General features: G+C 39.1%; 1 protein-coding gene across 1 annotated transcript; it reads left to right on the plus strand.

Moving 5' to 3' along the window:
* Window positions 1-16,663: 16,663 nt before the first annotated feature.
* LOC119657982 (protein big brother) lies at window positions 16,664-42,617 on the plus strand. The gene is made up of 3 exons (XM_038065195.1): window positions 16,664-17,187; window positions 27,834-28,022; window positions 41,557-42,617. The coding sequence occupies exons 1-3, from the start codon at window positions 17,023-17,025 to the stop codon at window positions 41,848-41,850; spliced, it is 648 nt and encodes a 215-aa protein (XP_037921123.1). The 5' UTR covers window positions 16,664-17,022; the 3' UTR covers window positions 41,851-42,617.
* Window positions 42,618-54,588: the final 11,971 nt, after the last annotated feature.

The following is a 54,588-nucleotide window of genomic DNA, read 5'->3' on the forward strand; positions in this document are numbered from 1 at the left end:
CGCATTCTTGACAACCGTATTCGCAAAATCATTCCAATAATCGTGAATCAAGCCGAGTTTGTCAAGAACTGCGGAACTACGGTTACTCATGGAGAAAAATTGTGAGAAGCATCACCCTCTTTACATTGCGTTTCTGAATCTAGAGAAGTCGTTTGACCACCACCTACCATGCCATACGAACTCATCTGGCATGCTCTGCAGCAACACCTAGTACCAGAAGAACTCATGTGCTGGGTTTAATTGAGTTTGAAGTGTGGCGAGTGTATCGAAACCGCTTTGTGTCTCTGACGGTGTTCATCAAGGAAGCCATCTCACCTCTTTGTTCTTGTTATGGACACCGTCACACGAGACATTTAACGTCCAGCGTCCTATACACTACTTAATGCAGATGGTATTTTCCTAACGTTTCATAGCAAATATGATCTCGAGCAACTTGTTCAAAAATGGAGTGAGCAACTCATGCGGTACGGTCTCAGATTGAATCTGAATTAGACAGAATGTTTAACAGCCGATCCAAATGAAACTGGCACTATCACTGTGAGTGCAGTGACCTGCCCAGAGCTGAGCGATTTAAATATTTCGGATCTATGCTATCAACCAATGGAATACTGTGTTATTAAAGTGCTTCACGTATTAACGCAACCTAGACGGAGTGGCGTTCCACAACTGATGTTCTTTGTGATCGACGTATCAACGAACGTCTCAAATCGAAAATCTACCCCAGTGTCGTCCACCCTGTCACTCTCTATAGTTCTAAGTGTCGGCCGACTATAAAAGACAATGAACGGCGACTGGTGGTAATGGAGACGAAGATTTTACGTTGGACTAGTGTCGTAACACGTCATGATCACGTCTGAAATGATATTCGCGATCGATATGAGGTTTCTCCAATCATGGAAAAATTGAGCGAAAGGTGTCTTAGATGGTATGGTCCTGTAATTTTCACTAACGAGTATTTACTTGTCAATATTGGTCTAAACATCGAAGTCGATGGGAAAAGACCAAGAGGCCGGTCGAAGTAACGGTGACTTAATGATGATCTGAAAGCCTCGTGACTGCATGCAGATCAGGCCTTTGACAAAACAAAATAGGGCGATTGATGAAGACAAGCCGACCCTCGTCGACAAGTCCTTCGAATACCCAATATGTACATCAGAAAAGTGAAGGTAAAATTTTCCTTGGACACAAATTTATCCACCAGATTCATGTACCATATTTATATCACTTCGCCACACTATCTTACAGTTGAGTACGAGCTAAAATTTTTCGTTAATTTCCTTCAATAGTGCCTTAGGCGATATGGGGAAGGTCTATACTCCACGAACAATTGAACAAAAGACATACAAAGCAGAAAGTGAAATCATCTTTCTTATACCTCCATACGCCTCCTCCATACGTACACGAATGTATCTTCAATCATAATTAACTGTATAATCACACGTTAAATATAAATATATCATCTAGATTATAATCATTATAAAGTCAATCCCTCTTCCATCCGTGCTACTGTTGATGTCTGACAACTTCACACCTGGTTTCATGCCCTCATTGTTGCTCACGAACACAAACTGAACGAGTGTATGCCATAAGGTGTCCAATTGCAAAAATAAGGCTTCATATTTTTTACTGCTACCTCCATTCCTGGTCTCCTGTTTCCTTTCTACTGTAATAATAAAATTTTAGTTTAATTTGACACCGTTGAATTTCGTGTATGTCATAACAGAAATTGACATGGGATCTAGACAGGCTGCTCGAGTCTATCATTACATAATCATTGTGGTGAAAATAAAACCTCCTTAAGCACGATGTCACCAAGGCTCTTTCTCCATGCTCCTTCGATGGAGTCCTGGCCATTCATTTTCCGCCAGGCGACCTGCATACATAAAATCGAGGAAATTGCTTCTATTCGCACTGAGAGTAATAATTTCTTACACTTTCGCCTTTGTACTGATTGTAATGTAGTTATTTAGTGTGAGGTTTTAAAGTGGAGCAAGAAGAGTAGACGACCAGAGTCCGCAGTGTTATCTTCGATAACCACAAAATTATGATTGTGTTGAAAATTATAGACATCGCTCATTCTTGGTACAATGGGTTGGAGGGTCATAATGATGGGGGCTTGGTTTCAAGAAAGTTACTTCAGGAGCTGCTTGTCTGATTTTAATAATAAAATTGCAGACTTCAAGCACACGTGACGATAGTGGAGACTATATACATACTACTAACCTTTTCTGCATGTAATGTCTTGGATATTAAAAATTTATTAAAACTGTGCGAAGTTTCAAGGGAAACAGAAACCAGTTAAACAAGAAGTAATACATAAATAAAATCCGTACTCAACCTATGGAAACAATGCGAGCGATAGAGCCTTCAGAATTCGGTAGACTACAAGGCAACAGTAAATCTCTTTCCACCATGCTTCATTAGCTTCCCCGTAAAAATACTCGAAAAGGTCCTGACGTTATGAGTTTTATCTGTTTACCTTAGAACTGACAAAAAACTAGCAAAGTATCATGTCGAATGGCGCTTTGTTACCTTTTGATGGCATTAAGATAAGTCCTTTATTTTCTTCTTTTGAATGTTTTATTTCAAGGCAGGTATTGTATTGGACGCTTTGTCGTTATCTCTAGGAGAGGATGGTAATATGAGTAGCTCACCTACTTTCAGTGTGAAGTTAAACTATTATGAGTTAGTTAATCCTTTTGCTATTCACGCAAGGATACATATTTTTTTGAACGTTTCTTTCGCAAACATTAGCCGAACTTGAAAGAAACTTAGCCTTCAGTTATTTATTGTTCAAGAAAGATTTTGCTCGTCATTGTTAATGGTTCCTTTAATTGAAACAATCCATTGAAACTATATTAATAAGTTGTTGGGGCAGCGTCCTCGTTAAGACGTTATGGTGGGAAAGTAACATTCCTTTATATTTTATAGTATCATCTGGAATGAGATTTCCACTCCTGTTATCGCAATTTCAAGGTGTCTCTGGATGTTTACATTTTTCACATAACAAGGTGCACCATAGTATCCTCAATTAAGTTCTCTGTAGCCTCTCGATCCACATCCAATATGTGCATGCTGAGGTGCTCAAAATGCTCCGGTAGACGGGAATTGAGTTCAAGTTCCTCTCTGTGTCGCGTTTTGGTACGTGCAGGTAAGCCCGGACAGCCAGGGAAGCGATCTGGTCGGCATCAGGTCGCTTAATTACCAGGCAATTCGTTTGAGCGCCTGCTCAGTGGGGATATAGCGTTGTGCGGAAGATTCCAGCGCTATATTGCCCGGCAATGAACTGCCAAATGACCTTATGTGTAAAGTGCGAGAAAGGCCATCCCGCCATTCGTTAGCTGAAGCACAGGGCAAAGAAAAATTCTGTGTTGGACGACACCGTCCCTTCGGCAATAATTGGCCTGGGGATCCCATTTGCAGAAGTAGTCCGACAGTCCGACAAAGGGGATTTAAGAAGCCCCAACAAGATGCAAGTGGCAGGATTTTCGAGAAAATACTAACCATGCGCGAAAACATGCAGCATACGCTACACGTACACAACAAAAAATAAACAGTTTAACCGAATATTTACATAAACAGCATGCCCGCCGCCAGATCTGCATTCACAGGGATATCGCTGGATGGTCTCCAGATCATCGCAGTAATGTGAATTCCATCGTGGGAATCCACCGAAGAGTGGAGCTTCCTGATTTCACTGCCAGGCGACAGCCTGACATTGTCTTGATTTCAGAAACCCACCTCAGTCCGAGGCATTCGATAACATTCAAGGACTTTGAATTCGGGTGGAACGATAGACGAAACTGTGATAGGGAAGGTGGTACCGGAATACTTGTGGATCACCATTATCGTTTCAGGCATGTTAACGGCCTGAATTTGAAGCCTGTGAATGTATGGAAGTCTCTTATATTCTGTTTCACTGCCTAGAGGAAGGAATTTGTACATTCTGTCAGTCTATGCAGCGGAAAACAATCAAGCTAAGTTCAAGGAGGAATTCCATTCTCTATTTAAGATACTCGAACTGAATAGGCTGCATAATTTTTATAAACGTTACAAATAATCCCAAAAAGGTAGCACTCAAATCTTAGATAGAGCAATACCAAATAAAGTATAAATGCGAATTATACGGATCAAATAGTCCAACTTGGCCTAAGGAAAGTTCCTATCTGGATTTGTATTATACATTGCGCCTGAACTTCAATTTAAGGAATCCTCAAGCGACTCTTCCTTACTATTGCGCGCATAACGCGTATTAAGATTCTGTTTGATTGACGAAAAGCTCGCCTTCTGCCAATTGGCAGCGGCGTCCACAGGCTAATCTTTAAACAAAGAGGGTAGAAGAAATTCCAAGAGAGGTTTATTCGGAGATGGTGAGAGGAATGCCCACCTTTAGATAGGGAAAATGATAATACAATAATAGTTCAGTATCTTCTCAAGCTGGAGAACTTGACACTGGATACAATTGAACAAGTCGTCCCTAAGATTAAACCTCGGAATAATATGGAAGGATATGAAACTGCAGCCATAAAACAGCTCAAAGAAGTGAAAAGCCTCCTGCTCACTTCAACAAAATCTATCGGGTATATGGGGATCCCATATTGGTTGAGTTCAAATTACTCCTTCAGATTGCGTTGAATCTTATCCGCCATGAAGTGAATTCGCAATGGCGGAATAACTTAAAAGCTATTTCACCAAGCGATCCAGATGCCATGTTTACAAAGATAAATATGTTATTCCGGAAGAAGTCACGAGTAACTGTGCCGAGAATCAAAGTCGGTAGTAGCGGAATACAATACCTTATTGATTTAGGTATAGACACTAATAGTGTAACTGCTGATACGCAAGGCAATTTTATTGTGAGCTTATAGGAGAACACTTTGGGTCGCTGCATTGGCCAAGAACAGTTCTTCAGTTCAGCCCTGCGAGAGCAAGCTGATCTCATACCGAGTGTTATCTGCTTGATTACTTTGTCTCATGTAGGGAATTAACGTCCATATTTAGACGGGTAAACGATAAGATATCATCCGATATAGATGGCATTCCCAACGCAGTTCTCAGGCATTTACCGGAGATTGCTATTCGAGATTATCGCATCCTGTTCAATAATTTATTGAACAATTGCTCCTTTCCAGGACAATGGAAGAAAGCCCCGGTGTTTCCGATCTTAAAGAGAGGAAAGGACTCATGCAGTTCTAAAAGCTACCGCCCAATCACTTTGCTGCCTAGCATCAGCAAGGTATTTGAAGTTTTGATTTTGAAAGCTTTGAACGCGCATATCAAGCGGAAGGAGTTATTGTCGAATGTGCAATTCGGATTTCGATTTGGACATTCAACAATATATGCAATAACGAAGGTAACGTCTGATATTTGCTGGCTTATTAACAATGGTGAGTGCGTAGGTGCTTGCCTTATAGACATGGAGAAGCCCTTTGATACCGTCTGGCTGGATGCAACAGATGCTTTGTAATCTTTCCTCCAATGGAGAGTATCTGGGTGTAATCCTAGATCCAAACCTAAATTGGAGATTGAACATAGAACTGAGGGTTAATAAGGCCTATATAGCCTTCTATGTCTGCAAAGAAATGAGGTGTCTGGTGGAGGATGATTCTCTGAATGCACACCGCTGCGGTGTGTCCAATCCTAACGTAGGACTCTATTGTATGGTGGCAGGCGTGTGCAGGTGTTACTGGAGCTCTGCAATTCTGCCCGGCAAATGCTCTCAATGTACTGCTGCATGTCCTCCCCCTATACCTCCACATTAAATACGTTTTAGCGTGCAATGCCGTCAGACTCCGTGAGTCGGGATTCTGGGTAGCGAAGTCCTAAGGCCACAGTAACATCCTAGACGAAGTACCTCGGGGAACTGGGCATTCCCCCGGGCAACTTTGCTGTGGACTTTCCAACCAGGGCAAAGTGGAAGACCGGCGGCACGTTGCAAGGTTATAACACAGTATTCTTCACTGATGGATCATGGATGGGTCTGTTGAGTCGGTGCGTGGGTTTTCTGGAATAAACACAGTGTATCCGAGTCATATAGTCTCCCAGGCTTCACCAGTGTATTCCAAGTGGAAGTACTGGCGATACTGGAAGTCTGTCGATGACTGGAGCATGATCTGACCCTAAGCATAACATAGCTATTCTGACAGACAGCCAAGTGGCCATCAAGGCCTTGTACTCAGCGACGACATCTGCCTTGCTGGTGGGGCAGTGCAGAAATGCGTTGACTAGTCTGGGCGGCACGGCCAAGATCACCCTCCTCTGAATTCCCGGTCATAGGAACATAGAGGGGAATGAGCGGGCTGGCGGATTGGCCAGGAGCGGGGCTGCTCTCGGTTGCCTTTCGGCGGGTACAGTCTGTGTCTCGCTGGTGACTGCCAAGGGAGGAGTCTACTCGCACTACTTAGCGGCCGCGGGTTTTAGATGGCGAAGCCTTACTAGCTAACTTGACTTGGTCAATTAGGATATGGCCCGCCGGGTGTAAATATTACGGCGGTCTGCACGGGGCACTGGCCCATAGGGAACCATACCGCAAGGCTCGGCATACCTCACAATTCACATTGCCGAGACAGATTTCTAGCTGCAGGGTAGGAGAGCTGCTTTCCTTCGTGAATGCTACGGGCTGGTTCTGAAGGTGCGAGCGGTTAGACTCTGCTCCCTGCTTTCATAACAGCAGTCACGGTCTTAGGAGTTTATGGCTTCAAAACAGCACATAACAATTGGGCTCCTCGAAGCGGCCACTGATACCTACCTACCTACCAAGTAATTAGTTGCTAGTTTAAACCCCGTTGTCATATTTCGTGGTATCAATAATTCAAGATACCACCTAGAAAGAATATCAATCTTCCTTCGATTTAGGCAGCTCCCCGCCTCACTGATATTCCCGGCCATCCTGAATTTTGCCCTCCTTGCCTGCATCTATATGTGCAGATGGAAAGGGGTTAATCTCAGAAGGACCTCCAGGGATGCCGTTAGGCATAAACTTATTGCCCCACTGATATGCACGCAAGCCAGTCTTTGTAGTTTGTGTAACTCCCTGGATTGTGTGCTGAGTTCAGTACTTTCTGCCCAGATTACCGCCCCATAGGTAATCATTGGCCTTACTATTGCAGTATATATCCAAAGTAGTATCTTCGGGGTGTCACCCCATTTTTCCCTGCTTTGACCAGCAGAGCCCTCGTAACTTTCCGGCAAGTGTTTCCGACATGTGTTTTTCGGAATAATTTTTAGTCTAGCGTAATTACCACATATTCAACCTCTGTTGGTCGTTTCACCTCTCAGGTGATCAAGCTTACGTTTCCTAGTGACTGGTACTGTGGTAGTTTTGGCTGGATTGATACGTAGTCCCACCTTCCTGCATTAGCCAGTAGTAACCGTTAGTCTAGTTTGGATTCTATCGCATAGGGTATCCTCATATTTACCCTTACAGATTAAAACAATGTCATCCGCCTAATCCTGGACCTGTATTTCAATATTTGTTAGCACGTCCAAAAGTTCATCCACTACAATACTCCACATAAGCGGCGATAGTACACTGCCCTGCAGGCAATTGCAAACCTTGGAATTGCGTTGAATATGTGGGCCACGTGAATGATTGCGAACTTCAGGAATTCCTTCGATATTTTTGCTGTGATGAGCTGATACCCTGGGTTTTCCCAAGTTCACTTGGGCTTTAATAACTTGAATTACATGTTCGCCTAGAAATGAGAAGGAGGATTTTGAAAATGCCGCATAGCTTCTTACCTATTTGCCGCCTGCTGAATTTGCGATTCGCATTGTACAGGTATTTTTATGCTTTTCTTTGTGGGTACATAGCCACCTTTTTACTTGGTGTAGATAACAATCCACTATTGTTAGAGTTACGTGCTTGGCTGGGTAATAACACAAAAATTAGAGGTCATTTGTATATTTCAAAATGCACATATTTCCCTCGCTGATTATATGAAGAAGTCATCTACTCTTCTTCAATAGCATTAAGGAGCGACTCCTGCTTAACCAAGTATTTTCCTTTGTCTAATCATTCTATATCTGACGCATGAGTAATCGTGGTAGTAGAAAAAAAAATGCCGCGATGTATTATGAAACAGAAGGAGCTTTTGGATCTAAAACTAACAAAATCTGATTCGTGACTTCCATAGTTTCCATAGTTTTTAAAGTTTTGTTGAAAACATTGACATTGGTTGCAAACGGTCAGAAAGAAGTCAATTACTTCTCAGGAACTACCCAACCAAAAAGCAGCATTTTGGAAAGCATGGTGAAAATCCTACCATTATTAGTAAAGTATGGTAGGTCAAGATTACCGCTTTCGCGTCAAATCTTAGTACCAGCCAGTACCACATCGAATTGAATATCGTGTATATTCAAAGTATATACACTACGAGGTTCATATGAATGGAACCATCAAGTACCCAAATATACTTACACAAAAAATCAACAAAACCTTTTATACTTGAAGCGCCAAGATTCCGGTTTCCAACTAGTTAGAAAAGGAAAAGGAAAACAACTTTGACCGATGCCTTGTTGAACTTCAGATTCTTGTGAAATTTTAGTGCACTATAGTACACAATCTCCATAAAACACTCCTTCTGTATAAAACTTTGGTGCTTTCTCGAAATCTACCAAAATAAAAACAAAAACCATATAAAAAAGTATATTGTCTCAGCTAACAGACATAAGCTAAGACATAATAACTTTCTAGTAACAATTCAATTTCAAGCTTTACCTATATATTTTAATTTCTTTTGTGACCGATATACAAGAAGTACTGAGATTGAATCCTAAATTCCCAACTCATCAAGAAGTCATTATCCTATAAATTATTTGATGGATTGATGTTAACTGCATCTATCTTATTTTGCATTCCCTACACGTACCTACTCTTTAGATGTCGAGCTATTTCTTACGCCTTTTCCTTTCATATCTCTTTCTCCTATTTCAATCGGATTGAGGAGTTAAAATACCACCTCTGAGAATGATGGATACTAAATGAAGTGTTTTTCCAAAAATAAATACTAGCGCATCAAATAAAACGAAATATGGCTGTACTTCTATTTTTAATATAATGTTCTTACTAGAAATCCAATCAATGTATACATAGATTATGCATTCCTTTTAGCCCACGACCGATTGAAAGGACATTCTGTAACTTCCGTTTTCAACAAATACTCACAAGATCCATCTAGGATATTAAAGAGGCTACGTCCTTACATACTTCCTACTTTTTTTCATCATAATATTGAAATCGATATATCAATACAGTTCAAATACAATATTGATTTCAAAGGGCAATGCGTCACTTATCCTCATTTAATCCCGGGGCTCTTAACAAGATTATTGAAATTGTTTTGTGACTCCACTTGAAGAGGGTTACCTTTTATACTCCTTTCTACCAAATATGAACATCTGCCGTGGCACTTAGATTCACGGCATTCACGGATACGTACGTAGGTGCCTAAAATATCTCATCTATATCAAGATTAAGAAAGAAGGACAAATACGAAAGAAACGGAAGAACTTCTGAAAAAATGGTACTTCGCTTCCATTGGGCCAAACAGCAGCCTATTTATAAGTTTTCATTCATATCACTGCGTGAAACGGGGACGAACATGATTAATCATCCTTCGAGGCAGTAGTTACAAATATACATCTTAAGTATGTCAAAATATATCTCCGGGATTACAGGAGGAACGTGCCCTTTTCACCGTTTTTGCAGACCGGCTTGCACCTCTTGGCTGTTAATTCGGTTCCAAGTAAGTACTTCCAGCCATTTGATGTAAAACGTTGAGTGAATATAATTCTGGCCTTCGGGTAGGATTGAAAGTGGAATTTAGACTGAATTTATTTGTTATTTCTGTAAACAAGGAGGGCGCATGTCTAACACATTTCGAAATTTTGTAAACATATCATTTTTATATGTTCGGCGCTCCTCCGTCTTCAATGAACATGAACGACATAAGAATTAGCTAGGACACATGTTGGATCAATATAATCTCTTTGTGCAAGTTTATAGATCATTCGATGTATCTGATGATGATCTAGCCAAGGAAACGCTTACTGATTGTTAAACATTTTTAATTGTTTTATAGACATGCGGATGCATTTTCATGCCTCAATGTAATAAAATTTTGTATGTTTGTGATAAGGCGCCTTAATTAAAATTAAATTTCTAGCGGATGTATACTGAATCATACATACTTCTTTGTACATATTCACATGCATTCTTCTGTGTAAAGATACTTCAGTAAGTGGTAGCTTTGAATGAGAATCGAAAATGAAACGGATAGATTATAGATGATCCGGATTCTGTTTCTTAAATCAATCTACTCTAAAAATATGATTTCAAAATTCCTAATATTGAACTATTAGTAGTATACTTCCGCCACAAATTTAAGTTGCTTACTTAATTTTACGATTGATCATTTCATAAGGACCAGACTTTAATCTTCTGATATAAGTCGTTGCTGTATTTTATTTATTTATTGGATAAGAGCAATAATTAGAATAAAATTCCAACTATGTATTTAGCATAATAATAATAATCGTCGGCGCAACAATTTATATTGGACCAGGGCCTTGAAGTGTTTTAGAGGACTTCATTCAAGACCGTAATGGTACGCTACAGTGCTCTTTAGGAGACAATATGGTCAGTATTGCGCTCGTCCAAGATTATTACTCTGATTTGATTCAGGTACTAATTCGCAACTCAGTCGACTGATATCCGACATTCAGGTACGATAACAAATTCCCCTTCCACCAGTGTGATTTGAATCACGACCTTCCGCTGCGACAGTCCAATGCTCTAACCACTTGAGCCACCCGAACACTACTGGAATAATTTGGCCTGCATTGAAAAATGAACGTTTAATACAAGAGGTGAATATAAGATAGGAGATAATATAATGTTTTCATATGCAAAGCACAGAGAATTATCATTTTTGTGAACGAGCATTACTTCACTTAGATGTAATCACACACAAAATCGAAATCACTTTTTCACATCAAAGTCAGTCAACAGATTCGCAACCGATAGTCGGTATCAGCACTCGATAGTCGCCTCGGCCCCTTATACGAGGAAACATTAACTAGACCGATGCCATACACACATCAACCAACATCAATTACTTAAAGTCAGGAATGTGCATCCCCAAATTTACATGCACCTGAAATCACTTTCTAGCCTAAAGTCAGCCCAACATCAGACCAAAAACCAGCCCGAAGTGAGCCCAAACCCAGCCCGAAGCCAACGTAAAGCAAAGCTAAAGCCAGCCCGATACTTAGCGACGGCATCGACAATTGTCGCCGCGACTTGATATTATATCATAAAATCACTTTTCTAATGCGTTAATGTGGTAATGCAGTAATATTTGGCGATGCGATAATATTAGGTTATGTGATAATGTAACTAGTGCGGTACTGTTAACTGATGCCGTGATCTTTGGTTCGCACTCGATGATAGTAATGTGATATCACACTCCAAGGCGATATCACTTTTGTAATATAACATACATCACCTACCGCTCTCAAATGCAAACCCACTTGCCAAGATTGGTCGGGGCATCCAAGTTGAGTCCAAAAGGCTAGCCGAAACACCATATGTAAAATGTGGTCCTGACATGGGGCAAAATCACTTTTCCATTGTTTGCATTTTAAATTATCATTTTTAAGTGAATTTGCTCCATATCAGGACCACCAATTGGAAAGGTAACATAATGAGGGGACTTTTGTTAACTTTGCAGGTTTGAAAGCTTAAAGTACCGTTACAATAATGAATCTTGAAATGTAGATAAAAAATCAATTTTGATATATCTTTAAAATTTAAACAGTTATATTGTACAATATCTTCCAAGTGATGATGACCTTTGCAATTGAAAATATCTATTTATAAGCAATTTTATGTAATTTCCGAAAATGGTATCAAATTCGAGATTAAATGATTAAGGGAGTGTGAAATTGTAATTTTTTGCGAAGGTCAAGCTTTCTCACACTATTCAGGAAAAACGCTATAACTCTACAACGGTAAAAGATAGATTGCTCCTTCCGTTGACCAATTTTCGTTAATAAGGAACTCCAGCCCCGGTTTTACACCGAAGTCCACCAATTCGATATCGCTAAAAGCTGTCTGGCGTCCTGACGCAATCGTCCATTCGCATGTAGGGGGCCAAAAATTCTTCGGAGGATTCTTCTCTCGAACGCGGCCAAGATTTCGCAATTCTTGTTGCTAAGAATCCAAGTCTCCGAGGAATACATGAGGACTGGCAAGATCATAATCTTGTACAGTAAGAGCTTTGACCCAGTCGTGAGACGCTTCGAGCGGAACAGTTTTTGTAAGCTGAAATAGGCTCTGTTCGTTCTTTCGGTTTTGCTTTTGGCGCTGACATTGCCACCATGTACATCACGTGCACATGTCATCAATGTGCAGCCCAAGATCTCGCACAGCCTGCTTGATCTGGATGAAGGTAGACTGTACATCTCGGGTCGTTCTTCCCATGATGTCAATTTCGTCAGCGTAGACCAGCAGTTTTACCCTGGCTATGCTGTCATAGGCGGCTTTAAAGTCGATGAAAAGATGGTGCAACTGATATTCATATTCCAACAGTTTTCCATCGCTTGCCGTACAGACAAATTCTGATCTGTTGCTGATTTATTTGGAATGAAGCCTCTTTGGTATGGGCCAATGATATTCTGGGCGTATGGGGCTATCCGACTTAGCAAGATAGCGGAAAATATCTTATAGATGGTACTCAGCAACGTGATACCTCTATAACTGGTGCACTGTGTGATATCTCCCTTCTTATGTATGAAACAGATAATGCCTCTTTGCCAGTCGTCCGACATTGATTCGCTGTCCCACACCTTGAGCACAAGTTGATGAACCCCTTGGTGTAATTGGTCGCCTCCATATTTAACCAATTGGGCTGTATTTCCATCGGTGCCTGGCGACTTATGATTTTTAAGCCGATGAATTTGTCTGTCGTCTTCAGTTGGCGGGACCTCCAACTCGGCGATGTTCTGGTTGTTCAGTTGTTCATCAAAGTACTCAATCCATCGCTCCAATATGCCCATTATGTCAGAAATCAGATTTCCCTCCTTGTCTTGGCAGGATGAACATCGAGGTATGTAAGCCTTCATCCTGCTGACTTTTTCGTAAAACTTTCGGGCCTGGTGTGGTTGCTCCCTGTACTTTTCGAGTTCACAGACCTGTGGGTTCTCCCAGCCTTCCTTTTTCCGTCTGTGAAGTCGCTTCTCCGCTCGCCGGAATTCGTGATAAGTCTCTGCGCGTGCCCGCGTTCTTTGAGAGTACAACATTATTCAGTATGCAGCGTTCCTTCGTTCCGTTGCTAGCTTACATTCATCGTCAAACCAGCCGTTTCGACTTTTGTTGTGGCTGGGGCCAAGCATGTTTGTGGCCGTATTTATGATAACATTCTTCAGGTGATTGTGAAGATCATTTGTTGATGCTTCATCTCCAAGACATTTGTTAGCTGCGGTTATTGCGGCATCCATTTCCCTGTTATAGGTGTTGCTGAGGGCTTAACTCTCACCTGATTGTCAGAGGGGATTCTGGGTGATGTTATTATTTGAGCTCGGAGCACCATGCCAACGAGATAGTGATCCGAATCTATATTGGTTCCCCTATATGGTCTGACATTCATCAGGGCTGAGAGGCGGCGGCGTTCGATCAACACGTGGTCAATTTGTTTGAAAGTGGTCCCGTCTAGAGAGGCGCACGTGTGTTTGTGGACCGCTTTCCACGCAAACCAGGTACTTCCAACAACCATTTCCCGTGACACTGGTAATTGAATAATCCGAAGGCCGTTATCATTTGTATTTTGATGTAAGCTATGGAAGCCAACGTATCGCCTGGATACGGGCTCCGTCCCTGCTTGGCTGTTAAAATTTCCAAGTATGATTTTTATATCATATCTGGGAAAGGCTTCGAGGGTTCGTTCTACTTCCTCGTAGAAGGTATCCTTCTTCGACTCTGCAGTCACCTCTGTAGGGGGGTGAACGTTAATGAGACTTATATTTCTAAATTTGCCTCGCAAGCGCAGAGTGCATAGCCGTTCGCGTATTTTTCAAAGGCGATAACAGCAAGTTTCATTTTTGGTTGACTAAGAAACCTACTCCAAGCAGATGGTTTACTGGATGGCGGCTATAATATATGGTGTAGCGACTCTTCTCCAGGAAACCGGTCATCTCCTATAACGCTGTTGCATCAGCTTTATATTGGGACAGGGTATCGGCTAGCTGCTTGGCGGCTCCATCGTTGGTAGCAATCCACGTTGCACCCTTGGACCTATACTACCCATGGACCACCCAGATAAATTTTAGGGATATCGAATTGGTGGACCTCGGCGCGAAATCGGATTGTCTGGAGTTCCTTACTGGGACAGGCCTAGACAGGATACCAGTTGATGTGCCGTTGATGATGATGATAAATATATGTATCTTTATATAATCTCAAAGAACAAAGTTCGACGACAAAGTGCCGACTCAAACAAAGCTGTCAAGCATGGAATGATAAGGTCCGTGCGTTATGTCATTATACAACACAGTTTAGATTCAAGAGATCTAGAACCGAAGGTTAACTTTTCTTCAAGGAGAACCGTTGGAACCTGAGCCTCATATCAATATATGTATCTCGATAATCCCCACGAATCCCGAAAAGGGTGACGTTCAAATGAAACTTGCTTAGCATCCAAGAAAAAGGATTTTGGAAAAGTCAAATATTCATTTAGTCTAACTATCCCTAAAGATCGAAAAGTAGGTATGGCTGCACAAAATATCCACGTTAGAGAACTCCTCCAAGGATTCGGAATGACCGAATGCAACCTTATTTCACCCCCTTTTCACCGAAGCAAGAGACTAAATAAATGAGATGGAGCCTAAGATAATCGCGAAAATTCCAGAAACCAACTGAATATATTATCGAGGGTGGTTGAATACACACTATGGGAACAAGGCAGGAGCATGAATTATTTTCTCTGAAATTTCAGGAAGGATCATTGGATGACAGTGAAACGAATACTAAAATGTTTCAAGAGAATTCAGAAATCGCAACCAAAATTCATCCGTGAATTCCAAGTTGAATTTTCAGGGATCTGGAATACTGCTACCTCAGCTGTGTTGATTATTAGAATTCACGAGCAGTTCTTCAAAGGAAGCGCGAAAACTCAACTGAACTGACCACAGGCTGACATCTGAATTTCTCTGCGATATTACAATACAAATACACTCGTGACTCGGGGCTATCTCTAGTTATACTACCAATCTCAATAATAATTATCTATTACAGGGGGGGAGGAGGGAAGGAGATTTACTAAGAATAGTAGCTTCAGCCCCCAAAGTAAACACATTGGGGTTCGGTACCACTTCATCGGAGTAAATGTGGAAACTGACGATGTCAAGATTCCAACTTGCTTCAGCTGGGTCTTCTCACAAAAAGGACTTCCAGTTACAAAATTTAAAGGTGGTATAGAGAAGAATGATCTGAAATACATATTTGCGAGACGGGATTAAAAAATTCCCGTAAATTCAAACTTGGAAGGATTATCATTTTAAAATGCCACGGGCTTACTACACTATATCCTTGCGTGATCCATCTATATTCAAATAGTTAGTCGATACTTGCTCAAAACAAATAAGAAAAAAACTATTAAACAACTCGTTTTTGCTATCCAACCGCCCCAATCTTAACACTAAAGACGCCTCAAGATGGATATCGGAATGGAGAAAAAGTTATAAATATAGTTCCACCAGCAAGTGTACTCATATGTTTCTATGATACTTATAGTAAGAAGCATTACATATTATATGCTAAGCTTTTGTTAGCTAAATTGAAAATGATAATATACTCATTCCGTGACTAGGTTGTGATTCATATAGAAGAGAACAGTTAAAATTGCAAATATACATTGTTTTTATCACCACTGTAGAATCTCGTTTTGATATGTTTATACATATAAATGTTTATCACAGTTTGAATAAAGCTTTACTATTAATAAAAATGTTGACTCAATAAGTTAAAATTTATGTCTCATTTCAGAATAGATAATCAAAATTCATTTTTGAAACCATTGCATCTTAAAAGGTAATTCATATAATAGCTCATATACAAACATATTTCTATAATAATAAAAGATCTTAATTGAAAAATAAGGTGGTACTAGCCATGTGGAGCTTTTTATGACTTAAGATTTACCTAGATAGGACAAATGTGACGTTATTTTTATATACATCTTGCATGGGCAAAGCTTATCGATACCATATATACATATATATGTACTTCGTTTTTTATCTTTTCTAAACCAACAGTTTTGATTTTTTAGTCAAGTTTATTCTGTGAAATCATAAATATAACAAAATCGCTATATTTAATCGTATATATAACATATAGTGAGGGAAAGTTACCTTTGGAGAAGGAATACATTTTTGGTGGAAAAATCTTACTAATATTACGAAAACATATAACGTATAACAATATTGAAAATAATTTTCTCCACAAATATGTATATTAAGTCACCCTTGCAGATAAATGTATATATTTTCCACGAACCGGTTCATACACCATGTACATAAGAAAAGGCGTATCCTCTTATACCATGGGTCCCCTCTCATTATTCATTTCCACACGTACATAGGGGAAAATCATTATGGGAGGAGTATGTGAACCTGAAATGCATGGGCTTGTACCCAATCCCGCCCGGTAATGCGTTCGCAACTCCCTAGACCGGATTCGAGTCAGAGTGAGTCAAATCGACCGTGTACAGATCGAAACGGTACTGAACGAACAGTTGCTCCGAGTCGGTCGATAGTGAATGGTATGGTCGGTTTGAATCTAAATTCGGCGTCGTGGAAAAAATTAAAATATAGCACACTTTTCCCACAATTTTCAAAAAAAAATTTTGTTTGTGACAGTGGATAGTCTCCGGATTGTGGTACGAGAATTTAACTGGAAAATAAAAAGACAATCAGTGCAGAGTGTTGTGTGAAACAATACGTTATCAACATTAGATTGAAATTAAGATGAATGACGCAGCAGCCCTAGCTGGAATGATCCCTTACGACTCAATTGGGCTTTATGAGCAGCCCAAACCTCGATTTATTTTCAAAATGCCACGCGTTGTCCCTGATCAAAAATCCAAATTTGAAAGTGATGAATTGTTTCGTAGATTGAGCCGCGAAAGTGAGGTAAGTGATTTTTTTTCTGAATTATTTACTGTTTCCCCAGCCCAAACCAATTAAAAATTGGTCAAGTGTTCAGATAGGAAGGGTTCTGTAGTTCTCCAATTCAACTTTGAAAGATAAACTTCTCAACATATTTTACAGTAATCGAAATTCTGGTGAAGTAGATTCTAAGAAATCAGAAAAATCACTTGGAATTACTTTCGAGAAATAGCAAAATGGAAAATGTTTCCAAACCTTGTTGTTACTTAAAAATACGTTAACATTGAATTTCGTAGGTGCATGATATTTTCATACATATCCGCAATCTATGCATGATAAGAATGAGAGGGGGTTCCCCCAACCCGGAGTTTTCTCGGGAATCCGGAATGGGAGTTTAAAAGAAATAAACTCTTTGATAAAACAAGGGGAACCGTATTCACCACGGCACCAGATTTTCTTACTATAATCTTACCGAAGTAAATGGTAAGACAAATAAAATTTATTTGAAACACCAGTTTTATTTTAGCGCCGAACACAAAATTTACATATATTTTGACATTTAAGATACACTGCTTCGGCACTATGGTAATTACTAAAAAGGGACTCCCCCCCCCTGATTTTTTTTTCATTTTCACATACCTATACTATAGAGATCACCATTTATATATTCATATATAAGGACCACACTTATATACGTATGTACATATGTACTTGGGATTTCAACCATTCAGACATTTAAAAGGAAAGGTTTTTTTTATCTATTTCTGAAAAAGCTGTGGAAGGATTTTTTTTAAAATTTTATTTAGGGTGCCTAACTTAAGTCCTTTTAAAAGTTAATGGAAAACAAAACCTTATTTAAAATGGTTTTATTGTTTATACCTGCAGCGTTTCCGGTTTGCTCACTTGTTTAATATTATGATAAATATTGTTTATTTAGTTCAACACTGATATTCTTCTTTTTGAGCGATCTTTTGCCTTTTTAAGCACATAATAAGCACTGGGTTCAATTGCGCCCTCTCACCACTCCTCTTTGTTCTTGTTTCAACGTCCTGCGCCTTACAAACTGAATTTTTGACGACTGATCCCCATGAAACAGGCACAATCACTGTCAGTGGCAGTGATCTGCCCAGAACTGAGTGATTTAAATACCTCGGGTCAATGCTATCAGCCAATGGAGAACTGCGTTATGAAATTGCTTCACGTATTAACACAACCTGGATGAAGTGGCGTTACACAGCTGATGTCCTTTGTGATCGACGTATCAACGAACATGTTAAATCTAAAATTTACCGCAATATCGTCCGTCCTGTCGCTCTCTATGGTTCTGAGTGTTAGCCAATTATAAAAGACAATGAACGACGTCTTGCGGTAATGAAAACGAAGATGTTACGTTGGACTAGTGGCGTGACACGTTGTGATCGAAATGAGGATATCCGCGATCGTTATGAGGTTGCACCGATCGTGGAAAGGTTGCGAGAGAGGCGTCTTCGATGGTATGGTCATGTAATTCGTGCTAACGAGAATTCACTTGCCAAGATTGGTCTGAACATCGAAGTCTATGGTAAACGACCAAAAAGCAGGCCGAAACAACGATGGCTTGATACGCTGGATGGGGATTTAAAAGCCTCAAGATTGCACCCAGATCAAGCATTTGATAGAGCCAAATGGCGAAACCGATCACGATGAGCCGATCCCGCCTGTGAACGGGAAAAAAGCTGAAGAAAAGAGAAGAATAAGCACACTCATATGGAACTATGAAAGGGACCGCGCAATTCGAGCTTTTACAGATTTTTCTTGTGCATGATATTTTCCTTTGTGATTCTTGGGGTATGAAGGTATAGTTTAAACCAAAAAAAAAATAATTTCTTAAAGTTCTAGAGTGATTTTCCCCCTTAATATATTCACAATATGAGCTTTGTACAAATGGAATCACCGAGCGCAAACATAATGTCACATAGAAAACCCACAAAACCTCTCATTCCTGAAGTGCTGAGCAGAGGCAATTCATCAGACACTGCCTCACTTCTGCCCTGGGAGCAGTATGATCGAAAGTAGCGACAGGTGATAATCGCAAACACGACATGAGTGCGAATTATATTGAAGTGAAATCCGCCGTAAGTTCAGACCTAAATCAGACCGAAGTGATTTTTTTTTTGTTGAGAATGCTTGGAGTCCTGAGTCCGCACACATGGACCGGACCACTTGGGCAGCAACTTAGTTTGTCTCTTGTGGTTCACAGACTCCTCTGCCATCGACATCCTTAAAGAAAAAAAAAATTGTTTAAAAGTTGGGGAGTGCGGGGGGTCGAAAACCATTCCTAGAAACTACCCAACCGAAAAATCTGAAAAAAAACCAAAATTCTGCCACTATATGGTGCCTCTGCTCCGAAATAACCTTAACAATAGTGTGTTGCTATAATTTGTAGTAATTGGCTGCAAAACCCCCCTTAATTTTGCAGCAATGTAGGCTGTAACATAGAGCATAATTCTCCCAGGTTTGGTGGAAATCGCGCTATTACTGACAAAGTTATAATAGATCAAAGTTGTCACTTCTTTGCAATTTAATATCATCAGCAAGGGGATATTTTCACATAATATATGCATTTATTACGTGCCAGGTTCAAATGGGAAAAATACCCACCCAAATGTTTTTATAAAAGAAATACACAAAACCTTTCATACCTGAAGCGTCCAGCTTCCGGTAAACTTCAAAATGATTTCTGGAAAAGATTACACTTTTTCTCAATTACTATATATGATATTAGCCCTGTTCACTGCTCTGGGAAATATTGGGCATCCAGACAGTCTGACATTTCAATGAGACTGTGGTTCAGTTTCATTATTATCACGATTAATACTGAGCAAGTGATAAGCGCACGAATATGAACACTAACATTCAAAACGATCAGTTTTCGACCTCAGGGTACGGAGACGATCCGCTCGTTGGAATTGTGAGTAAAATAGGCTTTATTTTACAGCTTGGAATTAGCTTTTCTGCTGAATAGCAACATCCAAAAAAACATTGACTTCCAACATCGAATCCTACGCTTTCCTCACTTAAAATTCAATATTGGATACAGACATGTGTGTGATAAGTGATAAGCCTACAGCAGTAGGGCATACACAAATAAGAGCAGACACATGCATGATGCAAACGGCAGGGATTGACGTAGAATGTAATGCGTCGTCAAATCCAGAAGGCGGTAATATCGGTGACAGGAAATAGCCTTGAACGATTTCTTTTTAGACTTTCAATTTTTTTAACATTTTCCACCATCACATGTCGTTTTGACAGCAACTTGGCGAACTTTTCCTTCTTAATCAATAAATGCAGGGAAGATAAATAAATACCTAGATGTTGGTAGGTCTGCGCTTCCGGTCTAAAAACAGGAACCCTGTTGATATTCATCGGGAGACCTTTTCCTAAAAGCCTTTTGTTCTGTCTGTCTTGCAGTTCAAGATCTTCCTAGCGAAAAAAGATCATTTACTATAACTACTGCCCTTCACCCTTTGCCATACTTCAGTGATGTTCCTTGCTCCTTGTTCTTATGCCACGTTAAGTTGTTGTGAAACCCGCGCTCCTGTTCGCCTTATGATTCATGTCCGTTTATTTAGAGGATCATATGCACTTTCTTTCTAACATATTTTGAAAAGAATGGGAATGCTTATCTCTAATGAAATGATGCGTCCAAAAATTTGCTGATTGGGGGGCTGTCGTGCATTCTAAAACCTACCACCCTAATTTCCTCTGATAATATTCCCCAAAAAATAACAGTGTTTTTCTTACCAATCGGCCCTAACTAAACTATATAAAATTAGAAAATATAAAGAGCGAATCCTTAATCCTTTATCCGTTTGACAGAAACAATTCCAACCATTCCGCCGTTCTTCCAATGAAATGGAAACTGAAATAGGCTATGAGTTGAGAGTAGCCTCTAGGTTTCTTTCTTCTTTGAAATATGCAAATTTGCTTCGAAGTATGTATAGTATTTTTCAAATTTGAAAAATCCTTTATCCTAACAACTTTTCTACTCGTATGTTTTCCAAAAAAGTTCACTAACGGTTGGTATGTATGGTATTACTTTCCTAGGCGAATCTTCATGTACGTCGTTATAATGAAGATCATAACCCACTTATTTTGGAGCAGTAGGGAGATGAGCTCTATTTGTGAATTTGTTTCTTCCTTTTTAAGGTTTTGTGGAATACCTTATTAAAATGGGGTCACTGTCTCTCTATCTGACTGCCAAATGCACTTTGCTCACAAACGGTTGCACCTAACGAGCTTTAGTGGAAAAGTGGGAACTACCTCTCTAGGAAACATCCATGACATTGGGATGTTTCCTAGAAAGGTCAATGTTTTGAATATTTGTCAGATATTTTAAGGTTACTTCTGGTCCAAAACAAACTTTAAAATACTCTAAATTAGAATAATTGCCTAAATTTGCAATATTTGTACCTGCCCTTCAGGTAAAGATTTTTTTATATTTTGAGGTCGCAAATTAGTCAGAAGGCTACGGTTTTTTTGTTCCCAAAATAATGGATAATGTTTATAGTATAGTGGTGAAAACTTTTCCGCCCCCTTTTAGTTCATGGTTTCGGAATTTCCGCATCATCCCATTATATAATGATTAGCACACATTTTATGAACCCAGGTATCTGCTTATCTTTCTACTTATAAAAGAGTATCCCAAAATTCAAACAAGAAGTGATTTTCCTTGAAAACACTCCTTTTAATGAAAAAGTATGAACCCTTCATTAATTCATCAAAAAAGTAGATGGTATAGGGTTATGTATGAGTTCTCTTGTCTTAATTGAATTGTTTATCGGGCTGTATAGCAGTTTTGCTGAAACCATATAGCGCCCACATGCATTTATTGTAGTGCGCAAAAAATTATCAAATCGGGGCAACAAACATTGCTTATCAAAGAATGTGGCTCCAGCCGAAAATCCATTACAAACAGCAACGCGTTAAGGATGAATTTGTTCCTCAACTATTATCCGTTTTCTCTTTCTTTTTTCTGAACCCCCAAATTCGACAATTTTGTCATTTGACAGAGTCATCCAGATGAGACCGAGACTCATCGCTGAAAACGATTTTGTCGAAAAACTCAGTTGTTGAATATTTTATTTTTTGGCAATCGTGGGCTCTCAACAACATTCTTACAACCGTGAAGAGAGCTAAAAAATCGCTAAAATCACTACTTGATCTAGTCTTCTAGAGTTTTTGAATTCGACGGAGGGGCGAAAAAAATGATTATACCGGCTTAAACATAGAGGAGTGATGGCTTCAAAAAGTGCAACAGGTCCGGTTCTAAGAAGCTATCGAACCGAAAAATCTAAAAAAAATCACAACCGTGCATCCATACGAAATCGAGGCCTCAACGTACCATATTTAAAAAAATTACCCAAATACCCCCTTAAGTTCATCTTAGAAGTGCAATGCACAATTTTGGAAAGTTTTAAAAAAGTCCAACTATTATTAACCAAATTGTAGAAGCTCAAAATTTTGTATTTCGGTATTCAAACTTGTTTTTTTTTTTGGGAATCCATTAACGTGGAGGAGGAGTATAAGCCTCCCGGTAAGTTCCAACGGGAGATGAAGATAATCGCCAAGAATCATCAACGGTTGCACATAGGCATTATTGACGTACTGGGATATAAAGCAACTGGATATGCATATATCTGGGGAATACATAATAATTTGTTAAAAATGGAGTTGGAAGTCTGAAAACGCAGGTACTGGAAGATTTGAGTCAGATATAAGAAGCTAATTGAGTGACCTGACTATATTTAGGTATACCATTGATTTAAGGTTTAAACGAAGGCAATATTTTACCTATTCACTATGTTTCCTTTTTCAAATGCGGATTTAATTCGAATTATTAAAACGGTACTGCTCGCACATGCTCGCCGCAACTTTTCGCCGATTTGTAAAGCTTTATTTTCTGCGCTTTCTTCAAGCGCTTTATTTTGCCGCAGAACTTTTTCGAAAATCTGAGTGTAATTATGCGGTGTTTCCAACGATTAATTATCTGAAATAATAAAAAACTTGTTTTTTTTCGTTGGTGTAGATATTTATTATTGCAAATACCTATATTTCGGGAACCACTTGTTCCCTTCATCAGTGCTAACAAGTCTGCTCATCAGTAGGTTTGTTAGTTGTACTTATACTAGTCTAAATCTATACTATATACTACACTCTTATCATTATGGCTAAATTAGATTTTTAAAAGACTTATATCTAGGTCCTGTAAATGAATAAATATTTAATTACATAATACATTCATTTACAGGACCTAGATATAAGTCTTTTAAAAACCTAATTTAGCCATAATTAAAAAAATAAATAAAACATCGCTAACAAAAGTGACATCTATCACGGACTCCATTTATCTCTTTCGTAAAGTGTTCACGTATTCAGTGTTAGCAACTACGAGATTCAGACGAGAAAGTGCTTCGAGTAATATACGTCCTCTTGCGTTCGTTTCTCGGCTACCCCATTCTTCAGCCCATGCGTTGAAATCGCCAGCCACTATCTTAGGACTATGGTTGTTTGCATCCACTGCCAACCTCTCCACCAAAGAATGGACTCCTCTCTCGTTAGGCTTGGAGCCGCATAACAGCTGTAAATAGATATTCCGCCTATTTTTTGTTCTAGTGAAGCCACCCTCGAGAATCTTTGTGGTTCCTTCTATGGCCCGATTTGTACATGTCCATATCGCTGCTTTTCCGCTCTTATCCGCAACCCACACTCCACTGTCTAGATTTGTGTACTGCTCACAGATAATAGCAACGTCGATTTTGTTTTCAAATATCTTCTAGGAGAGCAGGTTCTGAGCTGCTTGGCAATGGTTCAGGTTTAGCTGTAGGAACCTCATTTGCGTATAATGCCGATCGCCTTCCTATACACCGGACAAGTGCTGCTTATTTGCCTGCAGAACAGACAATTGGGATTTTCTCCGCAAACTTTTGCAATATGGCTTTTTTTTCCGCATTTACGACACAGGTCGGACCTATCGTGAACGCTAGTACATTTTTTCGCCACATGCCCAAATTCTAAATACCTGAAGCATCTTTTCAGAGTTATCTGCTCTCGTAGTCGACAGACGACCCAGCCAATCCGAACTTTACTGGCCGTGATAGCCCTTCAAGTGTTAGACTTATGGACGCAGTTTGTGTGCCGCCATATCCCTCTCTTAGCCGTAGAATATCTCGCTCTTGGACCGACTGTATTCCCAGCTGGGATCATAGGACATGACAAATTTCTTCAATAACCACACGATTTTGACTGAGCTTCACTTCTGCTGCCTCACCCAGTGACGACTCGATTTTTTTCTGCAAGTCTTCTGACTTGTTTTCGCCTGGTTTAAATTCCAGCAATAGGTCGCCCTTCTGCGTTCTCCTTATGCGAGTTCTGCTTGCGCAGAATATCAGCGTATAAGTAAGTTTACTTTTTTTGTTATTATTAGCACATCGAGCCGGCTTCCCTTCTGTAGCTTTTTCTTCTTTTCCACCTTAGTCGAAGTGGAACCTTGATTGCAGTTACCGCCTTTCGCCGTAGGGTCTGGTAGTCTTTCGTGAATTTGCCGTGGAGGTGTTTTTGGCTGCGTTGAAGAGATTCCGCTTCTACATACATTAGACTTTCTCAGTCTTTTACGGAGCTCCAGAGTTTCGTTTGTACCCAGTATACGTTGTGCATCCTTAATAGTGAAGGGGCTGCCCCTAGATGGGAGCACTCTAGGCGTTGATTGCAGTCGTGTAGTTTCTCCCTGTTCCTTGCCTTCACTGCTTTCTTTTAGTACCTCTCGTACTTCAAGATATGCAGCTCTAATAACACGCACTTGGTCTTTAATTGCGTGATGGACATTATGTCGAGCATTGACATACTCCATAAGGTTTCTTATCATCGTCCCTAGCTTAGTTATCCTCCTCAGGCTCACTACTCGCATCCTTCACCGAGGCGCGTTGGCTAATTTTGTGAGAATTATCAGGCTTTGCTGTTGGGGATCGCATTATTTTACTGCTCCTCTTAAATGGATCGCCTCCAATATTTACCAGTGGCGTCTTCTCGCTAGTGAGAACCAGGCTGGATGTTGTGTTACCATCCGACGTCCGGATGGATGTCTCTTCTGCGGGTTGATTATATTCACCTTGCATTTTTTATTCAAATAATCTACTACTAATCAAATCAAGCTAGTTACCTACCGTTGCACTGTCTGTCTGTCCGCCACACGCATTTTTCTCGGATACTGCAGCAGCGATTGACACCAAATTTGGTGGAAAGGTGGGAACTGTGAACGCTCATGCATATAGTAAGTTACATCCTATTACGTCGAATTTCAGGCGAGGTCGCCATACATGCAAAAGGGGGTGTACATTTGTTTTCACCAAATATAGCCATGTGGGGTATCAAATAAAAGGTCTCCGTTAGTACTTTTCGGAGCTGGTCTTAGCTTTGACATTTGTTGAAAGCCGAGGAATTGGGAGGTCGAATGTGATCATTTATTTAACGGGGCCATTCTCAGAAACTGCCAAACCGAAAAATCTGAAAAAAAAATCAAGACTAGGCTCAACAATGCCTTCCATACTGATATCCCTTCAAATAAAGTTAATAATAGTATATGACTATAATTTTCAGTAATTGCCTGCAGAACCTCCCTTAAGTTCATCCTAGCATCACCAGATTTTGCAGTAATGTAGACTAAAATATAGAGTATAGAGCTTAAACCTGCCAGTTTGGTATAAATCGCACTATTACTAATGGACGATTCCGTAGCCTACACAATGACGAAATCTATGAGCGATACCATGACCGTCCGGTTGTGGATAAAATCCGGCTCAATAGATTACGGTGGGCGGGTCACTTAATCCATATGGATGAGGATGATCCCACCCGGAAAGTCTATAAGGGCAATATCTATGGTAGAAAAAGAAGACGAGGCAGAACCTGCTTAAGATGGTGCGATGGCGTACGCCAGGACGCCAGACAGCTTTTAGGGATATCGAATTGGTGGACCTCGGCGCAAAACCGGGATGTCTGGAGTTCCTTATTAAGGCAGGCCTAGACCGGATACCGGTTGTTGCGCTGTTGGTGATGATGACTAATGAAGCTGTGATAGATCAAATTTGTCACTTCTTTGGAAATTCAAAATATTGAATGTCAATATCACACGAAAGTAGATACTCTCACGTAATATATGTGTATATTACGTGTTACGTACTAATGGGGTAAATTCATACTCAAATGTCTTTATAAAGGGAAGACACAAAACCTTTCATACCTAAAGCGTCCAGCTTCCAGTTTCCCGACTTGTTTAATACTATAGAATGCCAGAAGGTGCAAGGCCTATCTCCTTGATTGGTCATCTGGGTTATGGTTCTCGACCTAACAATTAGATTTCCCTTTTTTTTCTACGTTTTCGTGTTGTTGTTTGAGGTGAAAGAACCAGATCTTTGTTTCATTTTATGGCAAAAATTAATTTAATTTGCGTCAACCACTATAATGGTATAGACACTCGCAATTCTCAAAAATGTTGACTTGTTGATACCGAAAAATCATGTAGGCCTGTAGTCAAAATTTGACTCTACTTCTTTGCCTTTACTCTTTTCCTTGGATAAACTGTAGAACAAGGATGAACCTGATCGCATCTATTCAAAATTTGGACCAGTACTAAATCCCTCGAGTTCAAATATACTCTTTTCCACAGAGTTTGAGTCCTAATGAAAATTCAATCAAAACGAAACAACGAACAGCAAAGCAATTGAATATGCATTTTGTATTTCTTCCACGACGCTTGCATAATCTTTTCCTCATTAGCGTTAAACTGGACGATATTGTTCCTAGTCGTACCTCAAACCTCTTCCAAACAATTTTATTACATCGGCGCCCACTTTTGGTCAGTTTGTTCGATATTGGTATTATGATCGAAGTCATTACGATCAGCGTTTCCAAGAATCACACCTGGCCTCCGCGAAACTCGCCGGTAAAGCTTAAACAACAATACGTAGTGTATCTCCGTTCCCCACAGATGGGGAAAAGGTTAAGGCGGCTCATTTAAATGCAACCAGCGGACCTAGTCCCCCTTTTACAAAACGCCAGCTTGCGACGCAACATAGACTATGACGATCATACCGGTACCGTCTCCGACAACGGAATTAGTCTCAAAGAAAACAGACCAAATTACTCAACAACACCTTGGGGATTTACCTGTAGCCAAGATCCAACGTATCTCGACGTGGTGACGCATTTTCGCGTTGGATTTTCTCTAAGGTCGTCTATTCTCTACTGGAGAATTCCACGTTTTGATTTGCATATTTGTATTGCACACACATTTTATCTGATATGGCAAAACAATCTGGTCTGGGAGCTTACCCCGAGTGAATATCGGACAATTCGCTGATAAGGAAGAGATTTAGTTACTGAGTAGGCGAGATTTTCATTAATTTAGTAAGAAACGTTCGTGAGAACTAGATCTTGGCGACTATCTTTGCATGCGTAATGGGGAATTAGGCAAGCTCCATGTGGTGATTTTTAGTTGACCGGAAATTGTTTGCTTATGACTGAGTAGATGATGGGTACCGTCTTGAGCTGTTAACGAGTTGTAAGATATGCACAACGTATCTAGTGATTCATTAGGTTTCTATTTAAATGTTTATTTTTTCTACTTACAGGTTCGCTATACTGGCTACAGGGAACGAGCATTAGAAGAACGACAAATACGATTCCAAAACGGCTGCCGGGAAGGACATACGGAAATCTCTTTCGTTGCGTCCGGCACGAATCTGCAATTAGTTTTCAATGCCAATCAAAGTCCATATATTCCGGAAAAAGAGTGCGACTTCGAAAAGGAGCATGGGAAGGTAAGTGCACGAAATGAAACTCGATGCTTATTCAAGTAACAAAATTAGATATCCTTTTCATGTAATTGATGCGACAGCCCATGACAATTCAATTACCCAATTACATAATGGCCATTGTTCGAACAAATAGGGCCAAGTTAAAGTACGCCCTGAAAATTGTTGCCAATCAGATCTGGCAAGTAGCGGAAAATTGCAATTTTCCTCGGTCTCTCCTCTTTAAAAATCTTTCAGTTTCCTCTATTTCCTTTAAAGTTACAATTGAATACAGGCAATGGTATCGCACATCTCTGAAAACGTAGCGTAATCGATCACATTCACAGATAGTCGCTGTTGAAGATGAGTGTGTACGAGTTTCATAGAAATTGAGGAAAATGGTTCTCGTTGCTATAGGTTACCATTGATTTTTCCCATCCCACTTTTCTCTTTGTTACAGTTGTCGTTGCCGGTCGGAAAATCTTTTGTATTTTCGTGTATGCCCATAGAGAATGCGCATGTTTTCCACTTTGTGAAGGCGGTACAAACGTGGAGAATTATTTATATATTTTGAAATAAGTGGGTGGTGGGTGGCTGGTTGGTAGACTTTTTTGGGGATAAATCAGGGAGAATGAAATATGGAGGATACCATCTGTTTATGTTCGTATTAAAGAAGATTAATGCCCTGTTAAGGCCTTTAAAGTGGAATCTTTGGAATATATACGTATAGATATCTAGGAAGGTATACTTGGAAGGCAAGACGAAATTTTAGAAAACTCGAAAGTCTATGGAAATTGAAAATTTTTTTTTTTAAATATTAAATCTTCTTGATGGCTGAGCGCACTAAATTTGAGAAGCACCGGACTCGCACATTTTACTTCTAGCCGGCGACGGAAACCCTATTTGATACCTTCAAGTTAGCAGAACAAACTTGTTGGCTGTTTAAGGTCACCTAAAATTTTCAATTTCTCGTGGTCCATAGGATGCATCGGCCATCCAAATTACTGTATCCAGTTTTTCTGTTTTTTCAACAAAACTTAAGACTCTCAAACTCTGTTCCTACTAGTTTATATTTAATAATGACACAATAACGATGTCCACTTTCTCTCGAACTGAATCAAAAACATTGTTTATCATTAATATCTTTAGTATTTTCACAATTCAAATTTAGTTCCCATTAATTTCAAGGTGTCTTTGAAAAACCTAACCTAACCTAAACTGCTAATAGTAGACCCCTTTTTTGCTTCAGGATTCCTTGAGACATCCCCCCCAACATGTTCGCTCCCCGACTGTATCCTCTAGTTCTAGTTTAGCTGTCTGTCTCAACCGTGTTTTCTCATTGCGCTCACGTTCTTCCTAGTGGGTGATTACCAGGCGCATGCCCTTTGAATATCCTCTTTGAGCCTCTCATATCTGGCATTCGTTCGGTGCTGCCAACCCATTGTAATTTTCAAAATTTCATCAATATATGTAGATACCGGCCGGTCATCAAAATACTCAGCGTTGTAGCGAATTCGTCAAGTGCCTTGTTGATTGGTGGTACCAAATATCTTCTGAAGAATCTGCATTTAGGACGTTTTTTAAATATTTTTTCAATGGCTTTGTGATCGAAGTTTCACATCCGTACACCAGAATAGGTCTTATAAATGCAGAGTTAATTGTTCATTATAATATTTCGAAAAAGATAAAGGAATTACTGGATAGTACCTTTTGTTTACTGTATGGATTCGCTGCTATGTCTTCTCCCTCAAAGCGGTGTTTAAAAAGCGTGCTTTCGAAGTGGAAAAGTGGTTCACTTGCTCAATTTTGAAATCAGCCATGGTAATATTTTGTCGTGCTGATATATTCCCCCATACTTGTACCATAAGTTTCGTCTTATTTTAATTGATCCTTAAACCAACTTCATTTGTGGACTGCACTAATTCATGAGATACCTCTATATGCCTTCTCAAAGTGTTTTCATAATATCCATATCGCGGCAGATACTGCTAGCTGAGCAGATTTCACTACTAGAGTTCCATTTCGATATATAGATGTAATTTTTCTGACCACATAGATTGGATTTTTATTTGGCCCTCCATTTTATTGTTTAACTAGTGGAACTCGCTTTGCTGGGACTCCTAGGTCCTGAAGTAAATCCACAAAAAAAGTTGTTGGTGTACGTCATGCGGGCTTACGCTTTCTCGGTTTTTCCAAGTTGCGACGTTCACCCTTTTAAAGGCCATACCTTATTACCCTTACCGTTGAATCTAGAATGGGAAACCCCCATTGAAAGAGATCACTAAGGTAGTTGATTGCTAGTTTCAGTATTGAATGAACTGCGACATTTTCAACAGAGAATATTTAGAGAAGCATAGAATTCATTTAAGGGAAAACTTCAACGTACATCGTATCAACATAGGAAGGATAATCCAGTCCTCAGGTTTTGTTGCGAAATTCGATTCCTGGGTTCCCCACAAGTTACCCTCAGCAACAAGGAAAACAGTTGGAACAATTGCCTTTCACAGAATGGACAAAAATCGGAATGTTTGGTCACTGAGGATGAGAAGTGGGTTCATTGCAAAATTTCAAATGTCGCGGAACCCTTTGCTATAAAAACACGAATTATCGAGCTAAGGAGTATCTAAGCGGCGTTAAAAAAGCCATGCGTTCCTGGTCAATAGAAGTAACGCCATATTATTTCACCATGACAACGCTAGGCCTCACACTGTTGCACTTACTCATAGAAAAATTGCGGAATTAGGTTTTCAGCAGTTGGTCCGACCCCCGTACTCTCCCGACCTTGCCCCATCATATTTTGACTCATTTCGCTCGATAAATCGTGCCTTTTTCATTTCGATGTTGTTAACGAACGCTGTCGATCACATTCTCGGATAATAATCCGTCGATCTGACAAAATTTTGTAGGATGTACCCAACAGCAATATACCTCTATAATTTTGGCAATGGAATCGAGCTCATTTATAAGGTTTTATGGAAAACAAAACCACATTAAAATCGGGTTACTGTTTCGCCGTATATCTGCCTCTCTATCTATTTGTCATATGAATTTAATCGGAAACAGTTAGAAATTTGATAAAGATGTTCAAACTGTCAGCCCCACGCATCTCATAGTTACATCTAATTTAAATCGGAAAATCTCCACAAATACGAGGGGATTGTGTAATTTTGACGGTGTAAGTTCAAGTTTGTGCATTGGAGGGGGTGGGGGGCGCTGCGGGGCGGGGTTAGTTCAGATTTAAAGTCAAATTCATCCTCAGAAAGTATTCATCCAAAAAATCATGATAATGTCCTTATAAAAAATCATACTGATATTTATTGGAAAAGTCCCCTTGAATGGAGGAACCACATTATGTTTCAGTTTCGCATAATTAATTCGATTTCAATCAAATTTGGACATTATACAAGTCATATTTCGGACAACTTTTTAGAATTTTTTAAATAATTTAAGCCTAAAATGACAGTTACACGGCATTAATCCGTTGAAGGACTTCAGAAGTCTCCAATTGCGGGATGTGTAGAGAACATTTTTCTGAAACCAAAATTCTATTAATTTTAAGTTACTAACTTATTTTGTAAGAATATGAACCTCAATACTATGAAAATAGTCAAAACTAGAAATTTTCCAGGTGTTCAAAGAAATATTTAAATTTTCCACCATTTTTCACTAATCATGCAAAAAGTGTACCCTTAAAAATGTGATATCATCCCAAGTATTGGGTGGTTGGAAATGAAGGCATTTCTCAGTCTTAATTTCAAACAAAATATATATAGTACAGTTACAAAAAAACACAAATGCACAAGGGACTCACGCCGAGTATTTATAAATACGCTGTTTACATAGCGCTTAAAGCTTACGTAAGAACATAAAATAACTACCTCCTGGGCGTTCGAGCCTGAGACTGTACCCGATAATCCCTCGGTTCTGCGCTCATAAAATCAAATTTCGTTTCGAAATGTCTTTGGCGTATTCTGCGATAGCTATGTTTACGATCTATCCAAAGTACACTAGAAAACTAGAAAGTTTGGTGGAAATCCTACTAATAGCAACAAAGTTATATTAGGTCAAAATTTTCTCCACAAATGGAACGAACTTCCAGTTGTGTCAATTCCTCAGGAGTTAATTTAATTCAGAGGGCCAATAGGAGAAATACGGCGGCCCATTATGTAGATATCTTTAAATGTCAGCTGGTTGGGTAGCCTTAGGAAATGGCATTAAGTGCTTTGAGAAGGTTATGAGGTTATATGATCAAAGAACGTTTTTTGTCGATCCACATTTTTCTGATAACTTCATAAATAGGATTCAGGACCCAAAGTTAAAGGGCTACTTTCAAATCGAAGAATCCTTCAATTTGTCCACGTCCAATTTGGGAGTCCTCTTTTTCACGTTACCAGTACTGGCAGTGTCACAACTACATACCTATATATTTAGCCTTCAATTCGGCTAGCGAAAGCTTCTTGCATGTATTATGTAAAGCCCGCCACCCACGTACAGTTTTACCTGGCATTTGACCGGCGGCCGTAACGTGCATTTGGTCTGTCCGTTTTGACTGTTCAGTGGCCGGTGATTGAATGAAAAATGATTCGGTCAACCGGCCAGACATGCTTGGTTAGTCTGTGAGCCAGGATTTCATGTTTGTTTAGGCTGTGAGCGAGAATTTTATGGGCATTTTTATCGCTGGTGAACATTTTTGATAATTGCTCACACACAAAAATATCTCGAATTGTCGTCTCAACGACTTCCAGATCCAGAGTTGAACTAATTATGTTGGCGCTTTCCGTTACGTGGATGGTGCATTCAGTTCAACTAGTGGACGGGTGTATTTCGCGTTCTTCCGGCGTAATCGACAGGCCGCACTGCGCCGACTACACGGGGGTGGCGGGCTAGATGCAGCCCCTTTTTCGATAAGTAAATTATCGATCTGGAGTGAAGTTTCTACAGACTTCCTATCGGCGAAAGAGGGACAAAGACTCAACTCATCAGACGCTGCCTCACCTCTGCCCTGGGAGCAGCGTGACCGAAACAGCTCGCAGATGCTATACACCCCCTTTTGTAATTCGCAAAACATGATAAGGGTGCGAATTATATTCAACATAAATCCGCCCACAGTTTCGACGAAAGCTTGGCCGGAGCTAACACTTTTTTAGAAATTGGGGAGACCAAATGGAACTTGCTCCCACTCTTTATGGTCCACGGACTCCTCCTTTTGAGTTTAACACCCAAGGTTCAAAAAGTAAAATAGGGACGAAGACGGCTACGGTTTCATACCAGGGCAAAGGCAACTCATAAGACGCTACCTCACTTCTGTGCTTTTTGAACCTTGGGTGTTAAACTCAAAAGGAAGAATCCGTGAACCATAAAGAGTGGGAGCAAGTTGCTCCCCATTTGGTCCGGTGCGGCATTAAGTGGATGCGGACTTAGGACTGCCCAATTCTTAAAAAAATTCCTATCGGTAATTTAAACCCCTTATGAACTTTTGCTAGTTTACGGAACTGTTTCTCCACTCTAACTCTTAACTTTAGCGTTTTGAGTGTTTGCGGAAAAGGACCATTTAATTTCACTTTCTCCGTACGGAGAAATCACATCTCTCTGTTTATATTTTACCTACCGTTTGTAATTTTACTCCATATTTGATTTTTTTTAAATATAACGACTTTTTCACCTTTCTGGCAAAATATTGGAACATTTCACCATCATTTGTAACAATTCACTTTGCATGAAACACATTATTTGCTTCGAAGAACGATCAGCATGACTTCTTTATTTATATATCCTTTGTAACAGAAGGTACCTTAAGGGTCACTGATTGGACCTACTACTGCGTGACAGGAAGTCAGCAATAAACAATTAAGCAAGCGAAACTGCACTGACACATCCCTAAATGATCGTAGATTGAAAATAGAATTTCATGTTATACTGAAGGACATTCAGAGCGCGCACTTTTCTTGTTCAACATATGTTCGACATCCTAAAAGCAATGATCCTGTTTGAAATAGTGAAGAACACCCATCATATTGTTTTGACGATGTATATATCCCCTTTCTACTTCTCGATGCGCTAGTCTAGGGACAAAAACAGAAGTTTATGAGGGTGTAGGCATAATTTGAGTGGAAATTTTCCGGATAATTTGTTAACGATAGGGCTCGTAAATGTTGATCGAGAAGAGTAATTAGGTTTAAAAGGTGCCCTAGTTGAAGCAACCTTGGTTATTGAAATTCTAACTGGAGTCGTTAATGTGCCAGAAGCAAAACAGTAGGGGACATACTGTTAGGTAACTTCGCTAATAATACGAACTCCTGGTATAGTTTCTGCAACGATTTTTCTCAATTACAACCAACTGAAACTAAATATCAGTGCTATAATCAACACCTGCATCCAACAACTGATCCTTATCATGGCAAAAGCAAACAAATCATCGCAGGTAAACGATATCTTTTAGGACAACTCTGCAGGAGTCCTCAGGTGAATTTTCAGCTATACAAATTTCAAAGGTATTAACCGAGTCAGCTACTTAACTAAGATGTTTACTCCTACATTACGTATTGTCCATGATTCTAAGAAATTCCATTAGGGTGACTTATTCATGGTGAATAGATGTTTTTGTTACTTTTCCCAGTATATGTAAGGTGATCTGATTTATGAGACTGTTGCATTATGTCACTGAGAAAAAGGACAATGGATGTTTTCTTTTTTTCAGGGAAGAAAGATATTTTTTACAAGAGTATATATTTAAGAAATCTGCAAATGAAAAGATCTCCTTAGGATCCTTTTCTTATTATTTATTTAAAAACGAAGATTGAGACATTTTTTCACTGGGAAAATGACTTTCTGAACATGTGACCCCAGGAATAAGTAGGTGTACATACGTACAAACATTTATATTAGAATAAATTATTCAATTTTCTTCTGTAGAAACAATTCCATTTTCACCTCACCCAATGAATCGATTACCTTTTACACCCCCCAAGACTATCAACCTAATAAGCGATTAACTGTTTGGAAACTCATCACGTTGGGCCCTTATTAAAGGCTCGTTATTTCTATCGTTACACATATCCTATTGCTCCACATACGCTTACGAAGATAATTATACGTTTAACTTTCTGTAACGTGTTATTACCCCTAATCATGTATTCCACTCATGTGTTAAAACTTTTACTAGCTTCCTCGAACGAAAGTCCACGCACCGGACTTCAGTTCATATTTTTTTCTTATGCAAATGGAAAGGAGCCAAATTGAAACAAAACGCTATACGAGTGATCTCGGTTTCAGGAAAAGTTAGTAAAATACAACATTTGGACTTGGAAGAGAAAATTACCATGGCCAGTTATCTAGAGCACCTACTTAACCTTCTTTTGGCCAACTGTTGCTCGCGTGCCATCAGCTTGAGACATGCAATAAATTTTAGTTTAGGCCCAATGAGGAATCCCTATTGGTACCTTGTCAAGTGTTTCATCTTTTTTCTCGTGTTACGTTTTTTCATGCTAGACCTGTGTGGCGGCATGTTCAGTTGGATCCCTTCTTGCAGGAAGCCGGACCCCTATTATCGTCATTTTCGCCGAACACTTGACTGCGACGAAGGTTCAGAGCTCAGACCAGAAAAAAACGAAAGATAACATGAGCAATCTACTAAATGGATTTCTTGGTATACGAGTGGTTTAATATTTTGGAGAGATATTGATACTTTTCAGCTATTAAATTATTTTGATTTTTCAGAATGAATGAAATAGTAAGAGAAGAGAGAATTTTTGGTGATGGTCCTAAATTTATTCATTTGAAGCTACAATTTATTCCGATATAAGGTTTGTAAACCCTCTAGGATGATTTATTTGGGAAAAAGCAAATTGATTTATCAAAGCAGACAATATTTTATTTGCTCCAAAAAATATATTCCTCAATCCTAAAGTCAGAGATTGTGCGTGATCTTCGCTTCTTCTGTGTACACCATTAGTGAAGTCTACATTTTTTTATATAGTGACAATCACAAAATATAGGAAAAAGTGAACTTTTGTTCTGCAATCGATAGGAAATTGTAATGAAGCAAAATATTCGGAAGTAGATTACGCGTTAGGACTTAGCAAAATAGAAACCGCTAATGATCTTCAGATATCTTTTTCTTTAGCTTTTGTCCGGTTCACTAGCGGGGTTGGCTTGGATGGTATGTTATTCGTCATTTTTCTCGTGCTCAAAGGCTTGCTCGGAGTGTAGTCGAGAGACTTTTAAATCACCATCGACCGGCCTCTTGGTCGTCTTCCATCCATTTCAAAGTTCAGACTAATCTTACCTAGTAAGTTCTCGTTAGCACGAATTACATTGAAGATACTTGACTCGCAATTTTTTTTAGTTGGGAGTGACCCTACATCGATAGCATGTTACGCAACTGTTTCAACACATTTTCGTCTCTATTACCACGAGGCGGCGTTCATTGCCTTTCGTAGACGATCAGCACTCAGAACCATAGAGGCTAAGTAGACGGACGGCACTACGGTAGATTTTAAATGAGATGTTCATTAATATGGCGATCGCAAATAACATCAGTTATGGAACAATCACTTCATCCAAGTTAGGCTAATACGTGAAATAATTTTACAGGGAGCTTTACCATGGCTGATAAAAATGACCTGAAATTATTAAATTGCTCAATACTTGGCAATTCGCTGTCATTGACAGTGATAGTGCTTGCTGCGATTCAGTCGGAGATCATAGTACTAATATCAAAGTAAAATAGATGTAGACGACAGTAAACAAAGGAGAAGGGTTTGAGTCGCTCTGTGTGTGAGACTAGTTACTTCTTTCTTGTCCAAATAGAGATTACAATAACAGTAGTATTGCAAGATAAATATGTTCCAAACGTGGACGCTTCAGGTAAACAGAGCTGATATTATGAAACAAGTAAACAAATGAAAACAGCGTTAATGGCTGGCGGCACCTTGTTATTATTTCTATTCTCAATATTCCAGTGTCGGTTATATTGGCATAGCTTCTTTCGTAATTCTTTCGAGATGTTGAATTATTTTTAACAAGCGTGCATTGCACTCCCTTTTCTAAAACATGCTCATACTTTATTTTTGTTCGACTTCTCAGTTACTAATTTGCAATTTAAATTCAGAGTAAATGCAGGAGAACACAAAAACACATGCCACTTTGAGTTAATCCGGGGGGATGCTACCTTTCTACACTCATGGTTAGTGTATCGGTCAGTAATCTACTCTTTTCGATATCTGTGATTATTTAAGGGGGTCACCCCGTGTGAAGGCCGTTTTTTTGCCTCTTTTTAAAATTTTTTTGTGAAGGACTGAATGAAGATACAAATACGAATTTTTCACCATATATTTAGTTATGTCTTGATGATGCGCAGTAATTTTTTCAGCTCGATCGCATAGTTGGTTATTGAAATACAGAGCAATTTATACACTCATCTCCAAAAAAAGATGTTTTTCTGCTGCCACGCTAGAGGGCGCTGCGACCATCTTAAAGAAAAAAAGTACACGGCATTTTAACGTACAGACTTAACTACAGTCCGCAAACTAGGATTATAAAAAAATATTAAAAGCTACATTTTTGGTGCCATGTTAAACTTTAAGATGGAGCGATGGCGTAGGTCAGGACCCCAGACAGCTTTTAGGGATATCGAATTGGTGCACCTCGGCGCAAACCCGGGATGTCTGGAGTTCCTTATTAAGGCAGGCCTAGACCGGATACCGGTTGTTGCACCGTTGATGATGATGATGTTAAACTGTTTTTTGTGAATTTTGGTGTTTTTTCACGGCTTCTTTAATGAATAAATAAAAAACTACTGAATGAGTCGCAATTATCCTAGTTTGCTTAGAAATATGTTCTGAATAAGTCTTAAAAAATTCAAAGAATTTTGTTTGATAGATTGTGGGCTATGGTGGTAGCCGATTTTCAACATGCAGTTTCGAGAAAAACGCATTTAACCATAAAACCTTAACTGACCATTAATCTGTTATACCTAGTCCATAAACCTTAGGTTTCCTGAAGAAACACAGCCTTGGCTTCAATTTTTGCCCTTTTAGCGAAGTCATTCAAATGTCATTCCGACCGATAAATACGAGCTTTATTACAGCAATTGACATAAATCTGGCATGTGACTTATCACGTTTTTAACACTATAATTTCCGAACGACAACGAATATCAAAAAATCACTTTACCCATATATTCTACACTATATTTAGATACAATGGATGCAAAAAAAAAGTTTGATTTCGCGGATCCGACACACGAGATGACCCCCTTAAGTGATAGAGGATGATCAGAACGGTTCGGCAGTAGTCAACCGCACTTTGATCTCTTAGGATTTCCTTGAAACCTGCAATGTTGTGTGTGTTTTCGAATTTAGGGAGGCCCCAGTCCATTATATCGAACCCAAACAATAAGAAAGGCGACAATTAGTCGAAATATGCATATTTGCAAATAATGAAAGTATTTAGTAAATTTGTAGCTACGGAACTTTACTAAAACGCTCGAAACTTAAGTTTTATAAATATTGACGGCGACTGTTATGAGCTAGTACCCAGTTTCGTCCGTGGACCACAAAAAGTGCCTTTTAGCTCGTACCAGATTGGATCTCAAAATCCGTAATACCAATAGTGACGAATAAATAAAACATGTTGGCTAGTTTTCAACTCCACTCGATCAGCAAGTGACTAAAATAAGCCGGGAGACCCAAAACTATGCTATTATAAAAGCAGCCTCAAATGAGTTGCTCTTGATGATGGAACGGATGATAAAACAGTACCAACTGCATGAAGGTAGGGTAAAGAATACAACCTGGAATATGGCCAGCATAAGCTATTATTTCCAGAGACTTCTTAAAGGCAATCACTTGCAAAGGTACGAAAGTCTCAAGCCAAAACACAAAAATAACGAACACACGGTTCAAGTTTGCCCGTACATAAGAGCAATAAAGACATGTACCGTCAAATTTTACCATCTTTTTCAGAATCAATACGGATGCTCTTTTTGACCATCGATTAGACATTTAGCGTCAGTAAGTTAGTTAAGCCTTAGTTAAGGTCTAAGTGTCACGGCTGTAATATAACACAGGTCTAACTATTTCATAGACGCAAAGTATTGTCTTCTTGAATTTGCATTTCGGCTTTATCATTAGCAGAACTGAGAAATAGGTATTGTTTGCACACTGTTATAATTTTTTATGCTAATGACTCGCATTTTTTCCTCCTTCACTACAACGACAAGAGTCTTCGTTTTTCATTTATCCCCAAAAAAGGATCACGAAATGATAATGATGCGACTTGATGTCATCCACAGGATTTTTTCAACACACTCAAGATTTCAGCAAGATTAAAAGCATACGTGCCAGTTCGTCCAAGTTCGAATTCAAGTTAGTTGTTCTCATCTACGTTATCGAGTCAAATCTCCTTGTTAACGAAGACGAACTTTGCTTAAACAACCCTGTTCACATACGATAAAACCTTTATTCGGTCTTTAATGAATAAAGAAAGATAAAACTGACATCCCCCAAATTCTAGTTATATTTTGGTATTTCTTATGTTACATGGTATCGTAGTATCGCCAGGAAGCATTTCAGTAAACTCTCCCTTTAAACATTCTTTTTGACCGAGTGACCGCGCTCTCCAATTTCGGAAACTGAGCAGTGTGTTGTAGCTTATTTGCCATCCACCGTGCACTTTCACTGTCTGGTTCGTCTGATGATTTTGGCCTTCTCTTCGTTTATTCTTAGCCCTGCTTCCTTCACTAATTTGTGAAGCTCCACCAGAATCTCCTCCGAGCCCTCTTTCGATCGTGTCAGGATATTCATATTATTCGCATCCGCCACTATCTCGGATTATTTATAGAATGGCGTACCATTTAGATCCACTAGTGAATGGTGTTGGTACCAGATCACCACCTCGCTTTAATCCGATTTGTATCTTTACTTTAGCGTTAGATTGACAAATTTTCGATGGAATTTCAAATCGTCGCAACATTTTGTACAATACCAGTCGATCTATATTGTCATGCCTATTTGTTAAACATTAACGTTTTATTCCCAGCAATTCTCCACTATCTTATTAAGAATATCTGACCAATTGTTGATTTTCACATTCGAATCCTTCGTGGTATTCGCTTACAATATTTTTGGGAAGAGTTCGAACCTTCTTTCGATTATTTTTGACAGCACTTCGTAATAGAAAATATGTCACCTTTTTTATAGGTAGGGCAAATGGCAGATATATTAATATAATATTATTTACGAGCTGATGAAGCTTGGTTACCATTCCCAATGGGCGTTTTTTTTATTTCTCAGCATTTTTATGGTGGTTTTGGGGTGGAATCTTGCTATCATTCTTTGTAAGCGGATCTTAAATTATACCTCTTGAAAATATCGTTCAATCTGCAGATTTCGTCACTTATAAGCGTACATTTCCTTATTCTGCAAATTCTGTCAGTAGTATGTCTGAATTCTACGTATTTGCGTTTGCCAATTTCGTCAAACCACTCATTCGTTTTGGGTTGTGGGGTCGTGGGTCGTTCACATCCTATGGTTTTCTCTGCAGTCGCCTTGGTTTTGGCTTTCAGCTGACTCTACTTCTCATTACTGCGATGAGCTACCTCGTGCCGGCTTGCCGTCTGCCGGATTTGTTCTTCTAGCGTTCCCATTTCGATGCCATTTCTTCGTTCTGAACTTTTTCAATGTCGAGCCTGCTGTCGCAATTTACCCCGCGGTACAAGCCTACATTAACCTAGATGCAGCTCGTTCCTCAGGATGTGATCAATTTGGTTAAACGTCGTCTCATTTGGTGAGGCCCGCATTGTCTTGTGGATTGTGCGGTGAAAGAAGCAAATTGACGATCTCTATGAGCCTGCTTGTGTTCTTGTTAGTTGTATGATGGGAAATATAACCACCAATTGTTCCATGGTGGACTAGTGTTTTTTGCTATCTTTGTGCTAAAGTCGCCGAGTACAGTGAATCTGATATTAACTCAAGGCGACTATAGAATTCGTCGCTTACTAAGTCGTCCTTGTTTTCTGTAGGGGCGTCTATGTTGATTAGCCAAACATTTTCACTCGCAGCGCACCAATTCTTTCTTGGATTAATTTACAGTCTGTGATGTTGGCAGGTTGTGGATGACAAAAGCGATCTCGCGTTCCAGGTCTTCTCTACTTTTATGCGTTCAAAAAACAAATGCTTCACTGACTCACCAGGGATCTATTCAATGAGTGTTTTAAAAGCACCAGTTGTAAATAGGTTGAAAATTGGTAGTACTTTTTCCGTGGCCCGTTTCAGGTTCTCAACCTGTTGCACAGTTCCCAAACTGGAAGACCAGTTGACTCATCCCTATTTTATGGTACAGAAAATTCACCGTCCACTCTCTCTCACCTGCCGCTTCGCATTGCCCAGGGGTTACCACCATGGATTTGGTAGTAGGGCTATTCAAGTCTCAGTTTTGGTTGTGATTTATCCTTTCGACTATTCTCTAGTATAATGATCTCCCAGGCTCTGTGGGCAGGAGAGAGAAGTTTAACTTCAATCAAGAAATTTGAAATTAACAATCTTCCTCTATTTATTTCCAGGTCCACATAAAATCCCACTTCATCATGAATGGAGTTTGTGTTCGCTTCCGTGGATGGCTAGATTTGGAACGCTTAGATGGGGTTGGCTGCTTAGAGTATGACGAGCGCCGAGCCCTCCATGAAGATGCTATCCTACGTGAACAGATTGATCGCTATAATCAAAGACTTCGAGAATTCGAGGATACAAAGCGAGCATACCGTGATAATCGACAAGAAGAAATGGAAGCAGTACGTCGAGGAGTGGCAACAGGTGGTATTGGGGTTGGTGTCGGTGGAGGAATGTGGCGTCGGTAATTATTTTATTGATTGTTGTGATTTAGATGTAGTGAGATAAGGGAAAACGAAAAAAATGTGTATTCTATTTATGAAATGAAATTGGAAATGATTATGTGAAGAGCATTCAAAATGTAGTTTGATCAATTTTATGTCAGAATTCAAATGAAGGTCTTGTCCATAGCCTAAATTAATAGGCTTTTCTTTCGCTCAAAAATGTCTTACAGAAACGAGTTTTGAGGAATTGCTAAAGGAAAAATAAATATAGCAAGTGAATATATATTCGCTACTCCGGAACATATGTGTTGCTGCTTGCGAATGTATTTCCTCTCTATTACTTGCGCTATCTAAGGATAATCCTTCAATATTCATTTATTTTGCTCGTGTTAATTCCGCCAATTGATTCAAAAATTATCCACCAAAACTGACTAGATTCTATCGAAACTCCAAAATATTAAACATTTTGTGGCCAAAACAATTCAATAACAACAGCAATTATAGATTTTTTTTCGAAAATCAAATGGAATCAATAAACGATGTATCTAACTGCGTTTCTAAAAAATTGAATTTCAACCTTTGAGATAACCCTAAGAATTACTTTTTCATACTTAAGAATCGTACCCTTATAACTAATATATACATTCGTAGTTTTTACTTATTTTGTTAATTCGTTTTAGTGCAATTATTTTTATTGAAATCAACGATATTATTTTATTTTATAAGAAAATAAAAGCATGAAAAAATTAATTGATTCTGTGAATGAAATAAAGCAAAAATATTGAAAAGAATTTAAAATAAAAAAGGTTGTTTTTCTGAAAAATCAAAGGATAGCCCATCATGGTTGCTTGAAATATACATTCTCTTCTGATTTTGCAGTACCTAATATTATCCTAATTCGGGAATCGAATGATTTTGAAGGACTCAAGGGATCCCACTCTCTTTATTTACCCCTTGCTTTTTTTCACCCATAGAAAATCAAAATTAAATCATCACCTTGTTACCTATTAAGGACAATTGATCATTTCTCACCCCAAATATCACCCCTTCAATAGCAAACGAATCTTTCTCGCCACTTCCACAAGGATCCGTTATTTTCTAGCAAAGTACTATCTTCTCAATAGACGCACAAAACACTGGTTACAATTCGATGGTGACATATGTTGGTATCCTGAATGTCATCCTTTGCCTGGCACTAAATAGTCAATTCGACTCGCATGAATTACACGAACGGGTAAAAATTAAAATGATATTCTCGGTCCTGGTGCTATTACAGGAAGGGGTTGTTACATCTTTCTTCATAACCAGTGCGAACATGTGATTTGACCCAATAAGTATTTTTTCCACATGTTAATAAATTCACAAAAATTGCTCTGTGAACTCAGATGTAAGTGATTGGGATTAATGAAGTTTTAAGATGAATTATGAATGATGTAATATCTATGGAGGAGGATAAGATGTGAACTGGGCCCTTCATCTTCGTACAATATATTAATTAACTAGAAGCACACGTGCACCAGCTTGATGTCACCTTGCATAAGTTCAAAAGGCGTTAACTGGGATGGAATGGATTCTGAAAACTGCGTTGTGTGGGATATACCAGGATATTGCAAAGATACTTGCAAAAATCTGAAATGGAATAATCCACCTGCAATAATTCAAGGATAATCCGTGGATAATTGATATGAAATGGAAGTAGCCCTTCAGTGAATTGTTGAACCTGAAGCTGATATGGATTATGTCGGCAGGATGAAGCTAACCTTCGATATAATGAAGCAGAGTATCTTATATGTACGTGTTTCAAAATATGTTCAGCTTTAACAAGATAAGCTCCATTAAGGAAGGTGAAAGTTGCATCGTCTCGAATATACAAATGAAATTAAATAAAAAGGTAAGTTTAAGTTAGAGTCTTAAAAATCGAATTATCAATGACATTTAAAAATATAATTGGTTGGCACGATAAGATGTACATTTCAGCCCTTTTCGTTGTAAAATTTCCGGCATCGATAAAGGGCATTTGTACTCCACACACTCTCTACTTTCTTATTGTGCTTTTTCACTTTGAATGAAAGTGTACCATAGTCTTATTATGACCACACTTAATGTTGTAATAAGCCTACTCCAGAAAGATAAGCACAATGACGAACGGAAATATTCAACCCCCCTGGAGACTCAATCCTTAAGAAACAAGACCCAGAGGCTGACCTCCAAGAAACTGAGCTATCCCATCGGTATATCGATAAGTGTAAATCTTTCAATGTTGTCTACTCAGTCGCACCGGTTAAAAGCGATGACGACTTGATAGTGGGAGTAAGTTTCCGAGACAGCAATTTGGACAATGACAATGAAGTCACAGTCCTCATGTGAATGTTTCCTTTAGTGAAGATTCCACCATGCAATGCCGGATGTACATAATGGAACTTTATACTGTGAACTCCCTAAGGGCCGGTACCCTTTTCTCATTCTACATACATTCTATATATATAAATACCTTTCTTTTGGTACGTAATTTATTACCTGCCCTTATAGATATGTTTACAACAATAGTTATTCAGGTCCTTTATTTATTTATGTTTCAAAAAGGACAAAATACAGCTGAAGCGGCGAAAGAAATTCATCAAGTTTTTGGACCAGATGCCTACAACGAACGCACAGTGCAAAGATGGTTTGCCAATTTCCGATAAGGCAATGTTGGCTTGAACAATGAACCACGTGGTCAACCAGGCAGCGGTGTTGATGACGACGAACTGCGAGCACAAGTTGAGTGGACTACAATGCCATGCTAAGACCTTCAATGTATCAAAACCAACAATTAGTCGCCGTCTCAAAGAAATTGGAAAAGTGAAAAAACTCAATCGATTGGCTCCACCTGAATTAACCGAAAGGAACAAAATGCCCAGAGTTGAGGCAACCTCTTCATTGCTGATGCGACATAAGAAGGAACCGTTTTTGAAGAAAATTGTAACTTGTGCCGAAAAATGGATTCTGTTTGATAATAGGAAACATTCAGGACAGTGATTGGATCGCGAAGAAGCTCCTAGGCACTAAACAAGAGCGGAACTGCACTCTAAGGAGGTCATGGTGACTGTCTGGTGGACTTCTGAAAGCGTCGTCCACTATTCTTTCTTGAATCCCGGCGAAACGATAACTGTTCAGTCCTGTGCACAATTGGACGAAATGAACGTGAAATTGCGTTTAAAACAATTTTCTCTGATGAATAGGCATGGACCAATTTTGTTACACGATAACATTCGACTTCATGTATCCAATTTGACCGTACAAAAGCTGCAGGAGTTGCAGTACGAAGTTTTGGCTCACCCGCCATATTCTCAAGACTTGTCACCAACAGACTATCGTCTTTTCTAGAGTCCAGGAAACTATTTACATGAAAAGCGCTACCCCAACCGACATTTGGTATGAAACTATTGAGACAAAACTTGAGAGAACGTGGTTGTGCGTTAAAGGATTGGATTGTTAATTTTTAATGTCAGGTTTATTCACGGTAATAAGTTCTTTTAGAACAAATTGAGGGCTAACTAGAAATCTTTTTTTGTTTAAAGTAAAATTATGCCAGAGTATCCTAATGATGCATTATAAACTAGAATTGATAAATGAGGTCCAATCATTATTTAAGGAAATGTGATCGGTGACAGAATAAAGTACTTTTTAGATTTAATACGGTCGAATAGGTAGTAGTTCCTTTTAGTTTTATTAAGAATTACGGGACCATTCTCAAAAACCACCCAACCGAAAAATCTGAAAAAATCATAATCTCCCTATATGGCACGTAGGCTTCTAAATACCCACATACCTGCCCAAATAAAGTTAATAATAGTATTTATGTATGTAATTATATTTTGAAAATTTTCTGTGTACACCCCTAAAGTTCAGGCTAGAAGTACAAACTTTTGCAGTAATTCAGATCATAATGTAGAACATGATACTGGAAAGTTTAGTGGAAATCCTACTATTATCAACAAAATTATAGTATGTGAAAGTCCTCTTTTTTGGAACTCCCAAATATTCTACATAAACAATCCACAAAACCTTTCATACCTGAAGTGGCGATGGCGGACTATGCAGGTCCATCAGCATTCAAGTGCAGCTCAACTGAGCTTGTACTCCTCTTTGGTAATCACAGATGCGGATGGATACTTCTCTCATCATTAATAGAATTGCACGTGCCCTTATTCGATGTGTTAAGCAAGCACCAGCATCTGAAATACCTGTGGCAAATTGCAAATCAGCAAAAAAATTACACGAAGGTGAGGTCAGAAGTGAGAAACAAAAAAAATACGAGCTCGACTACGCGTGCGAAGTCCAAAAACTTGTGAAATAGGTATCGCGATGGAGAAGTGTAAATGAGGTGTGGTCGTTGGAGTCCCCCACCACCTCAATAACGTATCGTGAGTTCTATGGGAAGTTTTAAAAAAGGAAAAGACTGTCGTTCCCACTTACCCAACAGAGTTTCTTTGGATTAATCGTAAATGAGGACGGTTGAAAAAGGAAACTCCGCCGATATATCTTAGCGGGGGTTGAGTCATCCTAAAGGAGCCCGTCTAAATACATCACATGACTGCGGAGACGTAGGAATGCATGTAGACAAACTGAAGGCACGCATCACTTATTCGCCCAAGACTGAACTTTATGATGTGATGCCTGAATATCCTCCGTCCGTCCCATATTTGAAGACCCGAATTATGTTAAAGAAGTCACGGACGAAAAACAACATTCCTCCACTCTGTAGAACCTGCCAGAAATGGGCCGAACCCCAGGAGCTGCTTCGTTGTCGTTAGTGTTGCCTCCGTTACCGACCTCTGTCAGTTCATCTGCACATTCCTGCAGCGTCCTATCCTCCGACAAAATCACCTACTTTATGGGCTTATAAGGTCCGCTATCCAACGATAAGCTCTTTTCAGACCCGAAATTCTGATCTATTTCCTGCTAGGAAACTCGACCCTTCTAATGAAATATGCTTTTATGTCCTTCACTGGTGACAGTGTTAGCTGGTACTAGGAGTATCGGCAGTCCAGGGCGGAAATTAGTTGGCTATGGTCGCGCAACGCTCTCCAGGACCAATTTCGAGAATATCGAACACTGATCTCTGGGAGCGTTCGTCGATTTATATGGAAACTTCTATTGACTGGTGTGCAGCAGCTATCATCTTGGAAAGTAAAGTTGGGGGAAACCTTGTCGAGGAGTGTGCAGCCCGAGATAATGCGAGCCTTATTTTCTATTCACATTTACCCCGTATGGTATTTGCATGGCTAAATCAACTAACAAAATCGCCTAATTGCTCGCAAGCTCGCGATGAAGAAGTAAGGCCGCATCTGATGTGTTCCCTTCTCCCTGGACGAAACCACAAGTAGTCTATTTTTTAAAAAGAATTGAATGTCAGCCCAAAACAAGAGGGTTGACCCCCACAAAAAGCGGGAGAAAGTTTCTCTCCCGATCGGCCATCAAGTGGCTGGCGGACTCAGGACACCTTGAAATCCCAAACAAAAATTTAGATTTACATATTTTTATTTATAGTACAAGTTGGGAACCGGAGACTCGGCGATTCGGGTATAAAAGGTTTGTTTGTTTGTTTGTTTCTTATGTAAGTGTATTTGAGTGTAGAACTGTCCCATTTGTACGTAGCCTGTTGTAACTATATTTAGCATGTCAAGTTACTCATTTTAGTGTGATATTTTAGGTTATATTAATTCAAAAAACATAATAATAGACTATTATTAACTTAATTCGAATAGACGCCAGTATGGAGAGTATTTTGAGCCCTGGGCAGCATATAGCCTCACGATTTTTTCAGATTTTTCGGTTGGGTAGTCTTTAAGAATGGGTCCATTCAAGAAATCGCCGTAAGATTCAACCCCTACCACTTTTCCTACAAATGCCAAAATTAAGACTGGCTTCGGAAAGTACTAATCAAAAAAAAATTACACCGGCCTCTTGCATGTATGGGGACTTCCTCCCTAAGGTAACGTAGAGAGATGTAACTTACTGCATGTGTGGGCAATCACAGTTTCCAGTTTCTCACCAAATTTGTTGTCAATCGGTACTGTCGTTTCTGAGAAAAGTAAGACAGACAGACAGACAATGAATTGATTTTAATAAGGTTTTGTTTTACAAACCTTAAAAATCATGTACAACGGCTGCATCTATATAGAGGGTATGCCAGATTAAGAGAAACCATCGCTAATTCCTAAAGGAAATGGGAAGCAGAAAGAGAAGAATAGAGACTGAACCCTAAGGAAGTAGTCTCTATCCTATCAAGAATATTCAATTTAAAACTGTCAGCGGAATTGATACCAATGAAGAAACTGCTTCATTTTCGATTTCAAAAATAGTTAATGCTCGGGGATCCAAGAAGCACGGTCTATTTGCTAATAGCCAAAAACTATGGAAATAAATTTTTTTCCGGAATAAATTTTTTTACCGAGATATACTTGAAAAACCTTCGATTACAATGCATTACCTTAACAATCATTGAAATTTCCTATCAATAATGGACTAAAACTAACAAATAATGATTCTTCCAAAAGTCTCTCAATTCTGATGGTTTCCACATTTGTTTCAATCCGCTTGAAATAAGCCCTAATTAGAGCCCGAAAGCCATTAAATAAGGTAAATTCGAAAGATTACTATCCAATCCATTTAGTACCAATGGAAAAGATTTATATCAGCAAAATCTGTTAATAATCCCAAACAGATAAAAAGCGTATAATGATTTCTTTTCGGAATCACTATATAAATCTTGATAAAGCATGTCACCGTATAAACGATTAATTAGTAGTAAAACTGATAATGATAGTTGCTTTTTTGGTCATATATATACGAATGCCAATCAGTTTCAATTCTATTCATCTATCGACAACTGCATTTCCTCGTAGAATATTTGAGATTTTACATTAATTAAACAATCTGCCAACAAATTGTGTCCTTTTATCACCCAAATATGGACCTTTATCCATTCTCTGCAAAAATACAAAAGGGTAGACCGGAAATGAAAATATATTACGTGAAAAGCAATAGGTAGCATGCACACTTCTATTCAATCCTCCTACGCATTAGTCCGTAATTATTGACAGACATTGATTGCCCTTAATCGCAAGGCTCAGAAGTTTAGTGTCCTTCAATAATGCGATCCCGATTTAAACGTCTAATTTCATGAAACCAACCCATATAAATCAGCCTCCTGGCTCAATACCCTTCACAAATCCAAGAGCCAAACGAGAAAAGTCATTGTTATGATATGTTTATCTGGGACTTCCCCCATGAAATTCATATCATCTTTACGAGGATTCTTGATCCTTACCTAGAGCCATTCCCTGGCAGCCGGAATATATATTTTTATTTAGAAATCATTAAAACTGGCCCAATCTATTGTGCTCTGGTGTCAACGCATTTGTAAGCAGACGGAAAAGTGAATGGACTGATGTTTGGCTCGGATTTGAGAATAATGTCCCGTCGGATTGAAGGGTCCACAATTGTTTTCGAAAAGACTCCTTAATACCAGTTCAGCTTTAATTGAAGAGAGCAATAAACATGTAGCCTATTATGAAATGTTCATTCAGAAAAACGTACACCCACACGAGGGGGTAAGTACTCAGATGAGTCGCAAGCGGCATTTGCGCTATTTAGCAAGGACTAATTGAAGAGGCCAGTTCTTTGTATAATGTTTTCGAGGCTGTCGAGGGCAAGTGTTTTGACGGTATTGTCTACCTTTGAATTCAAATTCTGTAATAGTTGTAAAGATAAATTTGTAAATAATATCCAATAAAATTATCTCAATTTTGAGTTCTAACAATATTTTTTATTAAGAAAAATTGGAATTCCTTTTTGGTACCTTGAATTTGACGTCAAAGGCGTCTATCCAGAAGCTTCTTAGAAACCTCAGTTGAAATCTAATTTTTGCATCTGTAACAGAGCAAACGCTATGATAAACTGAGAGTTTCTTCATCTTCCTATTTATCAGACGATGGAACTCGAAAAAGATGTTTCTTATTATCGTACGCTACGAATTGTGTAAATTTATTGATTTTTGCGAGCCAATTTTAACGAACTGGAGACTGTTTTAGAAATGGGTCAATTAGCATCCCTGTTTATAATGTCCGATTATGTAAGATGAAATTTTGAAGCGGAAATAACCTCACAAAGTGAAATGTTTAGGGTTGGAGCAACGAGAACTACGCATATGAGGGGTGATGTCAACGCTTTAAAGAGCCGAGTGAAAATCGAATAGGCTCTCAACTGAAAATGGTGTTTTCATTGGTGAAGTGAAGACCATAGTGATGCAAACGTTGGCATCAGTATTGGATCCATTCACTACATTTCCGCTAGAAATTTGGCATCAAAAGGATATTAGAAAAGTTTGTGCTAAAATTGCTAACAATTCAGCACCTGCTGGAAGTGTGAATAATAAACACACCTTTTTCAATACAGTAATCACTTTTAGTCAGCATGACTCAAGTTGTTTTACTCCATGAGTAGAGGACAGTACTACTAAGAGAACGGCCAGATCGTAGGCAAATGGCGGTTGGCGGTTTTTCATACAGGATTCAAAAAATGTCTATACTCCCCTAATTTAGCTCCCTGGGATTTCTGACTTTTTCCCAAGCGAAAATAGATCTGCCCCCCCCCCTCCCTCTCGCTAAGAGAGATCAGATTTTAGAACGTCAAAAACATTATGCAAAAAGCAAGGGACCATCTGCATACAGATTTCCAGTGTTGCTACCGCGAAGAGCAGCACTGTTGACTGAATTGTGTAACGACTAATGGTTAATACTTTTTTGGGTGGCAAAAATGCATTTGCGCCCAAAGTGCCGAACTCCTGTCCCAGACAGACAACCAGCTAAAACACTTCTTCCCCTTGTTTACGTTTAGGACTCTAACCCGGAATCGTTTGTAACATCACCTCAGAGCTATTCAGTGTAGGAGCACAACCCCATGGTTCAAGGTGCTTCAGATATCCTGGTATCTCTCATACCTATCTCCCTCTTTTCGCCTTAAGAATGCACTGAGTTCGGTATGCTACTGTGTTCCACGTGTCCTCACTCTGCCGCATGGCATCAATTATGGTGTCCGGAGACATTTAACATCCTTCCATCGAAAGGTGATTACGATGGCGTTCCCACCTTCTGCAGAAAATGTAGGCATCATTCACCACATCCTTACAATAAATGCAACCGTAAGACTCAAAATACCTGTGTCCGTTGAGTAGCTGGGTTAGGTAAAAATCAACTTCGCCATGCTTTCGATTGAACTACGGTCGCACGATTTGATAAGATGCGCGGCCCATCTGCACTTCAATTCTGTTTTCCGCAATTGCTACCATACCCAGAGAATTCGCTCTTCACAAACGACGGCTGGCAAAAAGCGAAGGAAATAATTCCTTCGCTTTTTCTGAGTTGTATAAACCTCCGCTCACACTCGTTGTACTTGTGATAGCCGCGTGCGGTACATCTCCTTACTGAGGGAGCCAGCCCATACTTCGGAACCTTAAAGAAGGACAGACTAAATTGCACTCATCAGTAAACGACCCTTATTGGACAAGGGACCTTGGACATTGGACACCAGCCAGCAATTCGCAAATATTCTAGCAGTAGCCTTATCTGCGGTGTTGCGAATCCGCTCGAAGGAGCTCATCTTCATGTCTATCATGACTTCTGTTGAAACACGAACTTGACTTTGTTATCACTTTTAACGTTCTGTCAACCTGTCGCATTCTATTATTCGCAAAGTTTTCATTATGCTAGCAATAGATGCAGCACCCCCATAAAGAAGCTACTACTTTTTTTTCCAGCTATCAATTCTCAATATATTTTTTCGCTGCGATTCAGATAATGTACATATTTTTTTCTCGTCCATATGCCTTGGGGAATTAGTATTCTGAGTGGTTGTGTGCGAAAACTGGTTTCTTCTTAATAATTTATCTGTATACCTGTGCAAAAGCTGAAGGCTGTCTATGTTCTATGTCTATGTCTACGGAAGCTTCCGTGTAATGAACCAAATATGAACCAGCACCTATTCAGCTAGAGGACCAACTTTCCAAGCCAAACGTAAAATACTGCTGTATTGAGCGAGTGCACTTCGGCGGATTTCCTCACATGTGATACATAGAGTTGCATAGAATAAAAGGCCCCAAACTGCTACAATATCTTTTAAGGCGATTTTCAAAATAATCCAAGCTTGAAAAATTCTTTCTTCCTGCTCTTTGTTATGAACGCTTTTCATAATTTATTATTTTTAGTGTAATAAAGCTGATGGTAAATAGCACCTCTCAGGGTAGTATAAAGAGTATTGAATGTGTTCATTATTCCTTCACTGGCATATCCTTTCAGTAGCATATGCATATGCCGTGGACGAAATCAATATGGAAAGCGTCCAGTGACGGATACGGACTACTGTGTCCAAATTTCGGAGGCAAGGGCGCGGTTGGTGTTGCGGCTCAACATCAGCGCCAAGACAAACACAGAATTCCAGACCTTCCAGACGTTCTCAAGTGATAAATTATTATTATTATTCTGTTAAGGGAAAGTCGCACCGCGTCCTTGAAGAACTATTGTGCCCCTTTTACTGGTTATAGTGTACCTATTGATCATAGTATCTCAAGCAGGCCTGTAACCGTCAGGAACTTTAGTATGTTCCCCACTTCCTGATGAAGTGATAAATACGTAATTTTTCATCTTCAATCCGGGTTCCACTTAAAAGCAGAGAAATGACCGAATGAAAACCTTTTAGAAAAGATTTTATTTAACTCCTTCAATCTACCTTGAGGTCCATTCAACATTGAATTCGTGAAGAACTTCCACCCAAATCAAACATCTAGTGAATGGAAGGACGTCGATCTCCGTTCACTAATCCAAAATCATCTAGTATGATAAAGGCATTTAGGGAAGATCTACAACACAACACAAATGAACAATGTCATAAATAGCTTAATCCAACGAAATTAACTGAACACTCACAGAGGAAAGTTAGTAAACAAGTCGGAAATCGGAAGCTCGGCTCTTCATGTACACAACGTTCCATTTCTATATAACTCATGATGTATATACGTTGAATATACCCGATATTCAATTGGATCCCTTAAATGACATTTTATCTTTTAGGGAGTAGTAATTTTACTGGAAAGAGGCAATTTTATCTACTAGAACTTTGTTAATAATGGTTGGATTTCCAACAAACTTTCCATAATGGTGCTTCATAATAAAACCTAAATTAGTAAAATTTTACTAATCTATTATAGGATGACTTTAAGGGGGTTTGCTGCAAATTTTCAAAATATAATAATATCCTATTATTAACTTTATTTGAGAAGATATCGTAAGGGAGAGTATTTCGGAGCCTAGATACCATGTGCACGGACCACCATAATTTTATTCAGATTGTTGGGGTAGGTAGTTTCTGAAAATGGATCATTGAAGAAATTGCTTCCTTTCGGATCCCAGCACAACCAATAACAAAGCTGGCTATATTTCATCATCATCATCAACGACGCAACAACCGGTATCCGGTCTAGGCCTGGCTTAATAAGGAACTCCAGACATCCCGGTTTTGCGCCGAGGTCCACCAATTCGACATCCCTAAAGGCTCTCTGGCGTCCTGACCTACACCATCGCTCCACCTTAGGCAGGGTCTGCCCCGTTTTCTTTTTCTGCCATAGATATTGCCCTTATAGACTTTCCTGGCTGGATCATTCTCATCCATATGGATTAAGTGACCCGCCCACCGTAACCTATTGAACCGGCTATATTTGGTGAACAAAAATGTTGCATCCCTCTTTTAGGTGAATGAGACCCCTCGTTAAGTTCAACATGCAGCAATGTAATTCACTACATTCGTGAGGGTTCACGGTTTCTACCTTCCTACCAAATTTCGTGTCAATTGATTCAATCGTTTCTGAGAAAAGTGCATGTGACAAAAAGACAGACAGTAAACCGATTTTAATAAGGTTTTGTTTTCAACAAAAAAATTGAAACGCCCCAAAGTGATTCGGGCCCTATTTGTTTGCTAAGTGGAAATTGGGCAAGAAAAGACAAAGACAATACCCCCGCCTTCGATCAACACCAGTTTAATTTTTCATGAACAATCCAATAATGGTGAAGACTCTCAGCAATTGTTTTCCTATCAGCGAATAGGTAGGCTTATTCAAAATTATTCGAAAAGCTTCTTCTATTCAAAATCATTACTATTTGGAATAATCAATTTGGATTACGTCAAAGGCATAGTACACATTCAACGTTTGTGTGGCTTCCTTACTGGTAGATTTCCTTATGTTTTGTGTGATGAATATATAATAATTCAGGATTAGAGCTTGATATAAGAACCATCGAGTTAAACCTGGGAATGCTTAGCCGATAATTTTTGAACATTATCTACGCAGAATGATTGTAAATGAAACATTTCAAAAACCAACGCCAACGGTTATAAGAATTAATTAGATAACTAAAATTCCTTTAGAAAAAAAAACAGATATCTGAAGCGCAAAAAAAATTCAACCAAATATCAAACACTTGAAACTAAGGAATGTTTAATTTAAATAAAACTCACCAAACCTCAAGAAAAACAACAACATATTCGAACGTGAAGAATTTTCAATTAAACACTTGCCCAATATTCAGAATACATCTCACTCCTTTTCGAACTAATGTTGCGCGAACATATTTGAAATATTTGCTATACTCAGAGGGACATATCCTTTTGTGCATTTCCAACGTGAGGGTTGTACGAGGGCATACTGTCATTCTTGTGCAGGGGTTA

Source organism: Hermetia illucens, chromosome 5, assembly GCF_905115235.1.
Source record: "Hermetia illucens chromosome 5, iHerIll2.2.curated.20191125, whole genome shotgun sequence".
In the NCBI taxonomy this organism is placed as follows: domain Eukaryota; kingdom Metazoa; phylum Arthropoda; class Insecta; order Diptera; family Stratiomyidae; genus Hermetia; species Hermetia illucens.

Coding starts and splice junctions, on each gene's coding strand:
- LOC119657982 (XM_038065195.1), top strand. CDS start 17,023: ATGAATGACGCAGCAGCCCTAGCTGGAATGATCCCTTACGACTCAATT. Junction 17,188..27,833: donor GATTGAGCCGCGAAAGTGAG/GTAAGTGATTTT, acceptor TTCTACTTACAG/GTTCGCTATACTGGCTACAG. Junction 28,023..41,556: donor TCGAAAAGGAGCATGGGAAG/GTAAGTGCACGA, acceptor ATTTATTTCCAG/GTCCACATAAAATCCCACTT.